We start from the raw sequence: 72,089 nt of genomic DNA, 5'->3' as shown, positions 1-72,089 counted from the left end.
CATCGCCGCCATTTTCCTACTTCCTGCTGCGAGCCACGCCCACGGATTTAAATTTGGGCGGAAGCTCTTTCCATTGGCGTCGTTTTCGCGTATAGCAAATCCGATTGGTTGGGAAGGGGGCACGGTTATGCAGCCGAGGAGTCCTGTGATCGGTGGGATGTAAAGTAGGCGTCGACGTCACGTCCGCGTCACGTGACCACGACGTGGCAGACGTCAAATAGCAACCGCTGTTTTGTTTAGTAGACTTACAGTTGTTATGCATTGACATAATGGCGCACACACCAAATAGATTTAAATAAATTAAATAATTCTTCTGCCCACTCTCTTTTAAACAAGTTAACTCTCCCCGCGGATTTGAATTCCGGCGAAAGTTACGCCCATCGACGTCACGTATGTCACGTGACCACGACGTGGCAGATGTCATATAGCAACCGCTGTTTTGTTTAGTAGATTTACAGTTGTTATGCATTGGCATAATGGTGTGCACTCAAAATAGATTTAAATAAATTAAATATTTCTTCTGCCTACTCCCTTTTAAACAAGTTAACTCTGCCCACGTCCATTGACGTCTTGTCTGCGTCACGTGACCACGACGTCTGCCATTTCGAGAGCCCAATTGACACTCATAGTTTAAAGAAATGTGTTTGCCCATCCTACTTTGTGGAATTTCACCACATGCGCTTTTGACCAAAATACCAAATTGAACTCAAGTGAAGCCAACACGCACAACCCCCCCCCCCCCCACACACACACACACACACACAAATGTTGATATGAACATAAAAGAGCCGCATGCGGTTCGGGAGTTGCGGCTTGGCCAAACCTGTACTATACAACTTTATTTGTATAAAATTTTCACAACAGCTGTCACACAAACAAAGCGGGAAAAACCGAAGACGTGCGTGTTCCGCCCACGCTGGATTTATTTGCACCTTTGAAAAGACACCGTATTGCCGCAGATGTGGCAAAGAGTACTTTTGGGCATCTGAGACGGAAGGATGTCCAAAGCATCACGTCACCTGCTCTGGTAGGCATGGTGGTGGGACGTTGAGGTCAACCGCTTTGGGGTTGGCTGAATCTTTGATCGCAGGATGCCACACACTTGAAGACAGAAGCAGAAAAGCAGAGCTAAATGCAAAATGTACTCACCGGTGACTCCAATTTTTTTCCCCCCTGAAGAAACAGCTGGACGGGTGGCCCCGGCTGGCCAGTGGGACTCTTGTTATTCTGACCCTTTTTAGTGCGCGTTTGGGGCAACAACCGTTTTTTGTGGCGCTCTCTTCTGGTTCAAAAGTGCCCTGCATGTGAATTTGCTTTTCCTGCCTTCTGATTGGATGAGCGCCGGTGTGACGCGGTGCCTCTGTCACCGTGGCGGGGGGTATACGTTGGCATCGGAGCGTCTGCCAACGTCTGAGACCGGCTGGCGGTGTATCGGAGGTGTCGAGTGCGGTGCCGCTGGAGCTCACTCACCAGCTGGTGTTAGGGCCACAGAATGAAGGCCAAGGAGAAGAATAGAAAGAGAAACAGAAACTTCTCCTCCAATTGTTTGATTTGTCTCTTCTGAGCTTCGATGAATTCTTTCAGCTCTTTGTTCCTCTAGGACGGACAAATGGAAAGTGGCATTCAAAAGCCAGTAAGCGTGCAAGTAAGTGCCGGGCTGGCTTTGGGCCCTTACCTGTTGCGCGCTGTGCAGCAGATCCATTCTCTCTTGGAGGATGCAAGCGTCGCGCTCCCTCAACTCGCACATCAGGGCTCGCTTCCATTGGTCCACGGCGCTCCTAAGCTCTTCTCTCTGATCCGCCGTCAGCACGTCATTCACGCCAGCGTGGCTGGCTTTTTCGCCGTCCGTGGCGGGGCAGTCCCGCTGCGGTAGCGCCTCGTACAACATGGCCTCCAGCTCCAGGATCCTCTGGGCCGCAATCCTCGTCCATCAGTGGTCCGGCGGGAGATTTGAGGGCGGCTTACCTTATGAGCCTGGTCCATGGAACACTTCCTGAAGTCCAACTCTTCATCCAGGTAGCCCTTCTGCTTGCAGAACATATCCTAGCACAGCTCAAGGTCAGAATTGTTGGGGCACATTGCTGGAGTTCCCCTTGGCTGATGTCGCGTGTCTGTCTACCTTCTCACTTTCAATGTCCAACATCTTCTGTTGAAGTGCTGACTTGGTCACTTTGATGTATTCTAACCACTGAGGAAAGGCTGCTGTCACATAAGCAGAATGCGAGAGCGTGCGTGGACGTGCGCGTTACCTTCTCGGCTAGGGTGAGAAGGGTCCTGGCGTGAATCACGACCACCTGCTCCTCGTTGGTGAGATTCTGCAAGAGCCCAAAGGCACAGCGTCAACAAGCTTCTTTCAGCGCAAAGCCTTCCAAAAGTCACATTTGAGCCGCCGAGTCTCGTGGAGTGCGAACATAAGGAGTTCGACATACACTTACGGCGTTATAGCCCAGGATGTCCAGCTTCTTCATCAGATCACTGATGACGATGTCCGGGGGAAAGGCGCAAGGAGCAATGTAAGGTGTTCTGGGACCTCGGGTTAAGGTTAGGGTTGCGAGGGACGCCTTACCTACGCTCACGCCCTCGGCCTCGCAGTAGATCTGCAAAGGGCTGAGGCCGTCTGGGAAACGGACTTGCAGAAACTTCAAGACGGGGGAGCGCCACTCCCTCTCCTGAAAGGCAGAGGCATGCATCCGTCCGTCCGTCCGTCCGTCCGTCACATCTCTGGCCTCAACACGCTTGTGCGAGTCTTCCCACCTCCAGCTCCAGGATGCGGAACTCAAGCAGTTCGTTTTGGTCTCGGATATCCTGGATGTGCTCTTTCAGACGCGCTTCTTCCGCCTCCATCCGCCTGACCTGATCCAGTAATGCCAGACGGATGAGTGACTGAAGAATGTAGCTATTTTGTCTGAGAAAAAGGTGTGCTCATTGATGAGCTTACCTGTCCTTGTTGCTTCAGCGCTGACTCCAGATCTGCTACTCTGCTTTGATAGTGACCCATTTCTACCATCAGCTTTTCTCTGGTCTGAAAGGAGGAGGAGGGAGGCTCCTCCTCCTCCTTTCAGACCAGAGAACACCCGAGGCTGGGTGAGAACGGGGAGGCTGCGACCCGGCCGGGGGTTGCGGGAAGGGGCGCCACCTTGATCTCCTTCTCGGCGTCGTAGTCCCCTTTCGCTGGTCTGGGCTAGCAGAGCGTAGGCTCGTTGCAGCGCTTGATATTCTTGCGTCAGCTGGCGGTAGCGAAGCTCCGCCTCTTCATGCACACACCAATGCAACACAGCACTAGTACCAGAATCAGTCAGACCGGCGACAAAGCACCCGCGACGCAAAGACGAGTCCGATTCCAGGCTGAAGAGGAATGTTTGGTGCCAATACGCTGGCAGAAATGGCGGGCTACCTCTTCGGGTTCCGTGTCGGGGGTTCTGTCGGTGTGAAAAGACAAGGACGATCCGTCCGAGTCCACCAACACGTCTTCGTCGTAGCCGTAAAATGTTTCGATGACCTGCGGGCGCGGAAGCAAACATCTCTCTGAACAAACTGAAGCGACACCTCACGATGAATCGACGAGAGGAACGATAGCGAGAAAAAGGCCATTTCATCTTGCGCAACACCAAGCAGCCGCAAACAAACAGACTCACCTTGCAGGACCTCACGCTTTGTTCCTCCTCAGAGATTCTCGACGTCGGTATCGTAGCAGCAAATCTCTCTCCTGTCGACACAAATAATCCGCCTTTGAGATTCTTTGGATGCAAAGGGAACGAACGGCTCCGGCGCAGAAACAAACGCGACTCACAATGACATTTCTGACATGAGCTCCTGTCTCCAGAGCCTGAAAAACACGTCACCGGCGATGATTGGAGGGACGCTCGTCTTTTCCAAAAGTGACAACTACAGGGTGTGTCAGGGTTTTCCAGATTATCTTTATCGTATCATTGTGTTGCTTTGACTTTGACTGCGACCTGTAATAAATAATATTATTTATCCCTTATTTATCCCTATCGCTTATCCCTTCCTACACAAAGTCGTAAAACACCCCTTGCTATGTTTTGACTAGAGGTCAAGGGCTTCCTCTATTCAATCCACTCTTACACCCACCCTGTTTCTCTTAATTAAAATGCTCGTGCAGGAGCCGAGAGTCAGACTTCATTCGTACAACGGATGGACTCTCCACCTGCAGGTGTCCAAAAGAACTTACTTGTCTCCCGTGTGGTTCTTGCAAAATAAGTTGGAGCGAGCGCAACTCTAACAGGGTGCATTTTGCCACTAGCTGCCTACGGACAATGACGTCGCGCTCGCGGCTCATGGTTGACGGGCTGAGCAGCCGGGCAAGTCCGTCGTTTTCAGCGCACAGCGAGTGGCAAAGGCGCTGACAAAACGGGAGCTTTGAGCTGCTGAAAACGGCAAAACAAGTCTAAAGCGTGTTCAAACGCGTGCGCACAATGCTCCTGCTTGAAAGGTCGGAATTTAAGGGGCCAATTTTTTGGATGGCGGCCGCCGGCCAAGCTTTGGACGGAAAAGGTTTCCTGGCGACAGCGAGCGAGCGCGGTGCTGCCGTACGTGCACCGAGTCGCCTGCCTGAAGACCTTGGACAAGTCGTCGATGATGTGCCGCTGCTCCACAACTTGAAGGAACTCCATTTCACCGTCCTGCTGGCCGCAACCGCGGTCCAGGTCATTGAGCGAACTAGGCCTTCTCTGTGGAACACAAATGCAGTGGACTCTGTTGGCACGCCGCCGTTGTCCGCGTCGACTTACCAAGCTTGCCATCTCCTCGTTCTCCTGGGTGACAAAGCGCACTTTGTTTTCAAGGCGACACAGCACCAGCGAGAGTTCTTCATTCTTCCTGCTCAGGCGTTTGTTTTTGTACAGGAGTGGCAGAAACTGGCTTTCTGTTTCTCTCAGTCGCTTTAGCTGCAAGCATGAAGTGCGGGATGTGAAAGACGCACAACACGCGGGCCAGAACGTATCCATTCCTTTTGCATCGGTTTGAACGGAATCGTGGCTTTGGCTCCCAATAAAAGACATCTACCAGGCAACCGACTCGCCGCGCCGCTCAACTAATAAGCAAGCGCAATGGGTGCCTCGCTGGATGGCGCGCATCAAACGTAGCGCAAACCTTCAAGCGTGCCGTCAATAAATTACCAGTTCATTGCGCTCTTCAGAAAGCAGGGCGTTTCGATCCTCCAGTTTCCTGATGACTGCGCTGAGCTCAGCGATTTTCAGATGAAACCGTCGCGTGTCCCGATCCTCCTGAGACTGAAAACGCCCCGCAACACACACACACAAGCACTCGTTCAAAGTTCAAAACTGTTTTTGTGCTACCTTCCTCCAGCAACGAACTAAGTCATGCGTACTGCAAGTGTGTGATGAGGTGGCTTACGCAATGAAGAGGATTGCTAGTAGCGGCGTTGACCCCACTTCCAGGGTAGTTTAGGCCCGCCCTTTGGGAATCCCTCAGGGCAGCGATCTGCTGCTCGGCAGCCTGAGTCTGCAGCTGAAGGCGGTGGACGTGGCCGGCCCCAGGGCTTCATCCAAAACACTAACCGCTCTGTCTTTCAGCTTGATCTCATCCGTCTGGATGTACAAACGGGGAGCGCTCAGGCAGGCGGGCAAACTCATTTGCCAGAATTGTGACAAAAACAAAGAGAGCAACCGGCCAATTTTGTTCTTGAATCGACTAGAACACCTTTGCTGTGACAAAAGCGAAGCGAGCAACCGGACATTTTCTTCTTGTGAAATAGAATAGAATAGAATGCCTTAGGTGTCATTGCACTGCAGGTATACAACGAAATTGGGAACATAGTCACGCACCGCGCATCTGATCAGTCCTACCAGTCGGCGGATCTCCCTCTCGCAGTCTCTCTTGGTTCGGCTCAGCTCCTCCCGATGCTGGTGATGAGCCGATCGGAGCTCGGCCGCTCGGGACTGCCAGGCCTGCTGGGCCGCTGCCAGGGCTTCTTCCGCGCTCCTGGTGGAGGCGACACCGCTCGGTCTCCCGACACCGCCGCGTCTCCTCCACCTCCGCCAGCAAAGCGCCCCCCCTCCTCACCTGAGCAGACATTGCGCCACACCGGGCCGTTGAGACCGCAACGGAGCGCCGCGACGCTTACTGGGGACAAGCTACACAATACGGTAGCGGCCGCATCGAAGCCCGACGTGGCGTGCGGATAGTCAGACACGGATAGAGCGGATCACCTTGTCCATGGAGCCGTCCCTCAGGCTGAGGACCAAGGCATTCAGTCGCTGGATCTCTCCATCTTTGATTTTGATCACTCTCATCAGCTCCATTTCATGCTGCCGCAGTAATGTCTCCCTGGTAATGGCTAACTCTTTCTGCTTCTCCTCATGGAGTTTGCTTTTGAGTTCCGTCATGGCGGCGGTGGCACGGTGGTGCTCCGCCCGCAGGTCCTGACTTCTCTCTCTCTCCAGACAGCTGACCTGACATGACTTAGACTTAGACAAACTTTATTGTCATCTTGTCTGCACATGGTGCATACAAAACGAAATTCCGTTGCATACGTCTTACAACAAAGTAGTGATATTGCAGTTGAATAGAAGTAACATATCCTATGAAAATATATATATATACATATATACTATATATATATATATATATATTAAAAATAAGTATAAAGTGCAGCAGTGATAATTATGCAATAGTGCAAGTAGGCAAAACAGTATTCAAGAGTGTGCAGAGGAATGCTAAACCATGTATTAAACTTCTATTTAAAGGGTTTATACAAGTTCAGTAAAGTTGGTAGTGCGAGATAGTGCAAGATAGAGGTCCGTAGTGTCATAAAGTACAGTTCTGTGAATGTGTGATGCAGAGTTCAGTTTAGAGCTCAACAGTTCTAGTGTTCAACAGTCTGATGACAGCAGGGAAAAAGCTGTTGCAGAACCTGGTGGACCTGCAGCGGATGCTGCAAACCTCTTCCCAGAGGGCAGCAGGGAGAACAGTCCATGGTGGGGGTGTGATGGGTCATTGATGATGTTACGGGCACGGGACATGCAGCGCTGAGATGAAATGTCCTGAATGGAGGGAAGAGGAGCCCCTATGATCCTCTCTGCTGTCCTCACCACTCTCCTCACGTTCTTCCAATCGGAGGCGGTGCAGCCTCCACACCACACAGAGAGACAGCTTGTCAGAATGCTCTCTATGGTGCTCCTGTAGAACGTCCTCATGATGGGTGGGGGCAGGTGGGCTCTCCTCATCCTCCGCAGGAAGTACAAGCGCTTCTGTGCCCTCTTGACCAGTGCCGTAGTGTTCATAGTCCAGGTGAGGTCTTCTGTGATGTGGACCCCCAGGAATTTGGTGGTGCTGACCACCTCCACAGCTGAGCTGTTGATGATCAGTGGAGCGTGGTGAGGCTGTTTTTTCCTGAAGTCGACGATGATCTCCTTCATCTTCTCCTCATTCAGGATCAGGCTGTTTTCTCTGCACCAGCCCACCAGCTGCTCCACCTCCTCTCTGTAGTCCAGGTCGTTGTTGTCTCTGATGAGCCCCACCACCGTTGTGTCGTCTGCTGACTTCACGATGTGATTGGTGGTGAACCTGAGGACGCAGTCGTGTGTCATCAGGGTGCACAGCAGGGGGCTCAGGACGCAGCCCTGAAGGGAGCCTGTGCTGAGGGTGATGACATCAGAGGTGTTCTGTCCGACCCGGACTGACTGAGGTCTGTTGGTGAGGAAGTCTAGCAGCCAGTTGCGAAGGGGGGTGTTGAAGCCCAGGTGTTCCAATTTTCCTACCAGATGCTGTGGGATGATGGTGTTAAACGCTGAGCTGAAGTCCAGGAACAGCCTCCGCACATGGGTGTTCTTCTCCTCCAGGTGAGCCAGGCTCAGGTGAAGAACGGAGGAGATGGCGTCCTGAGTGGAGCGGTTTTGCCGGTCGGCAAACTGGAACGGGTCAAATAATAGGGGGAGTCTGGAAACGATGTGACCTTTAAGCAGCCTTTCGAAGCACTTCATCATAACCGGAGTCAGTGCAACAGGCCGGTAATCATTAAATGAGGTGATTTGAGGTTTCTTCGGCACCGGAATGATGGAGGCAGTCTTAAAGCACGCCGGCACTGTGGCTTGGCCCAGCGAGGTGTTAAAAATGTCTGTGATGACCCCAGCCAGATGACTTGCACATTCCCTGAACACACGCCCAGGAATGTTGTCGGGGCCAGGGGCCTTACAGGGGTTGACTCTCCTCAGGGTCTTCAACACATCGGCGGAGTCAAGGCAGAGTACCTCCTCTTCCTGATGGGGGACAGTTTTAACTGCTGGAGTGCCGTTTAGTGCCTCGAACCTCCCAAAGAAGTTATTTAGACCATTTAGAAAGTCAGCATCAACTACACCCACCGGGGGGGGGGAGGGTGAGTTGTAGTCTGTAATCGCCCGTATGCCTTGCCACATACTCCTGATGTTTTTGACGTCGTGGAAACGATCCTGAAATTTTCGACTGCGGTCTCGCTTCGCTATCCTGATGGCACGGTTCAAGTTGGCTCTCGCTGTCCTCAGTGTCTCCTTGTCGCCAGACTTGAAGGCAGAGTTCCGCGCTCGTAGCGTTTGACGTACCTCCTCAGTCATCCAGGGTCGTTGGTTGCCCCGGGTGATGATATTCTTAGTGGTGCTGACGTCCTCGGTGCATTTGTTGATGTAGGCTGACACAGTCATGGCACACGCATGTCTAATCTACATCGGGAAAACTGGGAGGGAGGGAGGCAGGCAGGGAGGCAGGCAGGGAGGCAGGCAGGGAGGCAGGCAGTGTCTGTCTGTTGAGGTTTTCACCTTGTTCTTCTCCTGCTGAAGTTCTAACTGGACGTCCATCAGTTTGGTTCTCAGCTCGTCATTGGCGGCCTGAAGGGCGTCCGTTCGCTCCGCCTTGGCCCGCCCTGCCGGAGCTCGTTTGGACATCTCTTACTCGAGTCTCGCCCGGTCGTCAGTCAGAGATCACAACATTTGTACCTGGAGAGCACAAACGCAGCGCTGTTTTCCACTGGCTTCGAACTCAACTTCAATCGGTACCGTAACTTACAACATCATAAACATAGAACTAGCTTGACTTATTCATTGAATAAATGCATTTGGTTCTTCAAAACTGCATCACGCAACATAGCGTGACCGAGACGGCCGTTATCCACCTGCGTGAAGTTATTTGGTGAAATGAATGAGATGTTTAAGACACCATCGTTCTGTCTCTATGTAGATGAAGGTAAATAATCGATTGCTGAAGGTCCAAAGGTGTTGTGATAAACAAATAAACATATTAGTGATTAGTGACATATTTGTGATAAACATATTAGGCAGGATAATCACATATGTTAACGTGACTGCCCACACTGTATTTATTTATGGTTATTTGTTAAATCGAGTACTGTTAGACATGAAATAGGAAGTGTTTAACATAAATGGAAGACGAAAGGGGTACTCACCATTGTAGCTCCTGCTGGTCAATGATACGAGCCTCTTCTTGCAGTGGAAAACATACAGCCAACAAACACCGTGGAACCTAAAGGAATGAAATTAAACATTAACATTTAGCCTCAACCAACATTCACAGATACAACGCAACGCAAACTACACAAACGTAAATCTTTTTAAACACAATGAGTTGTACTTACCGTGTACGCTCTAGACGGTCCACTTGCAAGCGGAAAATAAAGATATTTCTGTTGATAATCGTCGTGTTTGTATCCGGTGTCTCGCTCAAGGCCATTGCGCCCACAGATTTGAATTTTGGCGAGAGTTCAGCCTATTGACGTCATTTCCGCGGTGTAATACCCGCATATCTGAAACGGCAAAGTTAAGAGTAGAGTTAAATAAAGTTTTTAGTCAACGCAATAATTTACAACCGTTGACCAGTCGAAATAATCGTCGAAATTTGGCGTCTGTGGCTGGAAGCAGACGCCGAGTTCGACATTCCTCCCAAACGCCACACTCCCTCGCTTTTCAGGGCTAAAAAAAAACAGTTGTAATTACCTTGTACGCTCTAGACGGTCAAGTTGCAAGCTGAAAACAAAAATATTTGCCTTGTTAGTCATCGTGTTACTAACAGCTGTGTCTTGTTTGCCAGAACTGCCGCTTTCCTACTTCCTGTTGCAAGCCACGCCCACGGATTATAATTTTGCCGTGAGTTCCGCCTATTGACGTCATGTCCGCGTCACATGACTGCGACGTAATATTATCTAAAACTGTTTGTGCGGTATTGTGTTGTTCTGTGCGGTATTGTGTTATTCTGTGCGGCGTCGTGTTGTTCTGTGCGGCGTCGTGTTGTTCAGTGCGACGTCGTGTTGTTCAGTGCGGCATGGTGTTGTTCAGTGCGGCATGGTGTTGTTCAGTGCGGCATGGTGTTGTTCAGTGCGGCATAATGTTGTTCAGTGCGGCATAATGTTGTTCAGTGCGGCATGGTGTTGTTCAGTGCGGCATGGTGTTGTTCAGTGCGGCATGGTGTTGTTCAGTGCGGCATAATGTTGTTCAGTGCGCCATAATGTTGTTCAATGCGGCATGGTGTTGTTCAGTGCGGGATGGTGTTGTTCAGTGCAGGATGGTGTTGTTCAGTGCGGCATGGTGTTGTTCAGTGCGGAATGGTGTTGTTCAGTGCGGCATGGTGTTGTTCAGTGCGGCATGGTGTTGTTCAGTGCAGGATGGTGTTGTTCAATGCGGGATCGTGTTGTTCAGTGCGGCATGGTGTTGTTCAGTGCGGCATGGTGTTGTTCAGTGCGGCATAATGTTGTTCAGTGCGGCATGGTGTTGTTCAGTGCGGCATGGTGTTGTTCAGTGCGGCATGGTGTTGTTCAGTGCGGCATGGTGTTGTTCAGTGCGGCATAATGTTGTCCAGTGCGCCATAATGTTGTTCAGTGCGGCATGGTGTTGTTTAGTGCGGGATGGTGTTGTTCAGTGCAGGATGGTGTTGTTCAGTGCGGCATGGTGTTGTTCAATGCGGCATGGTGTTGTTCAGTGCGGGATGGTGTTGTTCAGTGCGGCATGGTGTTGTTCAGTGCGGCATAATGTTGTTCAGTGCGGCATGGTGTTGTTCAGTGCGGCATGGTGTTGTTCAGTGCGGCATGGTGTTGTTCAGTGCGGCATGGTGTTGTTCAGTGCGGAATGGTGTTGTTCAGTGCGGCATGGTGTTGTTCAGTGCGGGATGGTGTTGTTCAATGCGGGATCGTGTTGTTCAGTGCGGGGTGGTGTTGTTCAGTGCAGGATGGTGTTGTTCAGTGCAGGATGGTGTTGTTCAGTGCGGCATGGTGTTGTTCAATGCAGGATCGTGTTGTTCAGTGCAGCATAATGTTGTTCAGTGCAGCATGGTGTTGTTCAGTGCGGCATGGTGTTGTTCAATGCGGCATGGTGTTGTTCAGTGCGGGATGGTGTTGTTCAGTGCGGCATGGTGTTTTTCAGTGCGGCATAATGTTGTTCAGTGCGGCATGGTGTTGTTCAGTGCGGCATGGTGTTGTTCAGTGCAGGATGGTGTTGTTCAGTGCGGCATGGTGTTGTTCAATGCAGGATCGTGTTGTTCAGTGCAGCATAATGTTGTTCAGTGCAGCATGGTGTTGTTCAGTGCGGCATGGTGTTGTTCAGTGCAGGATGGTGTTGTTCAGTGCAGGATGGTGTTGTTCAATGCGGCATGGTGTTGTTCAGTGCGGGATGGTGTTGTTCAGTGCAGGATGGTGTTGTTCAGTGCGGCATGGTGTTGTTCAGTGCGGAATGGTGTTGTTCAGTGCGGCATGGTGTTGTTCAGTCCGGGATGGTGTTGTTCAATGCGGGATCGTGTTGTTCAGTGCGGGGTGGTGTTGTTCAGTGCGGGATGGTGTTGTTCAGTGCGGCATGGTGTTGTTCAATGCGGCATGGTGTTGTTCAGTGCGGGATGGTGTTGTTCATTGCGGCATGGTGTTGTTCAGTGCGGCATGGTGTTGTTCAGTGCGGCATGGTGTTGTTCAGTGCGGCATGGTGTTGTTCAGTGCGGCATAATGTTGTTCAGTGCGGCATGGTGTTGTTCAGTGTGGAAAGGTGTTGTTCAGTGCAGGATGGTGTTGTTCAGTGCGGCATGGTGTTGTTCAATGCAGGATCGTGTTGTTCAGTGCAGCATAATGTTGTTCAGTGCAGCATGGTGTTGTTCAGTGCGGCATGGTGTTGTTCAATGCGGCATGGTGTTGTTCACTGCGGGATGGTGTTGTTCAATGCGGGATCGTGTTGTTCAGTGCGGCATAATGTTGTTCAGTGCAGCATGGTGTTGTTCAGTGCGGCATGGTGTTGTTCAGTGCGACATAATGTTGTTTAGTGCGGCATAATGTTGTTTAGTGCGGCATAATGTTGTTCAGTGCGGCATAATGTTGTTCAGTGCGGCATGGTGTTGTTCAGTGCGGCATGGTGTTGTTCAGTGCGGCATGGTGTTGTTCAGTGCAGGATGGTGTTGTTCAGTGCGGCATGGTGTTGTTCAATGCGGCATGGTGTTGTTCAGTGCGGGATGGTGTTGTTCAGTGCAGGATGGTGTTGTTCAGTGCGGCATGGTGTTGTTCAGTGCGGAATGGTGTTGTTCAGTGCGGCATGGTGTTGTTCAGTGCGGCATGGTGTTGTTCAGTGCAGGATGGTGTTGTTCAATGCGGGATCGTGTTGTTCAGTGCGGCATGGTGTTGTTCAGTGCGGCATGGTGTTGTTCAGTGCGGCATAATGTTGTTCAGTGCGGCATGGTGTTGTTCAGTGCGGCATGGTGTTGTTCAGTGCGGCATGGTGTTGTTCAGTGCGGCATGGTGTTGTTCAGTGCGGCATAATGTTGTCCAGTGCGCCATAATGTTGTTCAGTGCGGCATGGTGTTGTTCAGTGCGGGATGGTGTTGTTCAGTGCAGGATGGTGTTGTTCAGTGCGGCATGGTGTTGTTCAATGCGGCATGGTGTTGTTCAGTGCGGGATGGTGTTGTTCAGTGCGGCATGGTGTTGTTCAGTGCGGCATAATGTTGTTCAGTGCGGCATGGTGTTGTTCAGTGCGGCATGGTGTTGTTCAGTGCGGCATGGTGTTGTTCAGTGCGGAATGGTGTTGTTCAGTGCGGAATGGTGTTGTTCAGTGCGGCATGGTGTTGTTCAGTGCGGGATGGTGTTCAATGCGGGATCGTGTTGTTCAGTGCGGGGTGGTGTTGTTCAGTGCAGGATGGTGTTGTTCAGTGCAGGATGGTGTTGTTCAGTGCGGCATGGTGTTGTTCAATGCAGGATCGTGTTGTTCAGTGCAGCATAATGTTGTTCAGTGCAGCATGGTGTTGTTCAGTGCGGCATGGTGTTGTTCAATGCGGCATGGTGTTGTTCAGTGCGGGATGGTGTTGTTCAGTGCGGCATGGTGTTTTTCAGTGCGGCATAATGTTGTTCAGTGCGGCATGGTGTTGTTCAGTGCGGCATGGTGTTGTTCAGTGCGACATAATGTTGTTCAGTGCGGCATAATGTTGTTCAGTGCGGCATGGTGTTGTTCAGTGCGGCATGGTGTTGTTCAGTGCGGCATGGTGTTGTTCAGTGCGGCATGGTGTTGTTCAGTGCAGGATGGTGTTGTTCAGTGCAGGATGGTGTTGTTCAATGCGGCATGGTGTTGTTCAGTGCGGGATGGTGTTGTTCAGTGCAGGATGGTGTTGTTCAGTGCGGCATGGTGTTGTTCAGTGCGGAATGGTGTTGTTCAGTGCGGCATGGTGTTGTTCAGTGCGGCATGGTGTTGTTCAGTGCAGGATGGTGTTGTTCAATGCGGGATGGTGTTGTTCAGTGCGGGATGGTGTTGTTCAGTGCAGGATGGTGTTGTTCAGTGCGGCATGGTGTTGTTCAATGCGGCATGGTGTTGTTCAGTGCAGGATGGTGTTGTTCAGTGCGGCATGGTGTTGTTCAATGCGGCATGGTGTTGTTCAGTGCGGGATGGTGTTGTTCAGTGCAGGATGGTGTTGTTCAGTGCGGCATGGTGTTGTTCAGTGCGGAATGGTGTTGTTCAGTGCGGCATGGTGTTGTTCAGTGCGGCATGGTGTTGTTCAGTGCAGGATGGTGTTGTTCAATGCGGGATGGTGTTGTTCAGTGCGGGATGGTGTTGTTCAGTGCAGGATGGTGTTGTTCAGTGCGGCATGGTGTTGTTCAATGCGGCATGGTGTTGTTCAGTGCAGGATGGTGTTGTTCAGTGCGGCATGGTGTTGTTCAATGCGGCATGGTGTTGTTCAATGCGGCATGGTGTTGTTCAGTGCGGCATGGTGTTGTTCAGTGCGGCATGGTGTTCAGTGCAGCGTAATGTTGTTCAGTGCGGCATGGTGTTGTTCAGTGCGGAATGGTGTTGTTCAGTGCGGCATGGTGTTGTTCAGTGCAGGATGGTGTTGTTCAGTGCGGCATGGTGTTGCTCAGTGCGGCATGGTGTTGTTCAGTGCGGGATGGTGTTGTTCATTGCGGCATGGTGTTGTTCAGTGCGGCATGGTGTTGTTCAGTGCGGCATGGTGTTGTTCAGTGCGGCATAATGTTGTTCAGTGCGCCATAATGTTGTTCAGTGCGGCATGGTGTTGTTCAGTGCGGGATGGTGTTGTTCAGTGCAGGATGGTGTTGTTCAGTGCGGCATGGTGTTGTTCAGTGCGGCATAATGTTGTTCAGTGCGGCATAATGTTGTTCAGTGCGGCATAATGTTGTTCAGTGCGGGATGGTGTTGTTCATTGCGGCATGGTGTTGTTCAGTGCGGCATGGTGTTGTTCAGTGCGGCATGGTGTTGTTCAGTGCGGGATGGTGTTGTTCAGTGCAGGATGGTGTTGTTCAGTGCGGCATGGTGTTGTTCAGTGCGGCATGGTGTTGTTCATTTCGGCATAATGTTGTTCAGTGCGGCATAATGTTGTTCAGTGCGGCATGGTGTTGTTCAGTGCGGGATGGTGTTGTTCAGTGCAGGATGGTGTTGTTCAGTGCGGCATGGTGTTGTTCAGTGCGGCATAATGTTGTTCAGTGCGGCATAATGTTGTTCAGTGCGGCATAATGTTGTTCAGTGCGGGATGGTTTTGTTCATTGCGGCATGGTGTTGTTCAGTGCGGCATGGTGTTGTTCAGTGCGGCATGGTGTTGTTCAGTGCGGGATGGTGTTGTTCAGTGCAGGATGGTGTTGTTCAGTGCGGCATGGTGTTGTTCAGTGCGGCATGGTGTTGTTCATTTCGGCATAATGTTGTTCAGTGCGGCATAATGTTGTTTAGTGCGGCATGGTGTTGTTCAGTGCGGGATGGTGTTGTTCAGTGCGTTATAATGTTGTTCAGTGCGGCATGGTGTTGTTCAGTGTGGCATGGTGTTGTTCAGTGCGGCATGGTGTTGTTCAGTGCGGCATAATGTTGTTCAGTGCGGCATAATGTTGTTCAGTGCGGCATGGTGTTGTTCAGTGCGGGATGGTGTTGTTCAGTGCGGGATGGTGTTGTTCAGTGCGGCATGGTGTTCAATGCGGAATGGTGTTGTTCAGTGCAGGATGGTGTTGTTCAGTGCGGCATGGTGTTGTTCAGTGCGGCATAATGTTGTTCAGTGCGGCATGGTGTTGTTCAGTGCGGCATGGTGTTGTTCAGTGCGGCATGGTGTTGTTCAGTGCGGCATAATGTTGTTCAGTGCGGCATGGTGTTGTTCAGTGCGGCATGGTGTTGTTCAGTGCGGCATAATGTTCAGTGCGGCATAATGTTGTTCAGTGCGGCATGGTGTTGTTCAGTGCGGGATGGTGTTGTTCAGTGCAGGATGGTGTTGTTCAGTGCGGCATGGTGTTCAGTGCGGGATGGTGTCTTTCATTGCGGCATGGTGTCGTTCAGTGCGGCATGGTGTCTTTCAGTGCGGCATGGTGTCGTTCAGTGAGGCATGGTGTTGTTCAGTGCGGCATGGTGTTGTTTAGTGCGGCATGGTGTTGTTCAGTGCGGGATGGTGTTGTTCAGTGTGGCATGGTGTTCAGTGCGGCATGGTGTTGTTCAGTGCGGTATCGTGTTGTTCAGTGCGGTATCGTGTTTCTCAGTGCGGTATCGTGTTGTTCAGTGCAGTATCGTTGTGTTGTTCGTATTGTGTTTAACACTTAGCCTCTAACACTTAGCCTCTAACACTTAGCCTCTAGCATCTAGAAGGTAAATAAATAGGAAGGAAGGACTCACCGGTGACGTCTTCGCCCACGTCCAAGCGTTGTACTTTGTATTTTCATCCTTCTGACAGTGGAAAACATAGCCAACAAACACCGTGGAACCTAAACGAATGAAAGAAAACTATCATTTGGCCACAACCAACATTCACAGATACAACACAATGTGACGTGCGGGGTTGAGGTTAAAGGTTGAGTGAAGGGCCCTCGTTTTAAACTACTTTTTTGAAAAGGATTGGGAACAAGTAAGACGTATTTAATTTATTTAATGGGAAGTAGTAAGAGCTATTGAATTTAATCTATGTATTATATTCTATTGTATTGTATTCTGTTGTATTCTTTTGGATTGTATTCACACTAACCCCACTAAAACTTCAGCCCACAGAAACTCGCCTCTGGCGCCTAGCCTCTGGCACTTAGCCTCTAACACTTAGCCTTTAACACTTAGCCTTTAACACTTAGCCTTTAACACTTAGCCTAGAAGGTGAATAAATAGGGTTAAAGGTTGAGTGAAGGGACCTCGTTTTAAACTACTTTTTTGTAAAGGAGTGGGAACAAGTAAGACGTATTTAATTTATTTAATGGGAAGTAGTAAGACTTATTAAATTTATTTAATCTACTTTTCTTCCCAGGCAAAATTTGATGTGCTGCAATTCCAAATTTCCAAAGTGAATGAAGGAATGAAGTCCTTTAAATTATGATTTTGTATAAATACTAGGCATTAACACAAAATCGACGGCACAAAATGGGCAGACTTTACTTGTTTGAAAAGGACTGGTTACAAGACAGACTTTTTTAATTTATTTAATGGGAAGAAGACTTATTTAGTTTAATTGATCTATTTTTGTTCCCTGGCAAAATTCGATTTGCTGCAATTCCAAATTTCCAAAGTGAATGAAGGAAAGAAGTCGTTTAAATTATGATTTTGTTTAAATACTAGGCATAGACACAAAATCTACGGCACAAAATGGGCAGACTTTACTTGTTTGAAGAGGACTGGTTACAAGACAGACTTTTCTGATTTATTTAATGGGAAGAAGACTTATTTAGTTTATTTAATCTATTTTTGTTTCCTGGCAAAATTGGATTTGCTGAAATTGTATTTTGCCAAATCTTGCCTTGAGACCTGATAGGAAGTATTAAACGCTTAGTTAAATCAATACAAGTTGGTAATAAGAGCGAGTAATGTTGGTTGAACCGATGAATGAAGGTTGAAAGCAATTTAAATTATGACTTTGTATAAATACTAGATATTAACAGAACATCTACTGCGCGAAATGGGCAGAGTTTACTTGTTTGAGAAGGAGTGGCTTATTCAAAACTAAGATTTATTTAATCTGTTTGTTCCCAGGCAAAATTGGATGTGATGCAATTCCAAATTTCACCACATGATGGTGCCCAATTTTGACTTCATAGGACATATTAAACACTTAGCTTGTTATTATGTTCAAGGTAATCAGATTTGTTTATTATTCTAATGGCCTCTTCAAAACTATTCTGGATTACTACTTTGGATCTATTCTACATTACTTGGCAACAACATACTCTGTAACAGATTAGGCAGTATAATCATATCTGTTAACTTGAGAGTGCCCACACTCAATCTACTTATCGTGATGTGTTAAATCAATTACTGTTAGACATTATTTGTCTGATAATCTACCAAATCTTTGAATTGAAGAATTTGTGATTTAATTAATAGCTTGTTGTTATGTTAAGGGTAATCAGACTTGTATATAATTCTAATGGCCTTCTTTTGAAAACTATTCTGAATTACAACTTTGGATCTTATATTACTTTGCAACAATCTACTCCGTGACAGATTAGGCAGTATAATCACATATGTTAACTTCAGTGCCCACACTGTATTTATTTATGGTTATTTGTTAAATCAAGTACTGTTAGACATGAAATAGGAAGTGTTTAACATAAATGTTATGGCTACTCACCATTGTAGCTCGCTCCTGGTCAATGATACGAGCCTCTTCTTGCAGTGGAAAACTTGCAGCCAACAAACACCGTGGAACCTAAAGGAATGAAATTAAACATTAACATTTCGCCTCGACCAATTTTCACACGTACAACGCAACGCGGCTACACTTCTGCTATTACAAACGTAAATCTCCTTAAACACAATGAGTGTTACTTACCGTGTACGCTCTAGACGGTCCAGTTGCAAGCAGAAAATAAAGATATTTCTGTTGATAATCGTCGCTGCTCAGTGGCTCACGGCCATCGCGCCAACAGATTTGAATTTTGGCGGAGGTTCGGGCAATTACGTCATATCCACGGCACATGACTGCGACGTAATACCCGCTTATCTGAAACGGCAGTTAAAAGTAGAGTTACATCAAGTTTTCTTGGAACCTAAACGAATGAAAGAAAACTATCATTTGGCCACAACCAACATTCACAGATACAACACAACGTGCGGGGTTGGGGTTAAAGATTGAGTGAAGGGCCCTCGTTTTAAACTACTGTTTTGAAAAGGAGTGGGAACAAGTAAGACGTATTTAATTTATTTAATGGGAAGTAGTAAGACTTATTAAATTTATTTAATCTACTTTTCTTCCCAGGCAAAATTTGATGTGCTGCAATTCCAAATTTCCAAAGTGAATGAAGGAATGAAGTCCTTTAAATTATGATTTTGTATAAATACTAGGCATTAACACAAAATCGACGGCACAAAATGGGCAGACTTTACTTGTTTGAAAAGGACTGGTTACAAGACAGACTTTTTTAATTTATTTAATGGGAAGAAGACTTATTTAGTTTAATTGATCTATTTTTGTTCCCTGCCAAAATTCGATTTGCTGCAATTCCAAATTTCCAAAGTGAATGAAGGAAAGAAGTCGTTTAAATTATGATTTTGTTTAAATACTAGGCATAGACACAAAATCTACGGCACAAAATGGGCAGACTTTACTTGTTTGAAGAGGACTGGTTACAAGACAGACTTTTCTGATTTATTTAATGGGAAGAGGACTTATTTAGTTTATTTAATCTATTTTTGTTCCCTGGCAAAATTGGATTTGCTGAAATTGTATTTTGCCAAATCTCGATTTGAGACCTGATAGGAAGTATTAAACGCTTAGTTAAATCAATACAAGTTGGTAATAAGAGCGAGTAATGTTGGTTGAACCGATGAATGAAGGTTGAAAGCAATTTAAATTATGACTTTGTATAAATACTAGATATTAACAGAACATCTACTGCGCAAAATGGGCAGAGTTTACTTGTTTGAGAAGGAGTGGCTTATTCAAAACTAAGATTTATGTAATCTGTTTGTTCCCAGGCAAAATTGGATGTGATGCAATTCCAAATTTCACCACATGATGGTGCCCAATTTTGACTTCATAGGACATATTAAACACTTAGCTTGTTATTATGTTCAAGGTAATCAGATTTGTTTATCATTCTAATGGCCTCTTCAAAACTATTCTGGATTACTACTTTGGATCTATTCTACATTACTTGGCAACAACATACTCTGTAACAGATTAGGCAGTATAATCACATATGTTAACTTGAGAGTGCCCACACTCAATCTACTTATCGTGATGTGTTAAATCAATTACTGTTAGACATTATTTGTCTGATAATCTACCAAATCTTTGAATTGAAGAATTTGTGATTTAATTAATAGCTTGTTCAGGGTAATCAGACTTGTATATAATTCTAATGGCCTTCTTTTGAAAACTATTCTGAATTACAACTTTGGATCTTATATTACTTTGCAACAATCTACTCGGTGACAGATTAGGCAGTATAATCACATATGTTAACTTCAGTGCCCACACTGTATTTATTTATGGTTATTTGTTAAATCAAGTACTGTTAGACATGAAATAGGAAGTGTTTAACATAAATGTTATGGCTACTCACCATTGTAGCTCGCTCCTGGTCAATGATATGAGCCTCTTCTTGCAGTGGAAAACTTGCAGCCAACAAACACCGTGGAACCTAAAGGAATGAAATTAAACATTAACATTTCGCCCGGACCAACATTCACACGTACAACGCAACGCGGCTACACTTCTGCTATTACAAACGTAAATCTCCTTAAACACAACGAGTGTTACTTACCGTGTACGCTCTAGGCAAAATTGGATGTGATGCAATTCCAAATCTATCTGAAACGGCAGTTAAAAGTAGAGTTACATCAAGTTTTCTTTTTTAATCAACACAATCATTTACAACCGTTGACCAGAAAGAATCGTCGAAATTCGACGTCCCCCACAAACGCCACGCTCACTCGCTTTTCAGGGCAACAAAAGTACTTCTTTTTAAAAACGATGAGTTGTACTTACCGTGTACGCTCTGGACGGTCCAGTTGCAAGCAGAAAATAAAAATATTTCTCTTGTTAGTCGTATGTTACCATCCGCTGTGTCTTTGTCAACATCGCCGCCATTTTCCTACTTCCTGCTGCGAGCCACGCCCACGGATTTAAATTTGGGCGGAAGCTCTTTCCATTGGCGTCGTTTTCGCGTATAGCAAATCCGATTGGTTGGGAAGGGGGCACGGTTATGCAGCCGAGGAGTCCTGTGATCGGTGGGATGTAAAGTAGGCGTCGACGTCACGTCCGCGTCACGTGACCACGACGTGGCAGACGTCAAATAGCAACCGCTGTTTTGTTTAGTAGACTTACAGTTGTTATGCATTGACATAATGGCGCACACACCAAATAGATTTAAATAAATTAAATAATTCTTCTGCCCACTCTCTTTTAAACAAGTTAACTCTCCCCGCGGATTTGAATTCCGGCGAAAGTTACGCCCATCGACGTCACGTATGTCACGTGACCACGACGTGGCAGATGTCATATAGCAACCGCTGTTTTGTTTAGTAGATTTACAGTTGTTATGCATTGGCATAATGGTGTGCACTCAAAATAGATTTAAATAAATTAAATATTTCTTCTGCCTACTCCCTTTTAAACAAGTTAACTCTGCCCACGTCCATTGACGTCTTGTCTGCGTCACGTGACCACGACGTCTGCCATTTCGAGAGCCCAATTGACACTCATAGTTTAAAGAAATGTGTTTGCCCATCCTACTTTGTGGAATTTCACCACATGCGCTTTTGACCAAAATACCAAATTGAACTCAAGTGAAGCCAACACGCACAACCCCCCCCCCCCACACACACACACACACACACACAAATGTTGATATGAACATAAAAGAGCCGCATGCGGTTCGGGAGTTGCGGCTTGGCCAAACCTGTACTATACAACTTTATTTGTATAAAATTTTCACAACAGCTGTCACACAAACAAAGCGGGAAAAACCGAAGACGTGCGTGTTCCGCCCACGCTGGATTTATTTGCACCTTTGAAAAGACACCGTATTGCCGCAGATGTGGCAAAGAGTACTTTTGGGCATCTGAGACGGAAGGATGTCCAAAGCATCACGTCACCTGCTCTGGTAGGCATGGTGGTGGGACGTTGAGGTCAACCGCTTTGGGGTTGGCTGAATCTTTGATCGCAGGATGCCACACACTTGAAGACAGAAGCAGAAAAGCAGAGCTAAATGCAAAATGTACTCACCGGTGACTCCAATTTTTTTCCCCCCTGAAGAAACAGCTGGACGGGTGGCCCCGGCTGGCCAGTGGGACTCTTGTTATTCTGACCCTTTTTAGTGCGCGTTTGGGGCAACAACCGTTTTTTGTGGCGCTCTCTTCTGGTTCAAAAGTGCCCTGCATGTGAATTTGCTTTTCCTGCCTTCTGATTGGATGAGCGCCGGTGTGACGCGGTGCCTCTGTCACCGTGGCGGGGGGTATACGTTGGCATCGGAGCGTCTGCCAACGTCTGAGACCGGCTGGCGGTGTATCGGAGGTGTCGAGTGCGGTGCCGCTGGAGCTCACTCACCAGCTGGTGTTAGGGCCACAGAATGAAGGCCAAGGAGAAGAATAGAAAGAGAAACAGAAACTTCTCCTCCAATTGTTTGATTTGTCTCTTCTGAGCTTCGATGAATTCTTTCAGCTCTTTGTTCCTCTAGGACGGACAAATGGAAAGTGGCATTCAAAAGCCAGTAAGCGTGCAAGTAAGTGCCGGGCTGGCTTTGGGCCCTTACCTGTTGCGCGCTGTGCAGCAGATCCATTCTCTCTTGGAGGATGCAAGCGTCGCGCTCCCTCAACTCGCACATCAGGGCTCGCTTCCATTGGTCCACGGCGCTCCTAAGCTCTTCTCTCTGATCCGCCGTCAGCACGTCATTCACGCCAGCGTGGCTGGCTTTTTCGCCGTCCGTGGCGGGGCAGTCCCGCTGCGGTAGCGCCTCGTACAACATGGCCTCCAGCTCCAGGATCCTCTGGGCCGCAATCCTCGTCCATCAGTGGTCCGGCGGGAGATTTGAGGGCGGCTTACCTTATGAGCCTGGTCCATGGAACACTTCCTGAAGTCCAACTCTTCATCCAGGTAGCCCTTCTGCTTGCAGAACATATCCTAGCACAGCTCAAGGTCAGAATTGTTGGGGCACATTGCTGGAGTTCCCCTTGGCTGATGTCGCGTGTCTGTCTACCTTCTCACTTTCAATGTCCAACATCTTCTGTTGAAGTGCTGACTTGGTCACTTTGATGTATTCTAACCACTGAGGAAAGGCTGCTGTCACATAAGCAGAATGCGAGAGCGTGCGTGGACGTGCGCGTTACCTTCTCGGCTAGGGTGAGAAGGGTCCTGGCGTGAATCACGACCACCTGCTCCTCGTTGGTGAGATTCTGCAAGAGCCCAAAGGCACAGCGTCAACAAGCTTCTTTCAGCGCAAAGCCTTCCAAAAGTCACATTTGAGCCGCCGAGTCTCGTGGAGTGCGAACATAAGGAGTTCGACATACACTTACGGCGTTATAGCCCAGGATGTCCAGCTTCTTCATCAGATCACTGATGACGATGTCCGGGGGAAAGGCGCAAGGAGCAATGTAAGGTGTTCTGGGACCTCGGGTTAAGGTTAGGGTTGCGAGGGACGCCTTACGTACGCTCACGCCCTCGGCCTCGCAGTAGATCTGCAAAGGGCTGAGGCCGTCTGGGAAACGGACTTGCAGAAACTTCAAGACGGGGGAGCGCCACTCCCTCTCCTGAAAGGCAGAGGCATGCATCCGTTCGTCCGTCCGTCCGTCCGTCCGTCACATCTCTGGCCTCAACACGCTTGTGCGAGTCTTCCCACCTCCAGCTCCAGGATGCGGAACTCAAGCAGTTCGTTTTGGTCTCGGATATCCTGGATGTGCTCTTTCAGACGCGCTTCTTCCGCCTCCATCCGCCTGACCTGAAAAGACAGTCAGACCTCATCTGCGGGGCTTCCCGACAGGTGTGACGCCAAGCGACTCCGCCCAGCGCCTTTCTTTCCGTCACCTTTTCGGCCAACTGCTGATTGCTCTGACGCAGCAGCTGCTTCTCCTCCACCCACTTGACATTCTAGAAGAGACAAACGCGTGGACAGCTTTGGAATGTTGTGTCATTTTCATCCACAAATTCTTTGGTTGACTGGAAAATGACATTTGCTTTTCTCCGCATTTTCCCAGCCACGTTCGGGGGGGGGGGGGGGGGGGGGTGGGGGGGTTGGTCCAGTAATGCCAGACGGATGAGTGACTGAAGAATGTAGCTATTTTGTCTGAGAAAAAGGTGTGCTCATTGATGAGCTTACCTGTCCTTGTTGCTTCAGCGCTGACTCCAGATCTGCTACTCTGCTTTGATAGTGACCCATTTCTACCATCAGCTTTTCTCTGGTCTGAAAGGAGGAGGAGGGAGGCTCCTCCTCCTCCTTTCAGACCAGAGAACACCCGAGGCTGGGTGAGAACGGGGAGGCTGCGACCCGGCCGGGGGTTGCGGGAAGGGGCGCCACCTTGATCTCCTTCTCGGCGTCGTAGTCCCCTTTCGCTGGTCTGGGCTAGCAGAGCGTAGGCTCGTTGCAGCGCTTGATATTCTTGCGTCAGCTGGCGGTAGCGAAGCTCCGCCTCTTCATGCACACACCAATGCAACACAGCACTAGTACCAGAATCAGTCAGACCGGCGACAAAGCACCCGCGACGCAAAGACGAGTCCGATTCCAGGCTGAAGAGGAATGTTTGGTGCCAATACGCTGGCAGAAATGGCGGGCTACCTCTTCGGGTTCCGTGTCGGGGGTTCTGTCGGTGTGAAAAGACAAGGACGATCCGTCCGAGTCCACCAACACGTCTTCGTCGTAGCCGTAAAATGTTTCGATGACCTGCGGGCGCGGAAGCAAACATCTCTCTGAACAAACTGAAGCGACACCTCACGATGAATCGACGAGAGGAACGATAGCGAGAAAAAGGCCATTTCATCTTGCGCAACACCAAGCAGCCGCAAACAAACAGACTCACCTTGCAGGACCTCACGCTTTGTTCCTCCTCAGAGATTCTCGACGTCGGTATCGTAGCAGCAAATCTCTCTCCTGTCGACACAAATAATCCGCCTTTGAGATTCTTTGGATGCAAAGGGAACGAACGGCTCCGGCGCAGAAACAAACGCGACTCACAATGACATTTCTGACATGAGCTCCTGTCTCCAGAGCCTGAAAAACACGTCACCGGCGATGATTGGAGGGACGCTCGTCTTTTCCAAAAGTGACAACTACAGGGTGTGTCAGGGTTTTCCAGATTATCTTTATCGTATCATTGTGTTGCTTTGACTTTGACTGCGACCTGTAATAAATAATATTATTTATCCCTTATTTATCCCTATCGCTTATCCCTTCCTACACAAAGTCGTAAAACACCCCTTGCTATGTTTTGACTAGAGGTCAAGGGCTTCCTCTATTCAATCCACTCTTACACCCACCCTGTTTCTCTTAATTAAAATGCTCGTGCAGGAGCCGAGAGTCAGACTTCATTCGTACAACGGATGGACTCTCCACCTGCAGGTGTCCAAAAGAACTTACTTGTCTCCCGTGTGGTTCTTGCAAAATAAGTTGGAGCGAGCGCAACTCTAACAGGGTGCATTTTGCCACTAGCTGCCTACGGACAATGACGTCGCGCTCGCGGCTCATGGTTGACGGGCTGAGCAGCCGGGCAAGTCCGTCGTTTTCAGCGCACAGCGAGTGGCAAAGGCGCTGACAAAACGGGAGCTTTGAGCTGCTGAAAACGGCAAAACAAGTCTAAAGCGTGTTCAAACGCGTGCGCACAATGCTCCTGCTTGAAAGGTCGGAATTTAAGGGGCCAATTTTTTGGATGGCGGCCGCCGGCCAAGCTTTGGACGGAAAAGGTTTCCTGGCGACAGCGAGCGAGCGCGGCGCTGCCGTACGTGCACCGAGTCGCCTGCCTGAAGACCTTGGACAAGTCGTCGATGATGTGCCGCTGCTCCACAACTTGAAGGAACTCCATTTCACCGTCCCGCTGGCCGCAACCGCGGTCCAGGTCATTGAGCGAACTAGGCCTTCTCTGTGGAACACAAATGCAGTGGACTCTGTTGGCACGCCGCCGTTGTCCGCGTCGACTTACCAAGCTTGCCATCTCCTCGTTCTCCTGGGTGACAAAGCGCACTTTGTTTTCAAGGCGACACAGCACCAGCGAGAGTTCTTCATTCTTCCTGCTCAGGCGTTTGTTTTTGTACAGGAGTGGCAGAAACTGGCTTTCTGTTTCTCTCAGTCGCTTTAGCTGCAAGCATGAAGTGCGGGATGTGAAAGACGCACAACACGCGGGCCAGAACGTATCCATTCCTTTTGCATCGGTTTGAACGGAATCGTGGCTTTGGCTCCCAATAAAAGACATCTACCAGGCAACCGACTCGCCGCGCCGCTCAACTAATAAGCAAGCGCAATGGGTGCCTCGCTGGATGGCGCGCATCAAACGTAGCGCAAACCTTCAAGCGTGCCGTCAATAAATTACCAGTTCATTGCGCTCTTCAGAAAGCAGGGCGTTTCGATCCTCCAGTTTCCTGATGACTGCGCTGAGCTCAGCGATTTTCAGATGAAACCGTCGCGTGTCCCGATCCTCCTGAGACTGAAAACGCCCCGCAACACACACACACAAGCACTCGTTCAAAGTTCAAAACTGTTTTTGTGCTACCTTCCTCCAGCAACGAACTAAGTCATGCGTACTGCAAGTGTGTGATGAGGTGGCTTACGCAATGAAGAGGATTGCTAGTAGCGGCGTTGACCCCACTTCCAGGGTAGTTTAGGCCCGCCCTTTGGGAATCCCTCAGGGCAGCGATCTGCTGCTCGGCAGCCTGAGTCTGCAGCTGAAGGCGGTGGACGTGGCCGGCCCCAGGGCTTCATCCAAAACACTAACCGCTCTGTCTTTCAGCTTGATCTCATCCGTCTGGATGTACAAACGGGGAGCGCTCAGGCAGGCGGGCAAACTCATTTGCCAGAATTGTGACAAAAACAAAGAGAGCAACCGGCCAATTTTTTTCTGGAATCGACTAGAACACCTTTGCTGTGACAAAAGCGAAGCGAGCAACCGGACATTTTCTTCTTGTGAAATAGAATAGAATAGAATGCCTTAGGTGTCATTGCACTGCAGGTATACAACGAAATTGGGAACATAGCCACGCACCGCGCATCTGATCAGTCCTACCAGTCGGCGGATCTCCCTCTCGCAGTCTCTCTTGGTTCGGCTCAGCTCCTCCCGATGCTGGTGATGAGCCGATCGGAGCTCGGCCGCTCGGGACTGCCAGGCCTGCTGGGCCGCTGCCAGGGCTTCTTCCGCGCTCCTGGTGGAGGCGACACCGCTCGGTCTCCCGACACCGCCGCGTCTCCTCCACCTCCGCCAGCAAAGCGCCCCCCCTCCTCACCTGAGCAGACATTGCGCCACACCGGGCCGTTGAGACCGCAACGGAGCGCCGCGACGCTTACTGGGGACAAGCTACACAATACGGTAGCGGCCGCATCGAAGCCCGACGTGGCGTGCGGATAGTCAGACACGGATAGAGCGGATCACCTTGTCCATGGAGCCGTCCCTCAGGCTGAGGACCAAGGCATTCAGTCGCTGGATCTCTCCATCTTTGATTTTGATCACTCTCATCAGCTCCATTTCATGCTGCCGCAGTAATGTCTCCCTGGTAATGGCTAACTCTTTCTGCTTCTCCTCATGGAGTTTGCTTTTGAGTTCCGTCATGGCGGCGGTGGCACGGTGGTGCTCCGCCCGCAGGTCCTGACTTCTCTCTCTCTCCAGACAGCTGACCTGACATGACTTAGACTTAGACTTAGACAAACTTTATTGTCATCTTGTCTGCACATGGTGCATACAAAACGAAATTCCGTTGCATACGTCTTACAACAAAGTAGTGATATTGCAGTTGAATAGAAGTAACATATCCTATGAAAATATATATATATACATATATACTATATATATATATATATATATATTAAAAATAAGTATAAAGTGCAGCAGTGATAATTATGCAATAGTGCAAGTAGGCAAAACAGTATTCAAGAGTGTGCAGAGGAATGCTAAACCATGTATTAAACTTCTATTTAAAGGGTTTATACAAGTTCAGTAAAGTTGGTAGTGCGAGATAGTGCAAGATAGAGGTCCGTAGTGTCATAAAGTACAGTTCTGTGAATGTGTGATGCAGAGTTCAGTTTAGAGCTCAACAGTTCTAGTGTTCAACAGTCTGATGACAGCAGGGAAAAAGCTGTTGCAGAACCTGGTGGACCTGCAGCGGATGCTGCAAACCTCTTCCCAGAGGGCAGCAGGGAGAACAGTCCATGGTGGGGGTGTGATGGGTCATTGATGATGTTACGGGCACGGGACATGCAGCGCTGAGATGAAATGTCCTGAATGGAGGGAAGAGGAGCCCCTATGATCCTCTCTGCTGTCCTCACCACTCTCCTCACGTTCTTCCAATCGGAGGCGGTGCAGCCTCCACACCACACAGAGAGACAGCTTGTCAGAATGCTCTCTATGGTGCTCCTGTAGAACGTCCTCATGATGGGTGGGGGCAGGTGGGCTCTCCTCATCCTCCGCAGGAAGTACAAGCGCTTCTGTGCCCTCTTGACCAGTGCCGTAGTGTTCATAGTCCAGGTGAGGTCTTCTGTGATGTGGACCCCCAGGAATTTGGTGGTGCTGACCACCTCCACAGCTGAGCTGTTGATGATCAGTGGAGCGTGGTGAGGCTGTTTTTTCCTGAAGTCGACGATGATCTCCTTCATCTTCTCCTCATTCAGGATCAGGCTGTTTTCTCTGCACCAGCCCACCAGCTGCTCCACCTCCTCTCTGTAGTCCAGGTCGTTGTTGTCTCTGATGAGCCCCACCACCGTTGTGTCGTCTGCTGACTTCACGATGTGATTGGTGGTGAACCTGAGGACGCAGTCGTGTGTCATCAGGGTGCACAGCAGGGGGCTCAGGACGCAGCCCTGAAGGGAGCCTGTGCTGAGGGTGATGACATCAGAGGTGTTCTGTCCGACCCGGACTGACTGAGGTCTGTTGGTGAGGAAGTCTAGCAGCCAGTTGCGAAGGGGGGTGTTGAAGCCCAGGTGTTCCAATTTTCCTACCAGATGCTGTGGGATGATGGTGTTAAACGCTGAGCTGAAGTCCAGGAACAGCCTCCGCACATGGGTGTTCTTCTCCTCCAGGTGAGCCAGGCTCAGGTGAAGAACGGAGGAGATGGCGTCCTGAGTGGAGCGGTTTTGCCGGTCGGCAAACTGGAACGGGTCAAATAATAGGGGGAGTCTGGAAACGATGTGACCTTTAAGCAGCCTTTCGAAGCACTTCATCATAACCGGAGTCAGTGCAACAGGCCGGTAATCATTAAATGAGGTGATTTGAGGTTTCTTCGGCACCGGAATGATGGAGGCAGTCTTAAAGCACGCCGGCACTGTGGCTTGGCCCAGCGAGGTGTTAAAAATGTCTGTGATGACCCCAGCCAGATGACTTGCACATTCCCTGAACACACGCCCAGGAATGTTGTCGGGGCCAGGGGCCTTACAGGGGTTGACTCTCCTCAGGGTCTTCAACACATCGGCGGAGTCAAGGCAGAGTACCTCCTCTTCCTGATGGGGGACAGTTTTAACTGCTGGAGTGCCGTTTAGTGCCTCGAACCTCCCAAAGAAGTTATTTAGACCATTTAGAAAGTCAGCATCAACTACACCCACCGGGGGGGGGGAGGGTGAGTTGTAGTCTGTAATCGCCCGTATGCCTTGCCACATACTCCTGATGTTTTTGACGTCGTGGAAACGATCCTGAAATTTTCGACTGCGGTCTCGCTTCGCTATCCTGATGGCACGGTTCAAGTTGGCTCTCGCTGTCCTCAGTGTCTCCTTGTCGCCAGACTTGAAGGCAGAGTTCCGCGCTCGTAGCGTTTGACGTACCTCCTCAGTCATCCAGGGTCGTTGGTTGCCCCGGGTGATGATATTCTTAGTGGTGCTGACGTCCTCGGTGCATTTGTTGATGTAGGCTGACACAGTCATGGCACACGCATGTCTAATCTACATCGGGAAAACTGGGAGGGAGGGAGGCAGGCAGGGAGGCAGACAGGGAGGCAGGCAGGGAGGCAGGCAGTGTCTGTCTGTTGAGGTTTTCACCTTGTTCTTCTCCTGCTGAAGTTCTAACTGGACGTCCATCAGTTTGGTTCTCAGCTCGTCATTGGCGGCCTGAAGGGCGTCCGTTCGCTCCGCCTTGGCCCGCCCTGCCGGAGCTCGTTTGGACATCTCTTACTCGAGTCTCGCCCGGTCGTCAGTCAGAGATCACAACATTTGTACCTGGAGAGCACAAACGCAGCGCTGTTTTCCACTGGCTTCGAACTCAACTTCAATCGGTACCGTAACTTACAACATCATAAACATAGAACTAGCTTGACTTATTCATTGAATAAATGCATTTGGTTCTTCAAAACTGCATCACGCAACATAGCGTGACCGAGACGGCCGTTATCCACCTGCGTGAAGTTATTTGGTGAAATGAATGAGATGTTTAAGACACCATCGTTCTGTCTCTATGTAGATGAAGGTAAATAATCGATTGCTGAAGGTCCAAAGGTGTTGTGATAAACAAATAAACATATTAGTGATTAGTGACATATTTGTGATAAACATATTAGGCAGGATAATCACATATGTTAACGTGACTGCCCACACTGTATTTATTTATGGTTATTTGTTAAATCGAGTACTGTTAGACATGAAATAGGAAGTGTTTAACATAAATGGAAGACGAAAGGGGTACTCACCATTGTAGCTCCTGCTGGTCAATGATACGAGCCTCTTCTTGCAGTGGAAAACATACAGCCAACAAACACCGTGGAACCTAAAGGAATGAAATTAAACATTAACATTTAGCCTCAACCAACATTCACAGATACAACGCAACGCAAACTACACAAACGTAAATCTTTTTAAACACAATGAGTTGTACTTACCGTGTACGCTCTAGACGGTCCACTTGCAAGCAGAAAATAAAGATATTTCTGTTGATAATCGTCGTGTTTGTATCCGGTGTCTCGCTCAAGGCCATTGCGCCCACAGATTTGAATTTTGGCGAGAGTTCAGCCTATTGACGTCATTTCCGCGGTGTAATACCCGCATATCTGAAACGGCAAAGTTAAGAGTAGAGTTAAATAAAGTTTTTAGTCAACGCAATAATTTACAACCGTTGACCAGTCGAAATAATCGTCGAAATTTGGCGTCTGTGGCTGGAAGCAGACGCCGAGTTCGACATTCCTCCCAAACGCCACACTCCCTCGCTTTTCAGGGCTAAAAAAAAACAGTTGTAATTACCTTGTACGCTCTAGACGGTCAAGTTGCAAGCTGAAAACAAAAATATTTGCCTTGTTAGTCATCGTGTTACTAACCGCTGTGTCTTGTTTGCCAGAACTGCCGCTTTCCTACTTCCTGTTGCAAGCCACGCCCACGGATTATAATTTTGCCGTGAGTTCCGCCTATTGACGTCATGTCCGCGTCACATGACTGCGTCGTAATATTATCTAAAACTGTTTGTGCGGTATTGTGTTGTTCTGTGCGGTATTGTGTTATTCTGTGCGGCGTCGTGTTGTTCTGTGCGGCGTCGTGTTGTTCAGTGCGACGTCGTGTTGTTCAGTGCGGCATGGTGTTGTTCAGTGCGGCATGGTGTTGTTCAGTGCGGCATGGTGTTGTTCAGTGCGGCATGGTGTTGTTCAGTGCGGCATGGTGTTGTTCAGTGCGGCATGGTGTTGTTCAGTGCGGCATAATGTTGTTCAGTGCGCCATAATGTTGTTCAGTGCGGCATGGTGTTGTTCAGTGCGGGATGGTGTTGTTCAGTGCAGGATGGTGTTGTTCAGTGCGGCATGGTGTTGTTCAATGCGGCATGGTGTTGTTCAGTGCGGGATGGTGTTGTTCAGTGCGGCATGGTGTTGTTCAGTGCGGCATAATGTTGTTCAGTGCGGCATGGTGTTGTTCAGTGCGGCATGGTGTTGTTCAGTGCGGCATGGTGTTGTTCAGTGCGGCATGGTGTTGTTCAGTGCGGAATGGTGTTGTTCAGTGCGGCATGGTGTTGTTCATTGCGGCATGGTGTTGTTCTTGTTTAAATTGGGCACCATCATGTGGTGAAATTTGGAATTGCATCACATCCAATTTTGCCTGGGAACAAACAGATTAAATAAATCTTAGTTTTGAATAAGCCACTCCTTCTCAAACAAGTAAACTCTGCCCATTTCGCGCAGTAGATGTTCTGTTAATATCTAGTATTTATACAAAGTCATAATTTAAATTGCTTTCAACCTTCATTCATCGGTTCAACCAACATTACTCGCTCTTATTACCAACTTGTATTGATTTAACTAAGCGTTTAATACTTCCTATCAGGTCTCAAGGCAAGATTTGGCAAAATACAATTTCAGCAAATCCAATTTTGCCAGGGAACAAAAATAGATTAAATAAATTAAATAAGTCTTCTTCCCATTAAATAAATCAGAAAAGTCTGTCTTGCAACCAGTCCTCTTCAAACAAGTAAAGTCTGCCCATTTTGTGCCGTAGATTTTGTGTCTATGCCTAGTATTTAAACAAAATCATAATTTAAACGACTTCTTTCCTTCATTCACTTTGGAAATTTGGAATTGCAGCAAATCGAATTTTGCCAGGGAACAAAAATAGATCAATTAAACTAAATAAGTCTTCTTCCCATTAAATAAATTAAAAAAGTCTGTCTTGTAACCAGTCCTTTTCAAACAAGTAAAGTCTGCCCATTTTGTGCCGTCGATTTTGTGTTAATGCCTAGTATTTATACAAAATCATAATTTAAAGGACTTCATTCCTTCATTCACTTTGGAAATTTGGAATTGCAGCACATCAAATTTTGCCTGGGAAGAAAAGTAGATTAAATAAATTTAATAAGTCTTACTACTTCCCATTAAATAAATTAAATACGTCTTACTTGTTCCCACTCCTTTTCAAAAAAGTAGTTTAAAACGAGGTCCCTTCACTCAACCTTTAACCCTATTTATTCACCTTCTAGGCTAAGTGTTAAAGGCTAAGTGTTAAAGGCTAAGTGTTAAAGGCTAAGTGTTAGAGGCTAAGTGCCAGAGGCTAGGCGCCAGAGGCGAGTTTTTGTGGGCTGAAGTTTTAGTGGGGTTAGTGTGAATACAATCCAAAAGAATACAACAGAATACAATACAATAGAATATAATACATAGATTAAATTCAATAGCTCTTACTACTTCCCATTAAATAAATTAAATACGTCTTACTTGTTCCCAATCCTTTTCAAAAAAGTAGTTTAAAACGAGGGCCCTTCACTCAACCTTTAACCTCAACCCCGCACGTCACATTGTGTTGTATCTGTGAATGTTGGTTGTGGCCAAATGATAGTTTTCTTTCATTCGTTTAGGTTCCACGGTGTTTGTTGGCTATGTTTTCCACTGTCAGAAGGATGAAAATACAAAGTACAACGCTTGGACGTGGGCGAAGACGTCACCGGTGAGTCCTTCCTTCCTATTTATTTACCTTCTAGATGCTAGAGGCTAAGTGTTAGAGGCTAAGTGTTAGAGGCTAAGTGTTAAACACAATACGAACAACACAACGGTACTGCACTGAACAACACGATACCGCACTGAGAAACACGATACCGCACTGAACAACACGATACCGCACTGAACAACACCATGCCGCACTGAACACCATGCCACACTGAACAACACCATCCCGCACTGAACAACACCATGCCGCACTAAACACCATGCCGCACTGAACAACACCATGCCTCACTGAACGACACCATGCCGCACTGAAAGACACCATGCCGCACTGAACGACACCATGCCGCACTGAAAGACACCATCCCGCACTGAACACCATGCCGCACTGAACAACACCATCCTGCACTGAACAACACCATCCCGCACTGAACAACACCATGCCGCACTGAACAACATTATGCCGCACTGAACATTATGCCGCACTGAACAACACCATGCCGCACTGAACAACACCATGCCGCACTGAACATTATGCCGCACTGAACAACACCATGCCGCACTGAACAACACCATGCCGCACTGAACAACACCATGCCGCACTGAACAACATTATGCCGCACTGAACAACACCATGCCGCACTGAACAACACCATCCTGCACTGAACAACACCATTCCGCATTGAACACCATGCCGCACTGAACAACACCATCCCGCACTGAACAACACCATCCCGCACTGAACAACACCATGCCGCACTGAACAACATTATGCCGCACTGAACAACATTATGCCGCACTGAACAACACCATGCCGCACTGAACAACACCATGCCGCACTGAACAACACCATGCCGCACTGAACAACATTATAACGCACTGAACAACACCATCCCGCACTGAACAACACCATGCCGCACTAAACAACATTATGCCGCACTGAACAACATTATGCCGAAATGAACAACACCATGCCGCACTGAACAACACCATGCCGCACTGAACAACACCATCCTGCACTGAACAACACCATCCCGCACTGAACAACACCATGCCGCACTGAACAACACCATGCCGCACTGAACAACACCATGCCGCAATGAACAACACCATCCCGCACTGAACAACATTATGCCGCACTGAACAACATTATGCCGCACTGAACAACATTATGCCGCACTGAACAACATTATGCCGCACTGAACAACATTATGCCGCACTGAACAACACCATGCCGCACTGAACAACACCATGCCGCACTGAACAACACCATGCCGCACTGAACAACACCATGCCGCACTGAACAACACGATCCCGCATTGAACAACACCATGCCGCACTGAACAACACCATCCTGCACTGAACAACACCATCCCGCACTGAACAACACCATGCCGCACTGAACAACATTATGGCGCACTGAACAACATTATGCCGCACTGAACAACACCATGCCGCACTGAACAACACCATGCCGCACTGAACAACACCATGCCGCAATGAAAAACACCATCCCGCACTGAACAACACCATGCCGCACTGAGCAACACCATGCCGCACTGAACAACACCATCCCGCACTGAACAAAACCATGCCGCACTGAACAACACCATTCCGCACTGAACAACACCATGCCGCACTGAACAACATTACGCTGCACTGAACAACACCATGCCGCACTGAACAACACCATGCCGCAATGAACAACACCATCCCGCACTGAACAACACCATGCCGCACTGAGCAACACCATGCCGCACTGAACAACACCATCCCGCACTGAACAACACCATGCCGCACTGAACAACACCATTCCGCACTGAACAACACCATGCCGCACTGAACAACATTACGCTGCACTGAACAACACCATGCCGCACTGAACAACACCATGCCGCACTGAACAACACCATGCCGCATTGAACAACACCATGCCGCATTGAACAACACCATGCCGCACTGAACAACATTATGCCGCACTGAACAACATTATGCCGCACTGAACAACACCATGCCGCACTGAACAACACCATGCCGCACTGAACAACACCATGCCGCACTGAACAACATTATAACGCACTGAACAACACCATCCCGCACTGAACAACACCATGCCGCACTAAACAACATTATGCCGCACTGAACAACACCATGCCGCACTGAACAACACCATCCTGCACTGAACAACACCATTCTGCATTGAACACCATGCCGCACTGAACAACACCATCCCGCACTGAACAACACCATCCCGCACTGAACAACACCATGCCGCACTGAACAACATTATGCCGCACTGAACAACATTATGCCGCACTGAACAACACCATGCCGCACTGAACAACACCATGCCGCACTGAACAACACCATGCCGCACTGAACAACATTATAACGCACTGAACAACACCATCCCGCACTGAACAACACCATGCCGCACTAAACAACATTATGCCGCACTGAACAACATTATGCCGAAATGAACAACACCATGCCGCACTGAACAACACCATGCCGCACTGAACAACACCATCCTGCACTGAACAACACCATCCCGCACTGAACAACACCATGCCGCACTGAACAACACCATGCCGCACTGAACAACACCATGACGCAATGAACAACACCATCCCGCACTGAACAACATTATGCCGCACTGAACAACATTATGCCGCACTGAACAACATTATGCCGCACTGAACAACATTATGCCGCACTGAACAACATTATGCCGCACTGAACAACACCATGCCGCACTGAACAACACCATGCCGCACTGAACAACACCATGCCGCACTGAACAACACGATCCCGCATTGAACAACACCATGCCGCACTGAACAACACCATCCTGCACTGAACAACACCATCCCGCACTGAACAACACCATGCCGCACTGAACAACATTATGGCGCACTGAACAACATTATGCCGCACTGAACAACACCATGCCGCACTGAACAACACCATGCCGCACTGAACAACACCATGCCGCAATGAACAACACCATCCCGCACTGAACAACACCATGCCGCACTGAGCAACACCATGCCGCACTGAACAACACCATCCCGCACTGAACAACACCATGCCGCACTGAACAACACCATTCCGCACTGAACAACACCATGCCGCACTGAACAACATTACGCTGCACTGAACAACACCATGCCGCACTGAACAACACCATGCCGCACTGAACAACACCATGCCGCATTGAACAACACCATGCCGCATTGAACAACACCATGCCGCACTGAACAACACCATCCTGCACTGAACAACACCATGCCGCATTGAACAACACAATGCCGCACTGAACAACACCATCCTGCACTGAACAACACCATCCCGCACTGAACAACACCATCCCACATTGAACAACACCATCCTGCACGGAACAACACCATGCCGCACTGAACAACACCATGCCGCACTGAACAACACCATTCCGCACTGAACAACACCATGCCGCACTGAACAACACCATCCTGCACTGAACAACACCATCCCGCACTGAACAACACCATGCCGCATTGAACAACACCATCCTGCACTGAACAACACCATCCTGCACTGAACAACACCATGCCGCACTGAACAACACCATGCCGCACTGAACAACATTATGCCGCACTGAACAACATTATGCCGCACTGAACAACACCATGCCGCACTGAACAACACCATGCCGCACTGAACAACACCATGCCGCACTGAACAACATTATAACGCACTGAACAACACCATCCCGCACTGAACAACACCATGCCGCACTAAACAACATTATGCCGCACTGAACAACATTATGCCGAAATGAACAACACCATGCCGCACTGAACAACACCATGCCGCACTGAACAACACCATCCTGCACTGAACAAAACCATCCCGCACTGAACAACACCATGCCGCACTGAACAACACCATGCCGCACTGAACAACACCATGCCGCAATGAACAACACCATCCCGCACTGAACAACATTATGCCGCACTGAACAACATTATGCCGCACTGAACAACATTATGCCGCACTGAACAACATTATGCCGCACTGAACAACACCATGCCGCACTGAACAACACCATGCCGCACTGAACAACACCATGCCGCACTGAACAACACCATGCCGCACTGAACAACACGATCCCGCATTGAACAACACCATGCCGCACTGAACAACACCATCCTGCACTGAACAACACCATCCCGCACTGAACAACACCATGCCGCAATGAACAACACCATCCCGCACTGAACAACACCATGCCGCACTGAGCAACACCATGCCGCACTGAACAACACCATCCTGCACTGAACAACACCATGCCGCACTGAACAACACCATTCCGCACTGAACAACACCATGCCGCACTGAACAACATTACGCTGCACTGAACAACACCATGCCGCACTGAACAACACCATGCCGCACTGAACAACACCATGCCGCATTGAACAACACCATGCCGCATTGAACAACACCATGCCGCACTGAACAACACCATCCTGCACTGAACAACACCATGCCGCATTGAACAACACCATGCCGCACTGAACAACACCATCCTGCACTGAACAACACCATCCCGCACTGAACAACACCATCCCGCATTGAACAACACCATCCTGCACTGAACAACACCATGCCGCACTGAACAACACCATGCCGCACTGAACAACACCATTCCGCACTGAACAACACCATGCCGCACTGAACAACACCATCCTGCACTGAACAACACCATCCCGCACTGAAAAACACCATGCCGCATTGAACAACACCATCCTGCACTGAACAACACCATCCTGCACTGAACAACACCATGCCGCACTGAACAACACCATGCCGCACTGAACAACACCATGCCGCACTGAACAACACCATGCCGCACTGAACAACATTATGCCGCACTGAACAACATTATGTCGCACTGAACAACACCATGCCGCACTGAACAACACCATGCCGCACTGAACAACATTATGCCGCACTGAAAAACACCATGCCGCACTGAACAACACCATCCCGCACTGAACAACACCATGCCGCATTGAACAACACCATGCCGCACTGAACAACACCATGCTGCACTGAACAACATTATGCTGCACTGAACACGATCCTGCATTGAACAACACCATGCCGCACTGAACAACACCATCCTGCACTGAACAACACCATCCTGCACTGAACAACACCACCCCGCACTGAACAACACGATCCCGCATTGAACACCATCCCGCACTGAACAACACCATGCCGCACTGAACAACACCATTCCGCACTGAACAACACCATGCCGCACTGAACAACACCATGCCGCACTGAACAACACCATGCCGCACTGAACAACACCATGCCGCACTGAACAACATTATGCCGCACTGAACAACACCATGCCGCACTGAACAACACCATCCCGCACTGAACAACACCATGCCGCATTGAACAACACCATGCCGCACTGAACAACACCATCCTGCACTGAACAACACCATCCCGCACTAAACAACACCATGCCGCACTGAACAACATTATGGCGCACTGGACAACATTATGCCGCACTGAACAACACCATGCCGCACTGAACAACACCATGCCGCACTGAACAACACCATGCCGCACTGAACAACACCATGCCGCACTGAACAACATTATGCCGCACTGAACAACACCATGCCGCACTGAACAACACCATGCCGCACTGAACAACACGATCCCGCATTGAACAACACCATCCTGCACTGAACAACACCATGCCGCACTGAACAACACCATGCCGCACTGAACAACACCATTCCGCACTGAACAACACCATGCCGCACTGAACAACACCATCCTGCACTGAACAACACCATCCCGCACTGAACAACACCATGCCGCATTAAACAACACCATGCCGCACTGAACAACACCATCCTGCACTGAACAACACCATGCCGCACTGAACAACACCATGCCGCACTGAACAACACCATGCCGCACTGAACAACATTATGCCGCACTGAACAACATTATGCCGCACTAAACAACATTATGTCGCACTGAACGACACCATGCCGCACTGAACAACACCATTCTGCACTGAACAACATTATGCCGCACTGAACAACACGATCCCGCATTGAACAACACCATCCCGCAGTGAACAACACCATGCCGCATTGAACAACACCATGCCGCACTGAACAACACCATGCTGCACTGAACAACATTATGCTGCACTGAACAACACGATCCTGCATTGAACAACACCATGCCGCACTGAACAACACCATCCTGCACTGAACAACACCATGCCGCACTGAACAACACCATGCCGCACTGAACAACATTATGCCGCACTGAAAAACACCAGGCCGCACTGAACAACACCATCCCGCACTGAACAACACCATGCCGCATTGAACAACACCATGCCGCACTGAACAACACCATGCTGCACTGAACAACATTATGCTGCACTGAACAACACGATCCTGCATTGAACAACACCATGCCGCACTGAACAACACCATCCTGCACTGAACAACACCATCCTGCACTGAACAACACCACCCCGCACTGAACAACATGATCCCGCATTGAACAACACCATCCCGCACTGAACAACACCATGCCGCACTGAACAACACCATTCCGCACTGAACAACACCATGCCGCACTGAACAACACCATGCCGCACTGAACAACACCATGCCGCACTGAACAACACCATGCCGCACTGAACAACATTATGCCGCACTGAACAACACCATGCCGCACTGAACAACACCATCCCGCACTGAACAACACCATGCCGCATTGAACAACACCATGCCGCACTGAACAACACCATCCTGCACTGAACAACACCATCCCGCACTAAACAACACCATGCCGCACTGAACAACATTATGGCGCACTGGACAACATTATGCCGCACTGAACAACACCATGCTGCACTGAACAACATTATGCTGCACTGAAAAACACGATCCTGCATTGAACAACACCATGCCGCACTGAACAACACCATCCTGCACTGAACAACACCATGCCGCACTGAACAACACCATGCCGCACTGAACAACATTATGCCGCACTGAAAAACACCATGCCGCACTGAACAACACCATCCCGCACTGAACAACACCATGCCGCATTGAACAACACCATGCCGCACTGAACAACACCATGCTGCACTGAACAACATTATGCTGCACTGAACAACACGATCCTGCATTGAACAACACCATGCCGCACTGAACAACACCATCCTGCACTGAACAACACCATCCTGCACTGAACAACACCACCCCGCACTGAACAACATGATCCCGCATTGAACAACACCATCCCGCACTGAACAACACCATGCCGCACTGAACAACACCATTCCGCACTGAACAACACCATGCCGCACTGAACAACACCATGCCGCACTGAACAACACCATGCCGCACTGAACAACACCATGCCGCACTGAACAACACCATGCCGCACTGAACAACACCATGCTGCACTGAACAACACCATGCCGCACTGAACAACATTATGCCGCACTGAACAACACCATGCCGCACTTAACAACACCATCCCGCACTGAACAACACCATGCCGCATTGAACAACACCATGCCGCACTGAACAACACCATCCTGCACTGAACAACACCATCCCGCACTAAACAACACCATGCCGCACTGAACAACATTATGGCGCACTGGACAACATTATGCCGCACTGAACAACACCATGCTGCACTGAACAACATTATGCTGCACTGAACAACACGATCCTGCATTGAACAACACCATGCCGCACTGAACAACACCATCCTGCACTGAACAACACCATGCCGCACTGAACAACACCATGCCGCACTGAACAACATTATGCCGCACTGAAAAACACCATGCCGCACTGAACAACACCATCCCGCACTGAACAACACCATGCCGCATTGAACAACACCATGCCGCACTGAACAACACCATGCTGCACTGAACAACATTATGCTGCACTGAACAACACGATCCTGCATTGAACAACACCATGCCGCACTGAACAACACCATCCTGCACTGAACAACACCATCCTGCACTGAACAACACCACCCCGCACTGAACAACATGATCCCGCATTGAACAACACCATCCCGCACTGAATAACACCATGCCGCACTGAACAACACCATTCCGCACTGAACAACACCATGCCGCACTGAACAACACCATGCCGCACTGAACAACACCATGCCGCACTGAACAACACCATGCCGCACTGAACAACATTATGCCGCACTGAACAACACCATGCCGCACTGAACAACACCATCCCGCACTGAACAACACCATGCCGCATTGAACAACACCATGCCGCACTGAACAACACCATCCTGCACTGAACAACACCATCCCGCACTAAACAACACCATGCCACACTGAACAACATTATGGCGCACTGGACAACATTATGCCGCACTGAACAACACCATGCCGCACTGAACAACACCATGCCGCACTGAACAACACCATGCCGCACTGAACAACACCATGCCGCACTGAACAACATTATGCCGCACTGAACAACACCATGCCGCACTGAACAACACCATGCCGCACTGAACAACACGATCCCGCATCGAACAACACCATCCTGCACTGAACAACACCATGCCGCACTGAACAACACCATGCCGCACTGAACAACACCATTCCACACTGAACAACACCATGCCGCACTGAACAACACCATCCTGCACTGAACAACACCATCCCGCACTGAACAACACCATGCCGCATTGAACAACACCATGCCGCACTGAACAACACCATCCTGCACTGAACAACACCATGCCGCACTGAACAACACCATGCCGCACTGAACAACACCATGCCGCACTGAACAACATTATGCCGCACTGAACAACATTATGCCGCACTAAACAACATTATGTCGCACTGAACAACACCATGCCGCACTGAACAACACCATGCTGCACTGAACAACATTATGCCGCACTGAACAACACGATCCCGCATTGAACAACACCATCCCGCAGTGAACAACACCATGCCGCATTGAACAACACCATGCCGCACTGAACAACACCATGCTGCACTGAACAACATTATGCTGCACTGAACAACACGATCCTGCATTGAACAACACCATGCCGCACTGAACAACACCATCCTGCACTGAACAACACCTTTCCACACTGAACAACACCATGCCGCACTGAACAACATTATGCCGCACTGAACAACACCATGCCGCACTGAACAACACCATGCCGCACTGAACAACACCATGCCGCACTGAACAACACCATGCCGCAATGAACAACACCATCCCGCACTGAACAACACCATGCCGCATTGAACAACACCATGCCGCACTGAACAACACCATCCCGCACTGAACAACACCACCCCGCACTGAACAACACGATCCCGCATTGAACAACACCATCCCGGACTGAACAACACCATGCCGCACTGAACAACACCATGCCGCACTGAACAACACCATGCCGCACTGAACAACACCATGCCGCACTGAACAACACCATGCCGCACTGAACAACACCATGCCGCACTGAACAACATTATGCCCTACTGAACAACACCATGCCGCACTGAACAACACCATCCCGCACTGAACAACACCATGCCGCATTGAACAACACCATGCCGTACTGAACAACACCATCCTGCACTGAACAACACCATCCCGCACTGAACAACACCATGCCGCACTGAACAACATTATGCCGCACTGAACAACATTATGCCGCACTGAACAACACCATGCCGCACTGAACAACACCATGCCGCACTGAACAACACCATGCCGCACTGAACAACATTATGCCGCACTGAACAACATTATGCCGCACTGAACAACACCATGCCGCACTGAACAACACCATGCCGCACTGAACAACACCATGCCGCACTGAACAACACGACGTCGCACTGAACAACACGACGCCGCACAGAACAACACGACGCCGCACAGAATAACACAATACCGCACAGAACAACACAATACCGCACAAACAGTTTTAGATAATATTACGTCGCAGTCATGTGACGCGGACATGACGTCAATAGGCGGAACTCACGGCAAAATTATAATCCGTGGGCGTGGCTTGCAACAGGAAGTAGGAAAGCGGCAGTTCTGGCAAACAAGACACAGCGGTTAGTAACACGATGACTAACAAGGCAAATATTTTTGTTTTCAGCTTGCAACTTGACCGTCTAGAGCGTACAAGGTAATTACAACTGTTTTTTTTTAGCCCTGAAAAGCGAGGGAGTGTGGCGTTTGGGAGGAATGTCGAACTCGGCGTCTGCTTCCAGCCACAGACGCCAAATTTCGACGATTATTTCGACTGGTCAACGGTTGTAAATTATTGCGTTGACTAAAAACTTTATTTAACTCTACTCTTAACTTTGCCGTTTCAGATATGCGGGTATTACACCGCGGAAATGACGTCAATAGGCTGAACTCTCACCAAAATTCAAATCTGTGGGCGCAATGGCCTTGAGCGAGACACCGGATACAAACACGACGATTATCAACAGAAATATCTTTATTTTCTGCTTGCAAGTGGACCGTCTAGAGCGTACACGGTAAGTACAACTCATTGTGTTTAAAAAGATTTACGTTTGTGTAGTTTGCGTTGCGTTGTATCTGTGAATGTTGGTTGAGGCTAAATGTTAATGTTTAATTTCATTCCTTTAGGTTCCACGGTGTTTGTTGGCTGTATGTTTTCCACTGCAAGAAGAGGCTCGTATCATTGACCAGCAGGAGCTACAATGGTGAGTACCCCTTTCGTCTTCCATTTATGTTAAACACTTCCTATTTCATGTCTAACAGTACTCGATTTAACAAATAACCATAAATAAATACAGTGTGGGCAGTCACGTTAACATATGTGATTATCCTGCCTAATATGTTTATCACAAATATGTCACTAATCACTAATATGTTTATTTGTTTATCACAACACCTTTGGACCTTCAGCAATCGATTATTTACCTTCATCTACATAGAGACAGAACGATGGTGTCTTAAACATCTCATTCATTTCACCAAATAACTTCACGCAGGTGGATAACGGCCGTCTCGGTCACGCTATGTTGCGTGATGCAGTTTTGAAGAACCAAATGCATTTATTCAATGAATAAGTCAAGCTAGTTCTATGTTTATGATGTTGTAAGTTACGGTACCGATTGAAGTTGAGTTCGAAGCCAGTGGAAAACAGCGCTGCGTTTGTGCTCTCCAGGTACAAATGTTGTGATCTCTGACTGACGACCGGGCGAGACTCGAGTAAGAGATGTCCAAACGAGCTCCGGCAGGGCGGGCCAAGGCGGAGCGAACGGACGCCCTTCAGGCCGCCAATGACGAGCTGAGAACCAAACTGATGGACGTCCAGTTAGAACTTCAGCAGGAGAAGAACAAGGTGAAAACCTCAACAGACAGACACTGCCTGCCTCCCTGCCTGCCTCCCTGTCTGCCTCCCTGCCTGCCTCCCTCCCTCCCAGTTTTCCCGATGTAGATTAGACATGCGTGTGCCATGACTGTGTCAGCCTACATCAACAAATGCACCGAGGACGTCAGCACCACTAAGAATATCATCACCCGGGGCAACCAACGACCCTGGATGACTGAGGAGGTACGTCAAACGCTACGAGCGCGGAACTCTGCCTTCAAGTCTGGCGACAAGGAGACACTGAGGACAGCGAGAGCCAACTTGAACCGTGCCATCAGGATAGCGAAGCGAGACCGCAGTCGAAAATTTCAGGATCGTTTCCACGACGTCAAAAACATCAGGAGTATGTGGCAAGGCATACGGGCGATTACAGACTACAACTCACCCTCCCCCCCCCCGGTGGGTGTAGTTGATGCTGACTTTCTAAATGGTCTAAATAACTTCTTTGGGAGGTTCGAGGCACTAAACGGCACTCCAGCAGTTAAAACTGTCCCCCATCAGGAAGAGGAGGTACTCTGCCTTGACTCCGCCGATGTGTTGAAGACCCTGAGGAGAGTCAACCCCTGTAAGGCCCCTGGCCCCGACAACATTCCTGGGCGTGTGTTCAGGGAATGTGCAAGTCATCTGGCTGGGGTCATCACAGACATTTTTAACACCTCGCTGGGCCAAGCCACAGTGCCGGCGTGCTTTAAGACTGCCTCCATCATTCCGGTGCCGAAGAAACCTCAAATCACCTCATTTAATGATTACCGGCCTGTTGCACTGACTCCGGTTATGATGAAGTGCTTCGAAAGGCTGCTTAAAGGTCACATCGTTTCCAGACTCCCCCTATTATTTGACCCGTTCCAGTTTGCCGACCGGCAAAACCGCTCCACTCAGGACGCCATCTCCTCCGTTCTTCACCTGAGCCTGGCTCACCTGGAGGAGAAGAACACCCATGTGCGGAGGCTGTTCCTGGACTTCAGCTCAGCGTTTAACACCATCATCCCACAGCATCTGGTAGGAAAATTGGAACACCTGGGCTTCAACACCCCCCTTCGCAACTGGCTGCTAGACTTCCTCACCAACAGACCTCAGTCAGTCCGGGTCGGACAGAACACCTCTGATGTCATCACCCTCAGCACAGGCTCCCTTCAGGGCTGCGTCCTGAGCCCCCTGCTGTGCACCCTGATGACACACGACTGCGTCCTCAGGTTCACCACCAATCACATCGTGAAGTCAGCAGACGACACAACGGTGGTGGGGCTCATCAGAGACAACAACGACCTGGACTACAGAGAGGAGGTGGAGCAGCTGGTGGGCTGGTGCAGAGAAAACAGCCTGATCCTGAATGAGGAGAAGATGAAGGAGATCATCGTCGACTTCAGGAAAAAACAGCCTCACCACGCTCCACTGATCATCAACAGCTCAGCTGTGGAGGTGGTCAGCACCACCAAATTCCTGGGGGTCCACATCACAGAAGACCTCACCTGGACTATGAACACTACGGCACTGGTCAAGAGGGCACAGAAGCGCTTGTACTTCCTGCGGAGGATGAGGAGAGCCCACCTGCCCCCACCCATCATGAGGACGTTCTACAGGAGCACCATAGAGAGCATTCTGACAAGCTGTCTCTCTGTGTGGTGTGGAGGCTGCACCGCCTCCGATTGGAAGAACGTGAGGAGAGTGGTGAGGACAGCAGAGAGGATCATAGGGGCTCCTCTTCCCTCCATTCAGGACATTTCATCTCAGCGCTGCATGTCCCGTGCCCGTAACATCATCAATGACCCATCACACCCCCACCATGGACTGTTCTCCCTGCTGCCCTCTGGGAAGAGGTTTGCAGCATCCGCTGCAGGTCCACCAGGTTCTGCAACAGCTTTTTCCCTGCTGTCATCAGACTGTTGAACACTAGAACTGTTGAGCTCTAAACTGAACTCTGCATCACACATTCACAGAACTGTACTTTATGACACTACGGACCTCTATCTTGCACTATCTCGCACTACCAACTTTACTGAACTTGTATAAACCCTTTAAATAGAAGTTTAATACATGGTTTAGCATTCCTCTGCACACTCTTGAATACTGTTTTGCCTACTTGCACTATTGCATAATTATCACTGCTGCACTTTATACTTATTTTTAATATATATATATATATATATATAGTATATATGTATATATATATATTTTCATAGGATATGTTACTTCTATTCAACTGCAATATCACTACTTTGTTGTAAGACGTATGCAACGGAATTTCGTTTTGTATGCACCATGTGCAGACAAGATGACAATAAAGTTTGTCTAAGTCTAAGTCTAAGTCATGTCAGGTCAGCTGTCTGGAGAGAGAGAGAAGTCAGGACCTGCGGGCGGAGCACCACCGTGCCACCGCCGCCATGACGGAACTCAAAAGCAAACTCCATGAGGAGAAGCAGAAAGAGTTAGCCATTACCAGGGAGACATTACTGCGGCAGCATGAAATGGAGCTGATGAGAGTGATCAAAATCAAAGATGGAGAGATCCAGCGACTGAATGCCTTGGTCCTCAGCCTGAGGGACGGCTCCATGGACAAGGTGATCCGCTCTATCCGTGTCTGACTATCCGCACGCCACGTCGGGCTTCGATGCGGCCGCTACCGTATTGTGTAGCTTGTCCCCAGTAAGCGTCGCGGCGCTCCGTTGCGGTCTCAACGGCCCGGTGTGGCGCAATGTCTGCTCAGGTGAGGAGGGGGGGCGCTTTGCTGGCGGAGGTGGAGGAGACGCGGCGGTGTCGGGAGACCGAGCGGTGTCGCCTCCACCAGGAGCGCGGAAGAAGCCCTGGCAGCGGCCCAGCAGGCCTGGCAGTCCCGAGCGGCCGAGCTCCGATCGGCTCATCACCAGCATCGGGAGGAGCTGAGCCGAACCAAGAGAGACTGCGAGAGGGAGATCCGCCGACTGGTAGGACTGATCAGATGCGCGGTGCGTGGCTATGTTCCCAATTTCGTTGTATACCTGCAGTGCAATGACACCTAAGGCATTCTATTCTATTCTATTTCACAAGAAGAAAATGTCCGGTTGCTCGCTTCGCTTTTGTCACAGCAAAGGTGTTCTAGTCGATTCAAGAAAAAAATTGGCCGGTTGCTCTCTTTGTTTTTGTCACAATTCTGGCAAATGAGTTTGCCCGCCTGCCTGAGCGCTCCCCGTTTGTACATCCAGACGGATGAGATCAAGCTGAAAGACAGAGCGGTTAGTGTTTTGGATGAAGCCCTGGGGCCGGCCACGTCCACCGCCTTCAGCTGCAGACTCAGGCTGCCGAGCAGCAGATCGCTGCCCTGAGGGATTCCCAAAGGGCGGGCCTAAACTACCCTGGAAGTGGGGTCAACGCCGCTACTAGCAATCCTCTTCATTGCGTAAGCCACCTCATCACACACTTGCAGTACGCATGACTTAGTTCGTTGCTGGAGGAAGGTAGCACAAAAACAGTTTTGAACTTTGAACGAGTGCTTGTGTGTGTGTGTTGCGGGGCGTTTTCAGTCTCAGGAGGATCGGGACACGCGACGGTTTCATCTGAAAATCGCTGAGCTCAGCGCAGTCATCAGGAAACTGGAGGATCGAAACGCCCTGCTTTCTGAAGAGCGCAATGAACTGGTAATTTATTGACGGCACGCTTGAAGGTTTGCGCTACGTTTGATGCGCGCCATCCAGCGAGGCACCCATTGCGCTTGCTTATTAGTTGAGCGGCGCGGCGAGTCGGTTGCCTGGTAGATGTCTTTTATTGGGAGCCAAAGCCACGATTCCGTTCAAACCGATGCAAAAGGAATGGATACGTTCTGGCCCGCGTGTTGTGCGTCTTTCACATCCCGCACTTCATGCTTGCAGCTAAAGCGACTGAGAGAAACAGAAAGCCAGTTTCTGCCACTCCTGTACAAAAACAAACGCCTGAGCAGGAAGAATGAAGAACTCTCGCTGGTGCTGTGTCGCCTTGAAAACAAAGTGCGCTTTGTCACCCAGGAGAACGAGGAGATGGCAAGCTTGGTAAGTCGACGCGGACAACGGCGGCGTGCCAACAGAGTCCACTGCATTTGTGTTCCACAGAGAAGGCCTAGTTCGCTCAATGACCTGGACCGCGGTTGCGGCCAGCGGGACGGTGAAATGGAGTTCCTTCAAGTTGTGGAGCAGCGGCACATCATCGACGACTTGTCCAAGGTCTTCAGGCAGGCGACTCGGTGCACGTACGGCAGCGCCGCGCTCGCTCGCTGTCGCCAGGAAACCTTTTCCGTCCAAAGCTTGGCCGGCGGCCGCCATCCAAAAAATTGGCCCCTTAAATTCCGACCTTTCAAGCAGGAGCATTGTGCGCACGCGTTTGAACACGCTTTAGACTTGTTTTGCCGTTTTCAGCAGCTCAAAGCTCCCGTTTTGTCAGCGCCTTTGCCACTCGCTGTGCGCTGAAAACGACGGACTTGCCCGGCTGCTCAGCCCGTCAACCATGAGCCGCGAGCGCGACGTCATTGTCCGTAGGCAGCTAGTGGCAAAATGCACCCTGTTAGAGTTGCGCTCGCTCCAACTTATTTTGCAAGAACCACACGGGAGACAAGTAAGTTCTTTTGGACACCTGCAGGTGGAGAGTCCATCCGTTGTACGAATGAAGTCTGACTCTCGGCTCCTGCACGAGCATTTTAATTAAGAGAAACAGGGTGGGTGTAAGAGTGGATTGAATAGAGGAAGCCCTTGACCTCTAGTCAAAACATAGCAAGGGGTGTTTTACGACTTTGTGTAGGAAGGGATAAGCGATAGGGATAAATAAGGGATAAATAATATTATTTATTACAGGTCGCAGTCAAAGTCAAAGCAACACAATGATACGATAAAGATAATCTGGAAAACCCTGACACACCCTGTAGTTGTCACTTTTGGAAAAGACGAGCGTCCCTCCAATCATCGCCGGTGACGTGTTTTTCAGGCTCTGGAGACAGGAGCTCATGTCAGAAATGTCATTGTGAGTCGCGTTTGTTTCTGCGCCGGAGCCGTTCGTTCCCTTTGCATCCAAAGAATCTCAAAGGCGGATTATTTGTGTCGACAGGAGAGAGATTTGCTGCTACGATACCGACGTCGAGAATCTCTGAGGAGGAACAAAGCGTGAGGTCCTGCAAGGTGAGTCTGTTTGTTTGCGGCTGCTTGGTGTTGCGCAAGATGAAATGGCCTTTTTCTCGCTATCGTTCCTCTCGTCGATTCATCGTGAGGTGTCGCTTCAGTTTGTTCAGAGAGATGTTTGCTTCCGCGCCCGCAGGTCATCGAAACATTTTACGGCTACGACGAAGACGTGTTGGTGGACTCGGACGGATCGTCCTTGTCTTTTCACACCGACAGAACCCCCGACACGGAACCCGAAGAGGTAGCCCGCCATTTCTGCCAGCGTATTGGCACCAAACATTCCTCTTCAGCCTGGAATCGGACTCGTCTTTGCGTCGCGGGTGCTTTGTCGCCGGTCTGACTGATTCTGGTACTAGTGCTGTGTTGCATTGGTGTGTGCATGAAGAGGCGGAGCTTCGCTACCGCCAGCTGACGCAAGAATATCAAGCGCTGCAACGAGCCTACGCTCTGCTAGCCCAGACCAGCGAAAGGGGACTACGACGCCGAGAAGGAGATCAAGGTGGCGCCCCTTCCCGCAACCCCCGGCCGGGTCGCAGCCTCCCCGTTCTCACCCAGCCTCGGGTGTTCTCTGGTCTGAAAGGAGGAGGAGGAGCCTCCCTCCTCCTCCTTTCAGACCAGAGAAAAGCTGATGGTAGAAATGGGTCACTATCAAAGCAGAGTAGCAGATCTGGAGTCAGCGCTGAAGCAACAAGGACAGGTAAGCTCATCAATGAGCACACCTTTTTCTCAGACAAAATAGCTACATTCTTCAGTCACTCATCCGTCTGGCATTACTGGACCAACCCCCCCCCCCCCGAACGTGGCTGGGAAAATGCGGAGAAAAGCAAATGTCATTTTCCAGTCAACCAAAGAATTTGTGGATGAAAATGACACAACATTCCAAAGCTGTCCACGCGTTTGTCTCTTCTAGAATGTCAAGTGGGTGGAGGAGAAGCAGCTGCTGCGTCAGAGCAATCAGCAGTTGGCCGAAAAGGTGACGGAAAGAAAGGCGCTGGGCGGAGTCGCTTGGCGTCACACCTGTCGGGAAGCCCCGCAGATGAGGTCTGACTGTCTTTTCAGGTCAGGCGGATGGAGGCGGAAGAAGCGCGTCTGAAAGAGCACATCCAGGATATCCGAGACCAAAACGAACTGCTTGAGTTCCGCATCCTGGAGCTGGAGGTGGGAAGACTCGCACAAGCGTGTTGAGGCCAGAGATGTGACGGACGGACGGACGGACGGACGGATGCATGCCTCTGCCTTTCAGGAGAGGGAGTGGCGCTCCCCCGTCTTGAAGTTTCTGCAAGTCCGTTTCCCAGACGGCCTCAGCCCTTTGCAGATCTACTGCGAGGCCGAGGGCGTGAGCGTAGGTAAGGCGTCCCTCGCAACCCTAACCTTAACCCGAGGTCCCAGAACACCTTACATTGCTCCTTGCGCCTTTCCCCCGGACATCGTCATCAGTGATCTGATGAAGAAGCTGGACATCCTGGGCTATAACGCCGTAAGTGTATGTCGAACTCCTTATGTTCGCACTCCACGAGACTCGGCGGCTCAAATGTGACTTTTGGAAGGCTTTGCGCTGAAAGAAGCTTGTTGACGCTGTGCCTTTGGGCTCTTGCAGAATCTCACCAACGAGGAGCAGGTGGTCGTGATTCACGCCAGGACCCTTCTCACCCTAGCCGAGAAGGTAACGCGCACGTCCACGCACGCTCTCGCATTCTGCTTATGTGACAGCAGCCTTTCCTCAGTGGTTAGAATACATCAAAGTGACCAAGTCAACACTTCAACAGAAGATGTTGGACATTGAAAGTGAGAAGGTAGACAGACACGCGACATCAGCCAAGGGGAACTCCGGCAATGTGCCCCAACAATTCTGACCTTGAGCTGTGCTAGGATATGTTCTGCAAGCAGAAGGGCTACCTGGATGAAGAGTTGGACTTCAGGAAGTGTTCCATGGACCAGGCTCATAAGGTAAGCCGCCCTCAAATCTCCCGCCGGACCACTGATGGACGAGGATTGCGGCCCAGAGGATCCTGGAGCTGGAGGCCATGTTGTACGAGGCGCTACCGCAGCGGGACTGCCCCGCCACGGACGGCGAAAAAGCCAGCCACGCTGGCGTGAATGACGTGCTGACGGCGGATCAGAGAGAAGAGCTTAGGAGCGCCGTGGACCAATGGAAGCGAGCCCTGATGTGCGAGTTGAGGGAGCGCGACGCTTGCATCCTCCAAGAGAGAATGGATCTGCTGCACAGCGCGCAACAGGTAAGGGCCCAAAGCCAGCCCGGCACTTACTTGCACGCTTACTGGCTTTTGAATGCCACTTTCCATTTGTCCGTCCTAGAGGAACAAAGAGCTGAAAGAATTCATCGAAGCTCAGAAGAGACAAATCAAACAATTGGAGGAGAAGTTTCTGTTTCTCTTTCTATTCTTCTCCTTGGCCTTCATTCTGTGGCCCTAACACCAGCTGGTGAGTGAGCTCCAGCGGCACCGCACTCGACACCTCCGATACACTGCCAGCCGGTCTCAGACGTTGGCAGACGCTCCGATGCCAACGTATACCCCCCGCCACGGTGACAGAGGCACCGCGTCACACCGGCGCTCATCCAATCAGAAGGCAGGAAAAGCAAATTCACATGCAGGGCACTTTTGAACCAGAAGAGAGCGCCACAAAAAACGGTTGTTGCCCCAAACGCGCACTAAAAAGGGTCAGAATAACAAGAGTCCCACTGGCCAGCCGGGGCCACCCGTCCAGCTGTTTCTTCAGGGGGGAAAAAAATTGGAGTCACCGGTGAGTACATTTTGCATTTAGCTCTGCTTTTCTGCTTCTGTCTTCAAGTGTGTGGCATCCTGCGATCAAAGAGTCAGCCAACCCCAAAGCGGTTGACCTCAACGTCCCACCACCATGCCTACCAGAGCAGGTGACGTGATGCTTTGGACATCCTTCCGTCTCAGATGCCCAAAAGTACTCTTTGCCACATCTGCGGCAATACGGTGTCTTTTCAAAGGTGCAAATAAATCCAGCGTGGGCGGAACACGCACGTCTTCGGTTTTTCCCGCTTTGTTTGTGTGACAGCTGTTGTGAAAATTTTATACAAATAAAGTTGTATAGTACAGGTTTGGCCAAGCCGCAACTCCCGAACCGCATGCGGCTCTTTTATGTTCATATCAACATTTGTGTGTGTGTGTGTGTGTGGGGGGGGGGGGGGTTGTGCGTGTTGGCTTCACTTGAGTTCAATTTGGTATTTTGGTCAAAAGCGCATGTGGTGAAATTCCACAAAGTAGGATGGGCAAACACATTTCTTTAAACTATGAGTGTCAATTGGGCTCTCGAAATGGCAGGGAAAAGATGCACAGCAAAACGAAAATACGTAGATGAACACAGGACGTTTTAATCAGAGTGGGAAAGTTTCTATTTTTTGTTGAACGTGATGGCAAACCATTCTGCCTGATATGTCAGACCTCAGCGCATTTCAAAGATTCAAATCTTCAGCGCCATGCACTTCAGCTCACTCCATGCTAACATTGATCAGGCGTCGAACCCGCATCATCATGCTTAAGAGGTGGCCATGCTAACCAGTGCGCCATTATGTCAACGCATAATAACTAAGTCTACTGGTCAAAACAGCGGTTACTATATGACGTCGCTACGTCGTGGTCACGTGACGCAGACAAGACGTCAATGGACGTGGGCAGAGTTAACTTGTTTAAAAGGGAGTAGGCAGAAGAAATATTTAATTTATTTAAATCTATTTTGAGTGCACACCATTATGCCAATGCATAACAACTGTAAATCTACTAAACAAAACAGCGGTTGCTATATGACATCTGCCACGTCGTGGTCACGTGACATACGTGACGTCGATGGGCGTAACTTTCGCCGGAATTCAAATCCGCGGGGAGAGTTAACTTGTTTAAAAGAGAGTGGGCAGAAGAATTATTTAATTTATTTAAATCTATTTGGTGTGTGCGCCATTATGTCAATGCATAACAACTGTAAGTCTACTAAACAAAACAGCGGTTGCTATATGACGTCTGCCACGTCGTGGTCACGTGACGCGGACGTGACGTCGACGCCTACTTTACATCCCACCGATCACAGGACCCCTCGGCTGCATAACCGTGCCCCCTTCCCAACCAATCGGATTTGCTATACGCGAAAACGACGCCAATGGAAAGAGCTTCCGCCCAAATTTAAATCCGTGGGCGTGGCTCGCAGCAGGAAGTAGGAAAATGGCGGCGATGTTGACAAAGACACAGCGGATGGTAACAAACGACTAACAAGAGAAATATTTTTATTTTCTGCTTGCAACTGGACCGTCCAGAGCGTACACGGTAAGTACAACTCATCGTTTTTAAAAAGAAGTACTTTTGTTGCCCTGAAAAGCGAGTGAGCGTGGCGTTTGTGGGGGACGTCGAATTTCGACGATTCTTTCTGGTCAACGGTTGTAAATGATTGTGTTGATTAAAAAAGAAAACTTGATGTAACTCTACTTTTAACTGCCGTTTCAGATAGATTTGGAATTGCATCACATCCAATTTTGCCTAGAGCGTACACGGTAAGTAACACTCGTTGTGTTTAAGGAGATTTACGTTTGTAATAGCAGAAGTGTAGCCGCGTTGCGTTGTACGTGTGAAAATTGGTCGAGGCGAAATGTTAATGTTTAATTTCATTCCTTTAGGTTCCACGGTGTTTGTTGGCTGCAAGTTTTCCACTGCAAGAAGAGGCTCATATCATTGACCAGGAGCGAGCTACAATGGTGAGTAGCCATAACATTTATGTTAAACACTTCCTATTTCATGTCTAACAGTACTTGATTTAACAAATAACCATAAATAAATACAGTGTGGGCACTGAAGTTAACATATGTGATTATACTGCCTAATCTGTCACGGAGTAGATTGTTGCAAAGTAATATAAGATCCAAAGTTGTAATTCAGAATAGTTTTCAAAAGAAGGCCATTAGAATTATATACAAGTCTGATTACCCTGAACAAGCTATTAATTAAATCACAAATTCTTCAATTCAAAGATTTGGTAGATTATCAGACAAATAATGTCTAACAGTAATTGATTTAACACATCACGATAAGTAGATTGAGTGTGGGCACTCTCAAGTTAACATATGTGATTATACTGCCTAATCTGTTACAGAGTATGTTGTTGCCAAGTAATGTAGAATAGATCCAAAGTAGTAATCCAGAATAGTTTTGAAGAGGCCATTAGAATGATAAACAAATCTGATTACCTTGAACATAATAACAAGCTAAGTGTTTAATATGTCCTATGAAGTCAAAATTGGGCACCATCATGTGGTGAAATTTGGAATTGCATCACATCCAATTTTGCCTGGGAACAAACAGATTACATAAATCTTAGTTTTGAATAAGCCACTCCTTCTCAAACAAGTAAACTCTGCCCATTTTGCGCAGTAGATGTTCTGTTAATATCTAGTATTTATACAAAGTCATAATTTAAATTGCTTTCAACCTTCATTCATCGGTTCAACCAACATTACTCGCTCTTATTACCAACTTGTATTGATTTAACTAAGCGTTTAATACTTCCTATCAGGTCTCAAATCGAGATTTGGCAAAATACAATTTCAGCAAATCCAATTTTGCCAGGGAACAAAAATAGATTAAATAAACTAAATAAGTCCTCTTCCCATTAAATAAATCAGAAAAGTCTGTCTTGTAACCAGTCCTCTTCAAACAAGTAAAGTCTGCCCATTTTGTGCCGTAGATTTTGTGTCTATGCCTAGTATTTAAACAAAATCATAATTTAAACGACTTCTTTCCTTCATTCACTTTGGAAATTTGGAATTGCAGCAAATCGAATTTTGGCAGGGAACAAAAATAGATCAATTAAACTAAATAAGTCTTCTTCCCATTAAATAAATTAAAAAAGTCTGTCTTGTAACCAGTCCTTTTCAAACAAGTAAAGTCTGCCCATTTTGTGCCGTCGATTTTGTGTTAATGCCTAGTATTTATACAAAATCATAATTTAAAGGACTTCATTCCTTCATTCACTTTGGAAATTTGGAATTGCAGCACATCAAATTTTGCCTGGGAAGAAAAGTAGATTAAATAAATTTAATAAGTCTTACTACTTCCCATTAAATAAATTAAATACGTCTTACTTGTTCCCACTCCTTTTCAAAACAGTAGTTTAAAACGAGGGCCCTTCACTCAATCTTTAACCCCAACCCCGCACGTTGTGTTGTATCTGTGAATGTTGGTTGTGGCCAAATGATAGTTTTCTTTCATTCGTTTAGGTTCCAAGAAAACTTGATGTAACTCTACTTTTAACTGCCGTTTCAGATAAGCGGGTATTACGTCGCAGTCATGTGCCGTGGATATGACGTAATTGCCCGAACCTCCGCCAAAATTCAAATCTGTTGGCGCGATGGCCGTGAGCCACTGAGCAGCGACGATTATCAACAGAAATATCTTTATTTTCTGCTTGCAACTGGACCGTCTAGAGCGTACACGGTAAGTAACACTCATTGTGTTTAAGGAGATTTACGTTTGTAATAGCAGAAGTGTAGCCGCGTTGCGTTGTACGTGTGAAAATTGGTCGAGGCGAAATGTTAATGTTTAATTTCATTCCTTTAGGTTCCACGGTGTTTGTTGGCTGCAAGTTTTCCACTGCAAGAAGAGGCTCGTATCATTGACCAGGAGCGAGCTACAATGGTGAGTAGCCATAACATTTATGTTAAACACTTCCTATTTCATGTCTAACAGTACTTGATTTAACAAATAACCATAAATAAATACAGTGTGGGCACTGAAGTTAACATATGTGATTATACTGCCTAATCTGTCACGGAGTAGATTGTTGCAAAGTAATATAAGATCCAAAGTTGTAATTCAGAATAGTTTTCAAAAGAAGGCCATTAGAATTATATACAAGTCTGATTACCCTTAACATAACAACAAGCTATTAATTAAATCACAAATTCTTCAATTCAAAGATTTGGTAGATTATCAGACAAATAATGTCTAACAGTAATTGATTTAACACATCACGATAAGTAGATTGAGTGTGGGCACTCTCAAGTTAACAGATATGATTATACTGCCTAATCTGTTACAGAGTATGTTGTTGCCAAGTAATGTAGAATAGATCCAAAGTAGTAATCCAGAATAGTTTTGAAGAGGCCATTAGAATAATAAACAAATCTGATTACCTTGAACATAATAACAAGCTAAGTGTTTAATATGTCCTATGAAGTCAAAATTGGGCACCATCATGTGGTGAAATTTGGAATTGCATCACATCCAATTTTGCCTGGGAACAAACAGATTAAATAAATCTTAGTTTTGAATAAGCCACTCCTTCTCAAACAAGTAAACTCTGCCCATTTCGCGCAGTAGATGTTCTGTTAATATCTAGTATTTATACAAAGTCATAATTTAAATTGCTTTCAACCTTCATTCATCGGTTCAACCAACATTACTCGCTCTTATTACCAACTTGTATTGATTTAACTAAGCGTTTAATACTTCCTATCAGGTCTCAAGGCAAGATTTGGCAAAATACAATTTCAGCAAATCCAATTTTGCCAGGGAACAAAAATAGATTAAATAAACTAAATAAGTCTTCTTCCCATTAAATAAATCAGAAAAGTCTGTCTTGTAACCAGTCCTCTTCAAACAAGTAAAGTCTGCCCATTTTGTGCCGTAGATTTTGTGTCTATGCCTAGTATTTAAACAAAATCATAATTTAAACGACTTCTTTCCTTCATTCACTTTGGAAATTTGGAATTGCAGCAAATCGAATTTTGCCAGGGAACAAAAATAGATCAATTAAACTAAATAAGTCTTCTTCCCATTAAATAAATTAAAAAAGTCTGTCTTGTAACCAGTCCTTTTCAAACAAGTAAAGTCTGCCCATTTTGTGCCGTCGATTTTGTGTTAATGCCTAGTATTTATACAAAATCATAATTTAAAGGACTTCATTCCTTCATTCACTTTGGAAATTTGGAATTGCAGCACATCAAATTTTGCCTGGGAAGAAAAGTAGATTAAATAAATTTAATAAGTCTTACTACTTCCCATTAAATAAATTAAATACGTCTTACTTGTTCCCACTCCTTTACAAAAAAGTAGTTTAAAACGAGGTCCCTTCACTCAACCTTTAACCCTATTTATTCACCTTCTAGGCTAAGTGTTAAAGGCTAAGTGTTAAAGGCTAAGTGTTAAAGGCTAAGTGTTAGAGGCTAAGTGCCAGAGGCTAGGCGCCAGAGGCGAGTTTTTGTGGGCTGAAGTTTTAGTGGGGTTAGTGTGAATACAATCCAAAAGAATACAACAGAATACAATACAATAGAATATAATACATAGATTAAATTCAATAGCTCTTACTACTTCCCATTAAATAAATTAAATACGTCTTACTTGTTCCCAATCCTTTTCAAAAAAGTAGTTTAAAACGAGGGCCCTTCACTCAACCTTTAACCTCAACCCCGCACGTCACATTGTGTTGTATCTGTGAATGTTGGTTGTGGCCAAATGATAGTTTTCTTTCATTCGTTTAGGTTCCACGGTGTTTGTTGGCTATGTTTTCCACTGTCAGAAGGATGAAAATACAAAGTACAACACTTGGACGTGGGCGAAGACGTCACCGGTGAGTCCTTCCTTCCTATTTATTTACCTTCTAGATGCTAGAGGCTAAGTGTTAGAGGCTAAGTGTTAGAGGCTAAGTGTTAAACACAATACGAACAACACAACGATACTGCACTGAACAACACGATACCGCACTGAGAAACACGATACCGCACTGAACAACACGATACCGCACTGAACAACACCATGCCGCACTGAACAACACCATGCCGCACTGAACAACATTATGCCGCACTGAACAACACCATGCCGCACTAAACAACACCATGCCGCACTGAACAACACCATGCCTCACTGAACGACACCATGCCGCACTGAAAGACACCATGCCGCACTGAACGACACCATGCCGCACTGAAAGACACCATCCCGCACTGAACACCATGCCGCACTGAACAACACCATCCTGCACTGAACAACACCATCCCGCACTGAACAACACCATGCCGCACTGAACAACATTATGCCGCACTGAACATTATGCCGCACTGAACAACACCATGCCGCACTGAACAACACCATGCCCCACTGAACAACATTATGCCGCACTGAACAACACCATGCCGCACTGAACAACACCATGCCGCACTGAACAACACCATGCCGCACTGAACAACATTATGCCGCACTGAACAACACCATGCCGCACTGAACAACACCATCCTGCACTGAACAACACCATTCCGCATTGAACACCATGCCGCACTGAACAACACCATCCCGCACTGAACAACACCATGCCGCACTGAACAACACCATGCCGCACTGAACAACATTATGCCGCACTGAACAACATTATGCCGCACTGAACAACACCATGCCGCACTGAACAACACCATGCCGCACTGAACAACATTATAACGCACTGAACAACACTATAACGCACTGAACAACACCATGCCGCACTAAACAACATTATGCCGCACTGAACAACATTATGCCGAAATGAACAACACCATGCCGCACTGAACAACACCATGCCGCACTGAACAACACCATCCTGCACTGAACAACACCATCCCGCACTGAACAACACCATGCCGCACTGAACAACACCATGCCGCACTGAACAACACCATGCCGCAATGAACAACACCATCCCGCACTGAACAACATTATGCCGCACTGAACAACATTATGCCGCACTGAACAACATTATGCCGCACTGAACAACATTATGCCGCACTGAACAACACCATGCCGCACTGAACAACACCATGCCGCACTGAACAACACCATGCCGCACTGAACAACACCATGCCGCACTGAACAACACGATCCCGCATTGAACAACACCATGCCGCACTGAACAACACCATCCTGCACTGAACAACACCATCCCGCACTGAACAACACCATGCCGCAATGAACAACACCATCCCGCACTGAACAACACCATGCCGCACTGAGCAACACCATGCCGCACTGAACAACACCATCCTGCACTGAACAACACCATGCCGCACTGAACAACACCATTCCGCACTGAACAACACCATGCCGCACTGAACAACATTACGCTGCACTGAACAACACCATGCCGCACTGAACAACACCATGCCGCACTGAACAACACCATGCCGCATTGAACAACACCATGCCGCATTGAACAACACCATGCCGCACTGAACAACACCATCCTGCACTGAACAACACCATGCCGCATTGAACAACACCATGCCGCACTGAACAACACCATCCTGCACTGAACAACACCATCCCGCACTGAACAACACCATCCCGCATTGAACAACACCATCCTGCACTGAACAACACCATGCCGCACTGAACAACACCATGCCGCACTGAACAACACCATTCCGCACTGAACAACACCATGCCGCACTGAACAACACCATCCTGCACTGAACAACACCATCCCGCACTGAAAAACACCATGCCGCATTGAACAACACCATCCTGCACTGAACAACACCATCCTGCACTGAACAACACCATGCCGCACTGAACAACACCATGCCGCACTGAACAACACCATGCCGCACTGAACAACACCATGCCGCACTGAACAACATTATGCCGCACTGAACAACATTATGTCGCACTGAACAACACCATGCCGCACTGAACAACACCATGCCGCACTGAACAACATTATGCCGCACTGAAAAACACCATGCCGCACTGAACAACACCATCCCGCACTGAACAACACCATGCCGCATTGAACAACACCATGCCGCACTGAACAACACCATGCTGCACTGAACAACATTATGCTGCACTGAACACGATCCTGCATTGAACAACACCATGCCGCACTGAACAACACCATCCTGCACTGAACAACACCATCCTGCACTGAACAACACCACCCCGCACTGAACAACACGATCCCGCATTGAACACCATCCCGCACTGAACAACACCATGCCGCACTGAACAACACCATTCCGCACTGAACAACACCATGCCGCACTGAACAACACATTGCCGCACTGAACACCATGCCGCACTGAACAACACCATGCCGCACTGAACAACATTATGCCGCACTGAACAACACCATGCCGCACTGAACAACACCATCCCGCACTGAACAACACCATGCCGCATTGAACAACACCATGCCGCACTGAACAACACCATCCTGCACTGAACAACACCATCCCGCACTAAACAACACCATGCCGCACTGAACAACATTATGGCGCACTGGACAACATTATGCCGCACTGAACAACACCATGCCGCACTGAACAACACCATGCCGCACTGAACAACACCATGCCGCACTGAACAACACCATGCCGCACTGAACAACATTATGCCGCACTGAACAACACCATGCCGCACTGAACAACACCATGCCGCACTGAACAACACGATCCCGCATTGAACAACACCATCCTGCACTGAACAACACCATGCCGCACTGAACAACACCATGCCGCACTGAACAACACCATTCCGCACTGAACAACACCATGCCGCACTGAACAACACCATCCTGCACTGAACAACACCATCCCGCACTGAACAACACCATGCCGCATTAAACAACACCATGCCGCACTGAACAACACCATCCTGCACTGAACAACACCATGCCGCACTGAACAACACCATGCCGCACTGAACAACACCATGCGGCACTGAACAACATTATGCCGCACTGAACAACATTATGCCGCACTGAACAACATTATGTCGCACTGAACAACACCATGCCGCACTGAACAACACCATGCTGCACTGAACAACATTATGCCGCACTGAACAACACGATCCCGCATTGAACAACACCATCCCGCAGTGAACAACACCATGCCGCATTGAACAACACCATGCCGCACTGAACAACACCATGCTGCACTGAACAACATTATGCTGCACTGAACAACACGATCCTGCATTGAACAACACCATGCCGCACTGAACAACACCATCCTGCACTGAACAACACCATGCCGCACTGAACAACACCATGCCGCACTGAACAACATTATGCCGCACTGAAAAACACCAGGCCGCACTGAACAACACCATCCCGCACTGAACAACACCATGCCGCATTGAACAACACCATGCCGCACTGAACAACACCATGCTGCACTGAACAACATTATGCTGCACTGAACAACACGATCCTGCATTGAACAACACCATGCCGCACTGAACAACACCATCCTGCACTGAACAACACCATCCTGCACTGAACAACACCACCCCGCACTGAACAACATGATCCCGCATTGAACAACACCATCCCGCACTGAACAACACCATGCCGCACTGAACAACACCATTCCGCACTGAACAACACCATGCCGCACTGAACAACACCATGCCGCACTGAACAACACCATGCCGCACTGAACAACACCATGCCGCACTGAACAACATTATGCCGCACTGAACAACACCATGCCGCACTGAACAACACCATCCCACACTGAACAACACCATGCCGCATTGAACAACACCATGCCGCACTGAACAACACCATCCTGCACTGAACAACACCATCCCGCACTAAACAACACCATGCCGCACTGAACAACATTATGGCGCACTGGACAACATTATGCCGCACTGAACAACACCATGCTGCACTGAACAACATTATGCTGCACTGAAAAACACGATCCTGCATTGAACAACACCATGCCGCACTGAACAACACCATCCTGCACTGAACAACACCATGCCGCACTGAACAACACCATGCCGCACTGAACAACATTATGCCGCACTGAAAAACACCATGCCGCACTGAACAACACCATCCCGCACTGAACAACACCATGCCGCATTGAACAACACCATGCCGCACTGAACAACACCATGCTGCACTGAACAACATTATGCTGCACTGAACAACACGATCCTGCATTGAACAACACCATGCCGCACTGAACAACACCATCCTGCACTGAACAACACCATCCTGCACTGAACAACACCACCCCGCACTGAACAACATGATCCCGCATTGAACAACACCATCCCGCACTGAACAACACCATGCCGCACTGAACAACACCATTCCGCACTGAACAACACCATGCCGCACTGAACAACACCATGCCGCACTGAACAACACCATGCCGCACTGAACAACACCATGCCGCACTGAACAACACCATGCCGCACTGAACAACACCATGCTGCACTGAACAACACCATGCCGCACTGAACAACATTATGCCGCACTGAACAACACCATGCCGCACTTAACAACACCATCCCGCACTGAACAACACCATGCCGCATTGAACAACACCATGCCGCACTGAACAACACCATCCTGCACTGAACAACACCATCCCGCACTAAACAACACCATGCCGCACTGAACAACATTATGGCGCACTGGACAACATTATGCCGCACTGAACAACACCATGCTGCACTGAACAACATTATGCTGCACTGAACAACACGATCCTGCATTGAACAACACCATGCCGCACTGAACAACACCATCCTGCACTGAACAACACCATGCCGCACTGAACAACACCATGCCGCACTGAACAACATTATGCCGCACTGAAAAACACCATGCCGCACTGAACAACACCATCCCGCACTGAACAACACCATGCCGCATTGAACAACACCATGCCGCACTGAACAACACCATGCTGCACTGAACAACATTATGCTGCACTGAACAACACGATCCTGCATTGAACAACACCATGCCGCACTGAACAACACCATCCTGCACTGAACAACACCATCCTGCACTGAACAACACCACCCCGCACTGAACAACATGATCCCGCATTGAACAACACCATCCCGCACTGAACAACACCATGCCGCACTGAACAACACCATTCCGCACTGAACAACACCATGCCGCACTGAACAACACCATGCCGCACTGAACAACACCATGCCGCACTGAACAACACCATGCCGCACTGAACAACATTATGCCGCACTGAACAACACCATGCCGCACTGAACAACACCATCCCGCACTGAACAACACCATGCCGCATTGAACAACACCATGCCGCACTGAACAACACCATCCTGCACTGAACAACACCATCCCGCACTAAACAACACCATGCCACACTGAACAACATTATGGCGCACTGGACAACATTATGCCGCACTGAACAACACCATGCCGCACTGAACAACACCATGCCGCACTGAACAACACCATGCCGCACTGAACAACACCATGCCGCACTGAACAACACCATGCCGCACTGAACAACACCATGCCGCACTGAACAACACCATGCCGCAATGAACAACACCATCCCGCACTGAACAACACCATGCCGCATTGAACAACACCATGCCGCACTGAACAACACCATCCCGCACTGAACAACACCACCCCGCACTGAACAACACCATGCCGCACTGAACAACACCATCCTGCACTGAACAACACCATCCCGCACTGAACAACACCATGCCGCATTGAACAACACCATGCCGCACTGAACAACACCATCCTGCACTGAACAACACCATGCCGCACTGAACAACACCATGCCGCACTGAACAACACCATGCCGCACTGAACAACATTATGCCGCACTGAACAACATTATGCCGCACTAAACAACATTATGTCGCACTGAACAACACCATGCCGCACTGAACAACACCATGCTGCACTGAACAACATTATGCCGCACTGAACAACACCATGCCGCACTGAACAACACCATGCCGCACTGAACAACACCATGCCGCACTGAACAACACCATGCCGCACTGAACAACATTATGCCGCACTGAACAACACCATGCCGCACTGAACAACACCATGCCGCACTGAACAACACGATCCCGCATTGAACAACACCATCCTGCACTGAACAACACCATGCCGCACTGAACAACACCATGCCGCACTGAACAACACCATTCCGCACTGAACAACACCATGCCGCACTGAACGACACCATCCTGCACTGAACAACACCATCCCGCACTGAACAACACCATGCCGCATTAAACAACACCATGCCGCACTGAACAACACCATCCTGCACTGAACAACACCATGCCGCACTGAACAACACCATGCCGCACTGAACAACACCATGCCGCACTGAACAACATTATGCCGCACTGAACAACATTATGCCGCACTAAACAACATTATGTCGCACTGAACAACACCATGCCGCACTGAACAACACCATGCTGCACTGAACAACATTATGCCGCACTGAACAACACGATCCCGCATTGAACAACACCATCCCGCAGTGAACAACACCATGCCGCATTGAACAACACCATGCCGCACTGAACAACACCATGCTGCACTGAACAACATTATGCTGCACTGAACAACACGATCCTGCATTGAACAACACCATGCCGCACTGAACAACACCATCCTGCACTGAACAACACCATGCCGCACTGAACAACACCATGCCGCACTGAACAACATTATGCCGCACTGAAAAACACCATGCCGCACTGAACAACACCATCCCGCACTGAACAACACCATGCCGCATTGAACAACACCATGCCGCACTGAACAACACCATGCTGCACTGAACAACATTATGCTGCACTGAACAACACGATCCTGCATTGAACAACACCATGCCACACTGAACAACACCATCCTGCACTGAACAACACCATCCTGCACTGAACAACACCACCCCGCACTGAACAACACGATCCCGCATTGAACAACACCATCCCGCACTGAACAACACCATGCCGCACTGAACAACACCATTCCGCACTGAACAACACCATGCCGCACTGAACAACACCATGCCGCACTGAACAACACCATGCCGCACTGAACAACACCATGCCGCACTGAACAACATTATGCCGCACTGAACAACACCATGCCGCACTGAACAACACCATCCCGCACTGAACAACACCATGCCGCATTGAACAACACCATGCCGCACTGAACAACACCATCCTGCACTGAACAACACCATCCCGCACTAAACAACACCATGCCGCACTGAACAACATTATGGCGCACTGGACAACATTATGCCGCACTGAACAACACCATGCCGCACTGAACAACACCATGCCGCACTGAACAACATTATGCCGCACTGAACAACACCATGCCGCACTGAACAACACCATGCCGCACTGAACAACACCATGCCGCACTGAACAACACGATCCCGCATTGAACAACACCATCCTGCACTGAACAACACCATGCCGCACTGAACAACACCATGCCGCACTGAACAACACCATTCCGCACTGAACAACACCATGCCGCACTGAACAACACCATCCTGCACTGAACAACACCATCCCGCACTGAACAACACCATGCCGCATTGAACAACACCATGCCGCACTGAACAACACCATCCTGCACTGAACAACACCATGCCGCACTGAACAACACCATGCCGCACTGAACAACACCATGCCGCACTGAACAACATTATGCCGCACTGAACAACATTATGCCGCACTAAACAACATTATGTCGCACTGAACAACACCATGCCGCACTGAACAACACCATGCTGCACTGAACAACATTATGCCGCACTGAACAACACGATCCCGCATTGAACAACACCATCCCGCAGTGAACAACACCATGCCGCATTGAACAACACCATGCCGCACTGAACAACACCATGCTGCACTGAACAACATTATGCTGCACTGAACAACACGATCCTGCATTGAACAACACCATGCCGCATTGAACAACACCATGCCGCACTGAACAACACCATCCTGCACTGAACAACACCATGCCGCACTGAACAACATTATGCCGCACTGAACAACACCATGCCGCACTGAACAACACCATGCCCTACTGAACAACACCATGCCGCACTGAACAACACCATGCCGCAATGAACAACACCATCCCGCACTGAACAACACCATGCCGCATTGAACAACACCATGCCGCACTGAACAACACCATCCCGCACTGAACAACACCACCCCGCACTGAACAACACGATCCCGCATTGAACAACACCATCCCGGACTGAACAACACCATGCCGCACTGAACAACACCATTCCGCACTGAACAACACCATGCCGCACTGAACAACACCATGCCGCACTGAACAACACCATGCCGCACTGAACAACACCATGCCGCACTGAACAACATTATGCCGCACTGAACAACACCATGCCGCACTGAACAACACCATCCCGCACTGAACAACACCATGCCGCATTGAACAACACCATGCCGCACTGAACAACACCATCCTGCACTGAACAACACCATCCCGCACTGAACAACACCATGCCGCACTGAACAACATTATGGCGCACTGAACAACATTATGCCGCACTGAACAACACCATGCCGCACTGAACAACACCATGCCGCACTGAACAACACCATGCCGCACTGAACAACATTATGCCGCACTGAACAATATTATGCCGCACTGAACAACACCATGCCGCACTGAACAACACCATGCCGCACTGAACAACACCATGCCGCACTGAACAACACGACGTCGCACTGAACAACACGACGCCGCACAGAACAACACGACGCCGCACAGAATAACACAATACCGCACAGAACAACACAATACCGCACAAACAGTTTTAGATAATATTACGTCGCAGTCATGTGACGCGGACATGACGTCAATAGGCGGAACTCACGGCAAAATTATAATCCGTGGGCGTGGCTTGCAACAGGAAGTAGGAAAGCGGCAGTTCTGGCAAACAAGACACAGCTGTTAGTAACACGATGACTAACAAGGCAAATATTTTTGTTTTCAGCTTGCAACTTGACCGTCTAGAGCGTACAAGGTAATTACAACTGTTTTTTTTTTAGCCCTGAAAAGCGAGGGAGTGTGGCGTTTGGGAGGAATGTCGAACTCGGCGTCTGCTTCCAGCCACAGACGCCAAATTTCGACGATTATTTCGACTGGTCAACGGTTGTAAATTATTGCGTTGACTAGAAACTTTATTTAACTCTACTCTTAACTTTGCCGTTTCAGATATGCGGGTATTACACCGCGGAAATGACGTCAATAGGCTGAACTCTCGCCAAAATTCAAATCTGTGGGCGCAATGGCCTTGAGCGAGACACCGGATACAAACACGACGATTATCAACAGAAATATCTTTATTTTCCGCTTGCAAGTGGACCGTCTAGAGCGTACACGGTAAGTACAACTCATTGTGTTTAAAAAGATTTACGTTTGTGTAGTTTGCGTTGCGTTGTATCTGTGAATGTTGGTTGAGGCTAAATGTTAATGTTTAATTTCATTCCTTTAGGTTCCACGGTGTTTGTTGGCTGTATGTTTTCCACTGCAAGAAGAGGCTCGTATCATTGACCAGCAGGAGCTACAATGGTGAGTACCCCTTTCGTCTTCCATTTATGTTAAACACTTCCTATTTCATGTCTAACAGTACTCGATTTAACAAATAACCATAAATAAATACAGTGTGGGCAGTCACGTTAACATATGTGATTATCCTGCCTAATATGTTTATCACAAATATGTCACTAATCACTAATATGTTTATTTGTTTATCACAACACCTTTGGACCTTCAGCAATCGATTATTTACCTTCATCTACATAGAGACAGAACGATGGTGTCTTAAACATCTCATTCATTTCACCAAATAACTTCACGCAGGTGGATAACGGCCGTCTCGGTCACGCTATGTTGCGTGATGCAGTTTTGAAGAACCAAATGCATTTATTCAATGAATAAGTCAAGCTAGTTCTATGTTTATGATGTTGTAAGTTACGGTACCGATTGAAGTTGAGTTCGAAGCCAGTGGAAAACAGCGCTGCGTTTGTGCTCTCCAGGTACAAATGTTGTGATCTCTGACTGACGACCGGGCGAGACTCGAGTAAGAGATGTCCAAACGAGCTCCGGCAGGGCGGGCCAAGGCGGAGCGAACGGACGCCCTTCAGGCCGCCAATGACGAGCTGAGAACCAAACTGATGGACGTCCAGTTAGAACTTCAGCAGGAGAAGAACAAGGTGAAAACCTCAACAGACAGACACTGCCTGCCTCCCTGCCTGCCTCCCTGCCTGCCTCCCTGCCTGCCTCCCTCCCTCCCAGTTTTCCCGATGTAGATTAGACATGCGTGTGCCATGACTGTGTCAGCCTACATCAACAAATGCACCGTGGACGTCAGCACCACTAAGAATATCATCACCCGGGGCAACCAACGACCCTGGATGACTGAGGAGGTACGTCAAACGCTACGAGCGCGGAACTCTGCCTTCAAGTCTGGCGACAAGGAGACACTGAGGACAGCGAGAGCCAACTTGAACCGTGCCATCAGGATAGCGAAGCGAGACCGCAGTCGAAAATTTCAGGATCGTTTCCACGACGTCAAAAACATCAGGAGTATGTGGCAAGGCATACGGGCGATTACAGACTACAACTCACCCTCCCCCCCCCCCCGGTGGGTGTAGTTGATGCTGACTTTCTAAATGGTCTAAATAACTTCTTTGGGAGGTTCGAGGCACTAAACGGCACTCCAGCAGTTAAAACTGTCCCCCATCAGGAAGAGGAGGTACTCTGCCTTGACTCCGCCGATGTGTTGAAGACCCTGAGGAGAGTCAACCCCTGTAAGGCCCCTGGCCCCGACAACATTCCTGGGCGTGTGTTCAGGGAATGTGCAAGTCATCTGGCTGGGGTCATCACAGACATTTTTAACACCTCGCTGGGCCAAGCCACAGTGCCGGCGTGCTTTAAGACTGCCTCCATCATTCCGGTGCCGAAGAAACCTCAAATCACCTCATTTAATGATTACCGGCCTGTTGCACTGACTCCGGTTATGATGAAGTGCTTCGAAAGGCTGCTTAAAGGTCACATCGTTTCCAGACTCCCCCTATTATTTGACCCGTTCCAGTTTGCCGACCGGCAAAACCGCTCCACTCAGGACGCCATCTCCTCCGTTCTTCACCTGAGCCTGGCTCACCTGGAGGAGAAGAACACCCATGTGCGGAGGCTGTTCCTGGACTTCAGCTCAGCGTTTAACACCATCATCCCACAGCATCTGGTAGGAAAATTGGAACACCTGGGCTTCAACACCCCCCTTCGCAACTGGCTGCTAGACTTCCTCACCAACAGACCTCAGTCAGTCCGGGTCGGACAGAACACCTCTGATGTCATCACCCTCAGCACAGGCTCCCTTCAGGGCTGCGTCCTGAGCCCCCTGCTGTGCACCCTGATGACACACGACTGCGTCCTCAGGTTCACCACCAATCACATCGTGAAGTCAGCAGACGACACAACGGTGGTGGGGCTCATCAGAGACAACAACGACCTGGACTACAGAGAGGAGGTGGAGCAGCTGGTGGGCTGGTGCAGAGAAAACAGCCTGATCCTGAATGAGGAGAAGATGAAGGAGATCATCGTCGACTTCAGGAAAAAACAGCCTCACCACGCTCCACTGATCATCAACAGCTCAGCTGTGGAGGTGGTCAGCACCACCAAATTCCTGGGGGTCCACATCACAGAAGACCTCACCTGGACTATGAACACTACGGCACTGGTCAAGAGGGCACAGAAGCGCTTGTACTTCCTGCGGAGGATGAGGAGAGCCCACCTGCCCCCACCCATCATGAGGACGTTCTACAGGAGCACCATAGAGAGCATTCTGACAAGCTGTCTCTCTGTGTGGTGTGGAGGCTGCACCGCCTCCGATTGGAAGAACGTGAGGAGAGTGGTGAGGACAGCAGAGAGGATCATAGGGGCTCCTCTTCCCTCCATTCAGGACATTTCATCTCAGCGCTGCATGTCCCGTGCCCGTAACATCATCAATGACCCATCACACCCCCACCATGGACTGTTCTCCCTGCTGCCCTCTGGGAAGAGGTTTGCAGCATCCGCTGCAGGTCCACCAGGTTCTGCAACAGCTTTTTCCCTGCTGTCATCAGACTGTTGAACACTAGAACTGTTGAGCTCTAAACTGAACTCTGCATCACACATTCACAGAACTGTACTTTATGACACTACGGACCTCTATCTTGCACTATCTCGCACTACCAACTTTACTGAACTTGTATAAACCCTTTAAATAGAAGTTTAATACATGGTTTAGCATTCCTCTGCACACTCTTGAATACTGTTTTGCCTACTTGCACTATTGCATAATTATCACTGCTGCACTTTATACTTATTTTTAATATATATATATATATATATAGTATATATGTATATATATATATTTTCATAGGATATGTTACTTCTATTCAACTGCAATATCACTACTTTGTTGTAAGACGTATGCAACGGAATTTCGTTTTGTATGCACCATGTGCAGACAAGATGACAATAAAGTTTGTCTAAGTCTAAGTCATGTCAGGTCAGCTGTCTGGAGAGAGAGAGAAGTCAGGACCTGCGGGCGGAGCACCACCGTGCCACCGCCGCCATGACGGAACTCAAAAGCAAACTCCATGAGGAGAAGCAGAAAGAGTTAGCCATTACCAGGGAGACATTACTGCGGCAGCATGAAATGGAGCTGATGAGAGTGATCAAAATCAAAGATGGAGAGATCCAGCGACTGAATGCCTTGGTCCTCAGCCTGAGGGACGGCTCCATGGACAAGGTGATCCGCTCTATCCGTGTCTGACTATCCGCACGCCACGTCGGGCTTCGATGCGGCCGCTACCGTATTGTGTAGCTTGTCCCCAGTAAGCGTCGCGGCGCTCCGTTGCGGTCTCAACGGCCCGGTGTGGCGCAATGTCTGCTCAGGTGAGGAGGGGGGGCGCTTTGCTGGCGGAGGTGGAGGAGACGCGGCGGTGTCGGGAGACCGAGCGGTGTCGCCTCCACCAGGAGCGCGGAAGAAGCCCTGGCAGCGGCCCAGCAGGCCTGGCAGTCCCGAGCGGCCGAGCTCCGATCGGCTCATCACCAGCATCGGGAGGAGCTGAGCCGAACCAAGAGAGACTGCGAGAGGGAGATCCGCCGACTGGTAGGACTGATCAGATGCACGGTGCGTGACTATGTTCCCAATTTCGTTGTATACCTGCAGTGCAATGACACCTAAGGCATTCTATTCTATTCTATTTCACAAGAAGAAAATGTCCGGTTGCTCGCTTCGCTTTTGTCACAGCAAAGGTGTTCTAGTCGATTCAAGAACAAAATTGGCCGGTTGCTCTCTTTGTTTTTGTCACAATTCTGGCAAATGAGTTTGCCCGCCTGCCTGAGCGCTCCCCGTTTGTACATCCAGACGGATGAGATCAAGCTGAAAGACAGAGCGGTTAGTGTTTTGGATGAAGCCCTGGGGCCGGCCACGTCCACCGCCTTCAGCTGCAGACTCAGGCTGCCGAGCAGCAGATCGCTGCCCTGAGGGATTCCCAAAGGGCGGGCCTAAACTACCCTGGAAGTGGGGTCAACGCCGCTACTAGCAATCCTCTTCATTGCGTAAGCCACCTCATCACACACTTGCAGTACGCATGACTTAGTTCGTTGCTGGAGGAAGGTAGCACAAAAACAGTTTTGAACTTTGAACGAGTGCTTGTGTGTGTGTGTTGCGGGGCGTTTTCAGTC

General features: G+C 48.9%; 3 long non-coding RNA genes across 3 annotated transcripts; 1 reads left to right on the top strand and 2 right to left on the bottom strand.

Annotated features, from left to right (window-relative positions):
* Window positions 1-3,394: 3,394 nt before the first annotated feature.
* On the bottom strand, window positions 3,395-4,964 carry LOC148382125 (uncharacterized). The gene is made up of 3 exons (XR_015854119.1): window positions 3,791-4,964; window positions 3,636-3,706; window positions 3,395-3,499 (listed from the first exon to the last, which is right to left on the bottom strand). It is a non-coding gene; the product is annotated as an uncharacterized LOC148382125 (long non-coding RNA).
* Window positions 4,965-24,151: 19,187 nt separating this feature from the next.
* Window positions 24,152-25,070, bottom strand: LOC148382124 (uncharacterized). The gene is made up of 3 exons (XR_015854236.1): window positions 24,548-25,070; window positions 24,393-24,463; window positions 24,152-24,256 (listed from the first exon to the last, which is right to left on the bottom strand). It is a non-coding gene; the product is annotated as an uncharacterized LOC148382124 (long non-coding RNA).
* Window positions 25,071-54,152: 29,082 nt separating this feature from the next.
* LOC148382123 (uncharacterized) lies at window positions 54,153-58,100 on the top strand. Its single transcript, XR_015853881.1, has 4 exons — window positions 54,153-54,231; window positions 55,796-55,966; window positions 56,090-56,167; window positions 58,012-58,100. It is a non-coding gene; the product is annotated as an uncharacterized LOC148382123 (long non-coding RNA).
* Window positions 58,101-72,089: the final 13,989 nt, after the last annotated feature.

This window comes from Syngnathus floridae, chromosome 18 (genome assembly GCF_059516105.1).
Source record: "Syngnathus floridae isolate MCC-2025c chromosome 18, RoL_Sflo_1.0, whole genome shotgun sequence".
Classification (NCBI taxonomy): domain Eukaryota; kingdom Metazoa; phylum Chordata; class Actinopteri; order Syngnathiformes; family Syngnathidae; genus Syngnathus; species Syngnathus floridae.
This window is presented reverse-complemented; position numbering and strand designations above follow the sequence as displayed.